The sequence below is a fragment of the Gigantopelta aegis genome, chromosome 3 (assembly GCF_016097555.1).
Source record: "Gigantopelta aegis isolate Gae_Host chromosome 3, Gae_host_genome, whole genome shotgun sequence".
NCBI lineage: Eukaryota > Metazoa > Mollusca > Gastropoda > Neomphalida > Peltospiridae > Gigantopelta > Gigantopelta aegis.
The window spans coordinates 51,682,009-51,754,097 of NC_054701.1; the positions used below are offsets into that span (position 1 = coordinate 51,682,009).

Here is a 72,089-nt window from a genome sequence, read left to right on the forward strand (position 1 = left end):
AGCTTGATGAATATTTTTTGGTGTTAATGTTATGTCACAATACTTGATTTTCTTTAAGAGTAAAAAAGTCAACATTGTGAATAATGGTGGAAACATTGTCAGCAACGATGTTTTGCAAGCCAGTATTGATCTCCAAACGAAAGGAAAAGGGGTACAGTATATCTTCTTAATCTAGACTTATGCTCTATGATCATGTTACAATGACCACGTTCGTCCCTGGGTTATTTTATTTATATATCGAATTTGCTTTTGTAGCGGATTTGTCATGAGTTATCTCTCTTTGTCGCAATGATGTACAGGAAAATTTTGCTTAATAGTTAAAATATAATTATAACACAAGGTTGAATAGCATTTAAATAATCAGTGCATTGCAGTTATCATCAAATGCAGGTATATGAAATAATAAATGTTTTAAAAGAGCGTTATTAAATATATTAATCATTAGAACTACATGATACATCAAGGTGCATTCACTGTCAATCATTCACTGGTTAACAGAATGACTAAAAGCTTATTTTTATAAGCATTACATGTCTGCAGATTTGGCAGACATCGGTAACTCGGATATAACATAACAGTGTTGGCTTGTGACAAGATCAAGAATGCCAAGTAGTGGATAGTGTACTGCAAACTTTTGTTGTTTACAATTTAGGAAAAGAAGTATTTTCAGAAGTAGTCAAATGTTTGTTTGTTATTAATAAGCTCAGTTGGGGTCTCATTCTAATGTTTCCATAATATATTTGGGGAACTTACATGTATAATAGATAATAGGATGTGACTATAATGGTCAGGCCATAACAACTAACATACTGGTACTGAATTGATAAAATGATAAGTCAATCCACATAGTGCTGGGTGATTAATAGTCTCATCTAACTCTCTCCATACTCCATACATATCCTGTATGGGCATATTAATAACTACTTGCAACATTTTAACCAGTAGCTTAAAATGTATTTTTTTGTTATTGTATTTCTATCTTTCACTGATGGGCATAATGTGTGCAGTTCAAAGACTGAACTGTTGAACACTAGTAATTAAGTTTGAAAGCCATCATTGAAGCAATTACAGAAACATTTAGGCATGAATTTGACCAGGAATATTAATTCTTTAGAGTAAGGATGGGAAGTTATCAACCCTCATTACAATATATAAAAGCCTTTATTTAAAAGAATTGTGAGTTACAGGTAAATCTAGTAGAGAAACATCAACTAAGTGTCGAATGGTTTTGACCATGCCTTAATGAAGGACTCAACTAATGGACAATTGTACCAATTATAAGAGCTATCAATTCAAGAATTGATGAGTTATAGATACTCAGAAAAGTTTAAACCAAGCTGTAACTAAATTTGAAATAACCATGATATTTCCCAGAGATCACATTTAACATGTGACTGGGGGAATACATTATAAAGTTTGTTTTACTAGGATATTAAAGGGGCGAGGTTACAAGGAACATCTGTGCAGTGCAGAACGGAGGAAGGTGACATAAATATCCAGGACCTGTATGCAGAAACCAGCAGGATTGAAACTGTCTGTGGTAGCATAAAGTTGGGTAGTTGTCATGGAAACACATCTATATCCATTGGCCATGGCAGTCTAAAAATAGGTATTGCAACTAAACAAATTAACATTTTACAATAATAGTATACTTTAATTCACAATATTTGGATAATGATATAATAGTGTTGTTTGTGTGATGCGAGTCAGATGAACGCATGACATAGGTTCAGGTATTTACATGTTTTCCCCATTAGCAAGTTACTATGCTAGTTAATTAAAGCTGCAGTCTCGGGTAGTTTTATTCATTAACCATTTCAATTCTTTATTCACCGTAAGCATAGCGGCTTATTGGTATGAACAAACAACAATACTAGTAAACATACAATATCACATGTACATACAATTAGGATAATAAATAGAACACACACACACACACACACACACACATGTACATATATATTCTCAATAAGGAGAATGTAAATTATAGTTTTATAGGTAGAGTATTATATACAAATTGACATTCAAATGCAACATATTATATATCTTGATAATTCCAGTATATTTAGACTTAAGGAAGTTCGAATTTTAAATGCTTTAAATATATATTTTCCTAATTTACACAATATATTTTTGTTTTTACTGGTCAGCAACTGTATAAACTTTAGCATAGATGGCCTATTCCAGTAGTATTTCTTTATATAATTTTCTCTTAAATCTCTGTACAATGTACATATTAATACAAAATGAAATAGACTGTGAACTTTAATATTTTTTACAACTGAATGCCATTCTTCAATATCTTTTGGCTGTACTCTCTATTTATGTCTCATGAAATAAATATTAACTCCATTTTAAAATGAAGGAAGGCAGCTATTTACTGGTTTGTGTTACAATTTGTCATAAGATATCTTTAAAAACACCTTTCACATTACACTGTATTTATCCTTAATTGATTATATTTATTTTGTCCTCAGCATCTGTGGATGGTAATCTTGATGCCCATGTCACTGAAGGGCAGACCGATGTATACATAGTCAGACATGAGGATGTTCGCATCACCTGCAACAAGGGTGAGATAATGCCTTGAAATACGAAAAAACTCTTATATAAACCTCAATTGCATGTAGAATTTTGTAGTTTAATAAGGCAAACTCTCCATTAACAGACAAGTGTAAAATACCCACCCCATTCTAGATGGTGGGAAGGGCGTCTTTCTGGGACAGAATTTGACAGAAGAAGACAAGAAGTACTTGGAGAGAGATTAACTAACCAGCTATGAGGAATTACGAATTATCTGTCCTGAGTGATTGAATGTTGTAAACCTGAACCTATGGCAAGAGGTTTACAACATTGATTCTTATTTCTCATAGCGAAATGGTTATTTGTTTTAGGAACCATTGTCACTTTTAACTGTTTTTTTCTAATGTACAAAGTGCTCTGCTACATGTATCTAAAGCAATTCAATCAACCATTACATCACATAACCATACACACATGACATAATGTAAGTGACATCATCACATAACCACATTTTTACAACCATGTTTACAATACAAAATAATACGACTGTGATTGCACAAAAAAAGAATTAATTTTCTTCATTGTTGATGTCACTGCTTATGAATATATTCCATTCTATTTTTATGAAACAAATAAGTCAAAGTTTTTCTGTAAATCTCTATAAATCATATAAAGTATATGTGGCTCATGAATGGAAATTTTAAATGAATGAAAGTTCCAACCGTAGTGAATGACCAATTAATATATACTGAAGGCCAAAAGAAACTTTACCATTTTCAATTTGGAATTTAAGAAAAAATAAATTGTTTTTAAAAAGTAACTCAATCCAAAACACATAGCCCAAACACAACAATAATGTATGCAGAAAATTATACCCGCCCACTGCACGTTTTGGGTGGAACACACAGAAAAGTGAAAAACTCGTGCACTATGAACAACAGCAATTGCATGTGCAATAAGGGTATAAAAACGGTTTAGACGGCATGTCAGACATCCACACTGATAAAAAAACCCACCATAGGAATGCCACTACTGACACCAGAACAACGCGAGAGAGCCCTGGGTATGATACAGATGGGAGCCACTCATGCCCACATCGCCAGAACCTTCGGTTGTTCCCGTGTTACTGTTACAAACTTGATGCAACGCTACAGGCAAACAGGGCAGACATCAGACAGGCCAAGAACAGGCAGACCCAGGGTGACTTCGCCCCGTGATGACCGGTACTTGCGTACCTTGCATCTACGAAATCGCTTCCTGACAGTGACGTCATCAGCAATAAATGCCTTAGGTCACAGGGTTAGTAGACAGACAGTGGCCAGGCGACTCACATCTTCATAAATCAAGGCTAATATTCGTTCCTTATATTCAGCCTTGATACATGTAGTCAAGATTACTGATATCCACTACTAGCGCCCTCTATTGGAAGAAAATTTGTAACACCGATTATGTCCCTTACATGATGACATCGCTGACCAATCACAGCATCGGTAACATGTGACAAACTTGAAAGCAATATCAAAAATTAACCACCGAAACCTTTTTTTTAACATATCGTGACAAACACGACACGTTTCCACGGACGCTGACGCTGCCATCTTTGTTTACAATAACAAGGGAATCTATAAGGAGTGTTGCGATTCGTTGCAATCAGATCTCATCGCATCTAATGAAATTTAAGCATTTTGTGGCACGATTTCTTGACGACATGTATCAAGGCTGAATACGAGGAACGAATATTAGCCTTGATTTATGAAGATGGGCGACTCAGGACTCATGAAATAAGGGCTTATAGACCATATAGAGGACACTGACACCACAACATTGTCGTTTGAGATTGACATGGACTAGGACTGTATGACATTGGCAGCGACGTGATTGGCTGCGGGTTCTTTTCACTGATGAAAGCTGGTTCTGTTTGTTCAGAGTTGATGGAAGACAGCGTGTGTACCGCCGTAGGGGAGAACGAGTGGCGGCTTGTTGCATTCAGGAGGTCGTGCCATATGGTGGAGGGAGTGTCATGGTGTGGGGAGGTATCTGTGCACAGGAAAGGACACCATTGGTCATCGTTCACGGAAACATGACAGCTGAACGTTACAGGGATGACATTCTTCATCCAACTGCAATACCATTTCTCCAACGGCAGCCACGTGGTGTCATTTTTCAGCAAGACAACGCCAGACCTCATACAGCCAGAATCGTACAGAACTTCCTTAAAGCCAACATCGTAAACGTATTGCCGTGGCCTGTACGCTCCCCAGACATGTCCCCCATAGAACACCTCTGGGATGTTTTGGATCGCCGTGTTCGACAACGACCACACCCTCCAGCCAACCAACAGGAACTGATCCAGGCCCTTCAAGAAGAATGGCAACGTGTCCCACATGACCTCATCAGACGACTGATTTTTTCTATGCGTCGGAGAATTATTGCTTGTATTGGGGCAAGGGGTGGTCACACACGCTATTAATGTGACTTGTTATTGGACTTGAGTGATTGTCTGTATGCTTTGCATGTCGTCCATGAAGTTGAAAGCTCGATTTGTGTACACCACCTCGCTTTGGGAAAATGTGACGTCATTATCAGATGCTGAATGACACTCATTTTTAGTTATGTTAATGTTGACATATTGATCTAGTCAATATATTTTACCTCATGCGACTATCTTTTGTTGTTTTTACACCAGAGTGATTTAAAACTATGGTAAAGTTTCTTTTGGCCTTCAGTATATATAATTTGGAAGTCAGCCAATTAGTAGCTGTAGAAGCAATCGGTGAACATTGCTAGTATGACATACCTGTCAGAGAATTTGAATTAGTGGTTAGTGAAAGAGAAGAGGGTGTAGTGGCTATACACCTATCCATTGAACCCTTGAGAACTCGCTGTGGGTTGGAGCCGGTACCTACCAGCCAGTAGTCCGATGGCTTAACCACTGTGTCACTGAAGCCGGTGTTAACACTAAGTGCACGAAACAACATAACTACATGTATTAACCTATTAGTCTGGTTGCTTAAGTGTGGTAAAAACAAGGACTGCGTCATGTTGTGATGAAAGCAAACCACCTGTTTAAAGAGTCTTTAGGGATCCTAACATACAATTAAAAGTATGTTGGCAATCTAAAATTCTATTTAAACAGCCATATTTCCCCCCCCCCCCCCCAAAAAAAAATGATGGACTATAGAAAATTAAATGTCAGTATACTTTGATTTAGGTGCTCTACAACCCTAAGTTTAAATCTCCTTCAGGAAGACAAAAACTTACATCCTTTTGAAGTTCCACAATTCCACCATCACAGCCAACAGCCAACATGTTTTGGGTTGTTTTGTTTTTTTACTAAGGGGACAAGATGTAGTGGAGTGCTGAAGCACCTGTTGCCTGGTCAGTCTAGGATCAATCCCAGTTGGTGGGTCCATTGGGTTGTTTCTCGTACCAGCCAGAACTCCATAACAAAGGCCATGGTGCATATAAAAGACCCCTTGCTGCTAATAAAAAAGTAGCCCATGGAGTGGTGGCAGCAGGTTTCATCTCTAATTATCTGTTGTCCTAACTATATGTCCAACATCACATAACTGTAGTTAAAATGTGTGTGGAGTGGTTTGGTAAATAAATAGAGGCTATTTCATGGGGGTTTTCCAAATACGATTTTTAGGTCTACTCGTGATGTGTGAAAATGTGTGAAAATATGGTTTTCACACATCACGAGTTGACATAAAAATCATATTCGGAAAAAACACCATGAAATGGTCTATTTATTATATACATATTTCCTAATTTTTTACAATATCTTTAGCTTTTTGGTAATATCTTTCGCTTATCCTATCAAAAAAACGTAACGTCATGATATATTTCTTCCTATGGAACTTTGCCAGACAATTTACTTGACCATAGACTTTTAAAAAGAAATTTGAATAAAATTTATCTTTATGAACATTTATTTAACAATACTGCAGTGCAAACATACCTGACAAAGCGATCCTCCAAAAACTCCCACAAAAACAAAACGAGTCGGAACGTCGTTAAATTCTTACACTTACACTCGATGACACTACATTGTGTCATCATTATTTAACTTAGTATTCAATTTGTTTTAGATATTTTATCATAATTGCAATTCGTATCCATTTTTTATAGGTACAGTTGTTTAAATTACATTTTTTTATTTTTCAAATACGAACAGATGCATTGGTAATCATCAGATTTAAATACGAAGAAACGAGACAAAGGGAGATAATTTAATCTTGCACTTTTACAAAAAAGTAAATATGATTTCTATATTTTCACTGTAGTTAAAATACAGTGAAAATATGACTTTTCACTGGATATGACTTTTATGGTTTCCGTAGATCTATATATTTCATTGCTATGTATATAATAAGACATATTATAAGAAGCACTACTTTACACATTTCAGTATTATTGGTTTTGCACTTTGCCATTCGCAGTCTAATGGGGGTTCTGTGGTTCATACTTCCACAAATATTATAAATGATAAGCTCAGTTCTTAAATAATGTAATATAATTATCATAGTATTATTCTATTTACATAGATGAATGAGGGGCAGTATTTTGATAATGATCTAGCTCAGTTGGTAGAGTGCCCACCTGAGGACTCAAGAAACGGGATCAAACCTCCTCGGCAGACCCGATCGTCTTTACCTCATGCTAATCAGTGCCCCATGACTGGTATATCAACGGCCTTGGTAAGTGATGTCCTGTCTGTCGAACAAAGTGCACATAAAATATTCTTTGCTGCTAATGGGAAAATTTTGCAGGTTTTCCCAGAATTATCAAATATTTTACATCTACTACCCAATGATTAATTAATCAATGTGCTCTAATGGGGTCATTGAACAAAACTAACTTTAAAGAAGACATTTCAAAGTTGCCTAATGGTGGCTTCTCACCAAAATTGTTAATTAAACATTTCTTTGAAATGTAAGCATCATACCTTTAATTATATATACCCACAAGAAATGTACAAGTAAATAATTGTTTTACCACTGCTGGTAGTAGAAAAAACATTATTTGAAAATCTTTAGTTGACAACCAATTAAACTGGGTGCAGTCAACTGAAATGAACACTGTGTAACATTAAAGTTGGTTTTGTTTAATGACAGCACTAGAGCACATTGATTTTAACATCGGCTATTGGATGTCAAACATTTGGTAATTATGACACGTAGTCATCGTAGGAAACCCTCTACATTTTTACTAATGCAGCAAGGGATCTTTTATATACACTTTTCCACAGACAAGAAAGCACATACCACAGACTTTGACCAGTTGTGGTGCACTGGTTGGATTGAGAAAAACCCAATCGGTTGAATGGATCCACCGAGATGTTTCGATCCTGCGACACAAGCACCTCAAAAGAGCACTCGACCGACAGCTAAATCCCACCCCTAATCCTGACATATTCTTAGAGAGGAAACCTGCTACATTTTTCTATTAGTAGAAAGGTATCTTTTATATGCACCATCCCATAGACATACAGTGTACGTATTATACTTTGATATAGTAGTCTTGGTACACTGGCTGGAATGAAAACTAACCCAGTGGACCACGACAGGGGATTGATCCTAGACCAATTACACATCAGTCAGCAATTTACCACTGGTCTACGTACTGCCCCTACCCTGTAACGCCGATTTTATAAGATTTGTTACCATGTGGTAAGACAGGACTATAGTCATGCTGAATGTAACTTCCATTTTTAAAGTGTACATTACAGTTATTTATGCAAAGTTTATGTCTGACATTGACATTGTGTAATTTTTAGGGTTTTTTATTACAAATAAATGAAAAAATAGTGAAATGTGGCTAATGTAACTTTGATATAGCACCTTTAACTTTCAGTGATTCAGCTAAATGTAAATGTTGTCATATATGTTTGTTGCAGGGGACATAACTCTGAAATATTCCGACACCACTGAATCACAGTTGGAACTTCTGGCAGATGATGTATCATTTGACCAACAAATGAAAGCTACTCTAAAAGAAACACATCTGGAGAAGGGCATTAGTTACAAAGGTAAATAATGGACAGGAAGCTGGTTTCCAGTCATGTTTTACCTTATTTTGCCTTTGTTCGATCATAATCTACAGGTGAGTCTGGAACTAAGTAAATTAGAAACATGCATCCAGAACCTGTCAGTGTTTTATTATTAAATTTGAAATACAACTATTCTTTTATTTGGAAAGACGTCATGACATTTATATGATTCCATGGTAAGATGTATTCTAACATTGCGTGCCCAGCATGCAATGGACAGGGTTTTTATAGAACTCTGGTATAAATAGCATGTCGAAGGCATGGTGGTAAGGCACATAGTATAAACTTGATGACCTAGTTATGCCGATAAAGAATTTTAAGTGGGGAGATAAAGTAGAATTGGCAGCAACAGTGCTGGTCAGATCTTTAAGTGCCAGTTGGGCCAGGGTAGTGCCAACCACCATTGACAGAATGTGCTTAATGTGTTTATAGTAAGATTTATACGGTTCACAATTCAATTCAGTTGAGGTTCCTAAAATAGGATTGTCTTTTACCTTTGATCACTGTACCGATGTCTTTATATTTAACAAATATAATTTATTATTATGGGTTTTTTTTTGTTGCCTTCCAGGTTTTATCAATAAGGAGAGTGATAAACATATCAAGGTGTCAACATACCAAGGCAAAATTTCTCTCATGTTACACGACTGGTTGGCATCTATTGGTCTTAAGCAAACATCTCCACGAACTTAACAGTGTAGTTACTTTGGTTCTGTTGATGGCATCTTTATAGATATGGATAGAGCCCGTTTTATCTAGCGTGAAGACTTGTTTATTGTTATTGTGGCAAACATCAGTTTCCATGTCAGTTTTGTCAGATTCCCAGTATTAAAAGTGAAGTATATTTCTCAGTGTTCATTGTCTGTGAGGGGAAAAGAGGCAGATTTAGGAACAAAGCACTTAAGGTTACATACCACCATTAATTACTCCATGCAGTTCAATACAATTTCTATGTCGGAATATATTCTGTGAATAATACAACTCTGTCGAAAGGGTCAAGTGACTATTAATTTTAGGGAGTGCTCTCGACTGACAAGTACCATGTAAAAAAAGTCAATATAGGTTGACCACAAAAAATTTCAATTAATGGCCCCTATACCTGACCACCGCCTTGTGTTGCTGTTATACAAGTGACACCATACCACTTGCACAGTTAGTACTACATATATCAAGTTACTTCAAACCAATGACTTATTTAAATACTACAGAGGTCAACCTACTTGCAATAATTAAAGAAAGATTTCAAAAACCATATCAGAATTTTGAAGTATTATTTTAAAGAGGAACCATGTCCTAAACCGGACTATATTAAGCTTCTACAGCAAGTAACGACACGACAAATGGTGGTGCGTTGCCTTAAAAGGATCTCAAGGTATTTAGACATAGCGAGCCAGGTTTCCGCATTATGAAATAATGCCTCATGATCTTCTTTATGGGTTTCACAGAAAGGAATACTAACACACCACACATTTTGAACTATGTCTATCGATGTCCAACATGGTTGTTTCAATATTTGATCAATAGAGAGAGGAAATCTGCTGCAGCCAAGTAGCAAGGGATCTTCATATGCACTTTCTGACAGGACAGTACATACCTTGGTCTTTGATGTATCTGTTGTTGAGATGGGAAACACAAAGTCTGTTGAGGACCATCGATTATGTGACCCATCACACTTTGGGCAGGTCTTGACCGTGACTTTTTTCAGTGGTACCAGGTTATAAAATCTGGTAGCCCAATAATTTTAATAAATTAAAAAGAGAACAAATCTTAATTTTAATTAAACGTTTTAGTACATGGGGTACAAAACGTAACATTTGCATTGTTTAGATTTTTCATGGGTACATGTACTTCTTTTCTCAAATGTTTCATTTTTTTATCACTTCCACGGGGGCGTTTTCGATTTATCATTAAATAGTGGGCAAACACATGGTGCTGCCATCATCGTGGTGAGAATTACCAGCTGCCTCGTTTTAAAATAAAGTGTGCTATGCTAATTTTTCTAGTTGGTAATGCAAATATTACAACTGGCCTCATATATATATATATATATATATATATATATATACACTGAACAGCAAAAGAAACGCGAGAATTTTCAAATCGATGCAAATAATTACTTGTATCAAAATTAGAAAAAATATTATGACTTGCAGGAAAATAATCAATTTTTTTAAAGGTTGCTAATTTTAATTCACTAAAGCTCACCATTTTAATGTGTTTCTGACTACTACGAATAATGACAAAAAGTCACCATCTGCACATTCCTCATGAAGTTCGTGTATTTGTAACACTGCAAGAAATTGATGTTTTGACCAGCCTATTGGGTATAAAAGTCAAAGCAAATCAATAGTGCGTTGTTAAATCATATTAAATTGTGTTTTCTCAATACCACATCTTAATATAGATGACAGAAACTGAGCCTTAGGGCGTTTACAAGCTGGATGGACAGTGCCAAGAGTAGCCAGACACGTTGATATACACCAGTCTACCACAACAGACCAATGCAGTTGCAGATCGACCACAAAGCAGAATACCTAGGGTGACGTCTAATAGACAGGACAGATACATTGTGACGTCACATCTACGAGATCAACAGACCATTGGTACACGCAACAGACCAATCAGTAGTGATACAGTTCGTCACCGTTTGAGACCAACAAGTATGCACAACAGGCGTCATGTTGGTCGGATTCTAACAAGACGTCACCAACTAGCTGGGCCCAGGCTCACCGGAACATGAGAAATCGACAATGGGAACATGTCATCTTTTCAAACAAAACCAGATTTTGTATCCATATGGAGATGTAGTAGAGAACGCTTCAGAGATACACGTGTCCTTGAACGTGATCGTTTGGGGAGGCACGTCGCTGATGTTATTGGGTGCAATATGTTGGTGACGTCATGTTCCACCTGTAATCCTATAGAAAACGAAGGTGGTCGTGGTGGGGGACTGGCTGCTAGGTAGGGCATTGATGAAGTGCTCCAGCCTGTAATTGTGCCATTCATGGCTGGCTGACGTGGGATGGTTTTCCCAACAAGACAAGGCCAGAGCCCACAGCGCACGTTTGACACAGGATTTCTTAGCTTGGAATAGCATCATTACAATGGACAAGTCCTGACTAAAATCCCATAGAACACTTAGGGGATGAAATAAGAGTGTAGGATCCATCAACATCACATGCTTCCAGCCACATCACAGAAACTGACCAATGCTGTTTTACACGTCTGTAACACTATCCCTAGAAGGTTCATAAGGAATTTGTTTCGATCCATGACAAGACAATGTGCTGCAGTGATTGAAAACAATGGTGGTTACACACGTTATTAACTTTGTGCTTTCTTTAATTAGCGATTTCCAATTAATTATGTGCAAACTGTCATGTTTGCAAATTAAACCAATAACTTCGTTTATTGAGCAATTCAATGTCAGGTTTTGTGATGTGATAGTTGACATAATACAATGTACTTATAAATTATAATGTCGCAATTGCACAGTTCCATTATGATTTGGAATCTCGCGTTTCTTTTGCTGTTCAGTATATAAACCAATACTTTAGCTCTTGTTAAAACAATTCTGCATTTAATTTGTTTTAGTTGTATCACTTTCGAAACTACAAAGAAAACCTGCCCCAAACTAGATCATGGCTCATGTGTAGCTGGCTCACTAATCGAGCAATTAATGGGATGCTTTTGATGTCAGTGAAGTTCATTTCCAGGTGGGATTTCAAATGCAGATGAATTAAGTGTCTTGCCGATTACGGAGTAACCGGACATGCAAAAACATAATCAAGTAGTTGTACAGCGGACTACCAGGTTTAGACGTCTTGTAGCTCGAGCGAATCTGGTCTGTGGGATGGTGCATATAAAAGATCCCTTGCTACTAATGGGAAAATATACCAGGTTTCCTCTCTAAGACTATGTCAACATTACCAAATGTTTGACATCCAATAGCAGATGATTAATAAATCAATGTGCTCTAGTGGTGTCGTTAAACAAAACAAACTTCTTTTTTGTAGCCTGAGTGAGAAATCGATAACCAAAACACCTCAGGCAACCGCTAAGGCCGAATCTCCTCATGCAACCGCTCCACCCCTTCCCAAAACAGGCAAATCAACAAAAGAACTTAATACATAATTTATTTAAATAATGTAAATTGTTTAAAATACTTCTGAACAGCATCTTTGTTGTAAGGTTTTACTGCAACACATGTAGGAATGTCTTCTGGCTGTTCAACCCACAGCTTGTGTGCAACATTTTCATTTGTCAGGGTTTCTGAAAGTGTTCGCAGACTTTTTTCGTCCTTTGCCTCTAAGATAACTTTGTGCATTTTGTCCACATTGGATAAGTATTGCTGAGTAACTTCATCATTATAATGCAGATGCATCACTGCAGTACAGGCATGACATGCTTGTGCAATCAGTGCCCCAGTTGGCCATTTTAACACTGTTGCCAGGTCTCGACGTAAAACAACGTACTGAACCACATTTGATGCCATTATCTTTAAAATACGTCTCTCATTGGTTTATCAACTTCTCCAGAAAGGTTTTGCAGCTCCCGCAAACCCTAAAAACAAAAAATGGCGTTATTACAATAAATATCTCCAAACTAGTTCTAAGAATAAATTACAACATGGCAGAAGATATCTTCAATCTCTTGAAGTGCTAACTTCTTTGTCAATGTTCATTAAATAAAATGATATTGTCCAAATTGTTTATTTTTATTATCGGTATTGCAAACATATTGTACAACTCAATCTCTAACTGAAGTTGTCAAAACCACTAGGGATGCCAAGTGAATTTAGTGATCACTAACTGAATGTTCAAAATTACAGCAAATCTACATAATTCTTGGTATTCACATCAGCACCAAGGACAATTGTCAAGTTTACCAGATCAGTCAGAGTGAAAGTATTTTAAAAAGTCGAACGTTCTGTAGTCTCGTTATTATTACATGCAGGACAGAAGGATGAAGTTAGGTATGTTCAAACCTCGAGCACCAGCTTGATGTGAGCTTTAATCTGTGCAATCTTTTTGGTGAGAGAGTCTGTACTCTCCGTCAGTCTTGCTGTTTTCTTGTTTATGAACAACAATGCTTCATCTAAAGTGAAGTCAACAAAAACACCAAGACCAACTGCCACGAAGATGTGTGATGGATCTGGACTACAATTAGAACATGACATCTTTATAAATATAAACAAGAGGCTCTGACATTCAAAGTTAAACAATGGTACCAAATGAAGCCATGTAACAGATACAGTATACTGCATAACAATCGGGCACCTTCCATAGATAAATTAAAACATGAAATACCTTGTAACTAATAAATTGAAATCTAAATTTTATATAACTTTTTTTTTTTTAATTTCCAGTGAAACTACCTTAGAATTAAAGTTAGTAAAAACAAGTATTCTGAGAGTACTGCTAAAGCAACACGTCCCCAATCTGATCAAACATATTTTTCTATTTCAGGAGTTCAAGGGTCAAGGGATAAATGGCTATAATCTGGAACAGTACATGAAGCTATACACAAACGTTCAATTCAGTCTTGAAGCATTTGTAAAAACAAAAAAAGTTGTGATTTTCCTATCTCCTTAGTTCAAGGGCCATAACTCTGTAAAAAGAAATGGGTAAATTGTCATGAAAGTCAAACCTGATTTGTAATAGTACATGACAAAGCTATACACAAAATGTCTGCTCAATATTTCTTTATTTCCCAAGTTCAAGAACCACAACTTGTCAAAAACAGTTAAATCGCCATAGAAATTAGTTTGTTTTGTTTAATGACACCACTAAAGCACATTCATTCATTAATCATCAGCTAATGCTGGTATATAGTGTTGGAGAGGAAACCGGCTACATCTTTCCATTAGTAGCAAGAGATATTTTATATTATAAGCACCATCCCACAGACAGGATAGCATATACCACAGCCTTTGATATACTAGTTATGCTAGAACGAGAAATAGCCACCAACTGGGATCAATCCTAGACAGACTCTGTATCAGGCGAGCTCTTTAGGGTGTATACTACCAAATCAAATCCCATAGACGACAATAGTAACATATGTGACTAAAACTTCTACCTGCAGCGTATCAATCGACATAAACACCACAGATATAAATACTACTAACCCTCACTTAAAGTGAATCAGAAAAAATTGGGGGTCAAGCTGCTTGTTTCAGAGATAACGGGTAGCGTCTATGACTACCCTAGTTCCGTAAAAAATTCTAGTAAATTTTTTTACAGGTACCCATACATGTTTCAAGCACAAGGCTACTTGACACATTGGTACTAGATGAAATAAAATTGCATATTTGTTTTACCCAGATGAAACTTATTTTTTACAACCAACACACTCACATTTATAACCAATCACGGGACTTGTGGTGTTCACTTCTCTATCAAAAGTTCAGTGCACCTCGAACTTTGACCCAGCTGGAAGTTATTTGGTTTAGTACTACCTTTACCACTGGGCTTTGTCTCACCCCCATCACCACGAAAGTTAAACTTGATCTGTAACGGTACATATTAAAGCCTGGCTGTAAATTTAGCATAATTCCATGTTTCCGCGAATCCTAGATTTTGGGTCGGAAGCATAGGATTATAATACGGAATCCCAAAATATCTATATTAAATCATGTTCCTGATATTTTTAAGAATCCTAAAAAACAATTCCCGAAATTTAATGCCTGAAGAGTGTATAACACCAAATCAAATCCCATAGATGACAATAGTAACATATGTGGCTAAAACCCCTACCTGCAGTGTATCAATCAACATATACACCACAGATATAAATACTACGGTACCACCCTCACCCTTAAACATTTTAGTACCTTTTTTTACAGGTACCCCATACATGTTTCAAGCACAGAGCTATCCGTCACTGTGGTTCTAGATGAAAGAAAATTGCATACATTAACCAGATTTTTTACAACCAACACACTCACATTTATCACCAATCATACAACCAACACACTCACATTTATCACCAATCACAGTTGGGTGTACCTCGAACTTTGACCCAGCCAGAAGTTATTTGGTTTAGTACTACCTGAGTGCTTAAACACAAAATTTCACATCAATATGTGGAGGCTTTACGGAAAAAAAATTTGAAAAACTATATGTGGGATAGTTGGACTGACAGACAGAAAGACAGACAGAAGTATCCTGGATGAAGACGAAACCTATAGTCTCCTTTGGTTGGACCAACAGAGGATTAATAATCAATATTTCATCAGTTAAAAAACAAGAGTACTGGTGAGGTACATGATACGACCGTCAAGAGTTTGATGGAAAACCATAGATATTAATGAATATGTTACGGGTATGATTCAATTCTAATTATGTGAAATGTTTGCAATGGGATGGATGAAGGAGTTTATTTTAGACCAACTACTGATGATACTGTATCCATTGGAGAAGGTGCTGTCTGATTAATAGAGGATTCGTCACGAGTGTTTTTTAATATGGAAAATATCAACAGAGTCTGTTAATTGGTATTTGTCGAGGCTCTGCCGAGACAAATACCAATTAATAAGACGAGGTTGATATTTTCCATATTAAAAAACACGAGTAGCGAATTCTATTTATCCTATAACACTCCTAAAATAACATTTTAATAAAAAATTTTTAGTAAATCACAGTACTAAAGTCGCTGCCATCGGTAATATGTTGTCATCACGATTAACACAAATTAGTTTGACGTCACGCGTTTCAAACAAATCTTTGAAAACGTTACGCTCAGGTATACAGGCCTTGTTGGCTTGTAAGCAAATGACCCATCCACAGCAACATATTACCTAGAGACCTTGCAGATTTGCATACCTTTATTAACCGGGTTAATAAAGTAAATTATGACATGGGTTTATGACATGGATATCATGGGCAAGTTACAGGATAAATTAAGTTATTGTTCTTTATTAGAAAGGGAAATTTTGTTTTGCAATGGTGACATATTTATACAACCATCCCAAGTTGTTCCTACATGATGGTCCTGTATGCATCTGTATGTAAAATATAGTCCGGACAAGGACTTATTGTTATGTGCAGTAAACCATGAAAAGTAGGTCACAGTGACCTAATAACAGTATGGAACACACCGGCTTCCGAAGTTGTTCCTACATGCGAGGTTTGATGGTCCTGTATGCATCTGCATGTAAGATATGATCTGGACAAAAAAGTTAACAGACGGAAAATGCCATACCATAATACGACCCATCATAGACGGGTGGGTTAAAAAAAAAAGAGGAGAAAACTCAAAAACATATTCAAAGAAATGAAGGAACACAAATCAGCAAGGTATAACACAAAAAAGGATACTGTTTGTTTATTCAAATGTATTTTTGAAGATGTAACTTAGCTTGATATTAACATATTACAGACAAGGCAGGCAGCCTGTTATTTTATTTGTACAAATAACTATCAACATATAAATCAAATTAAATAAAATACCAACACTTTAGCTTGAATGTAGAAGTTGCATCCAATGTCGGTCTTCGTTTTCAGTTCACTGTTGGATAAGTTAGTTTCCTACAAAAATTAATTTACAACATTTAAACTTTCAAATATATATTTTTTTTATACCAGTTGTTAAGAAATTTAAGAGGTACATATATTAAACAATACTCTGTACCAGCCTCTGTTTTATGTGATTTTTTGTCAATATTCCAGTTTGACTCCATGTAAAAAGTGTTTTGGAAATAACAATGTTCTGTTTTATATACAAATTGTAAAAACATTGGTAAAGATTTAAATAAAACAGGTGTATATTCAACGATGGGGTATTGGGGATGCAGCCACCCTCCCCAAAAGCTGATGTTAAAGTTTGTTTTGTTTAATGACACCATGAGAGCACATGCATTGATAATGAATCATCAGCTATTGGATGTCAAATATTTGGTAATTCTGACACATAGTCATCAGAGGAATCCCACTACATTTTTCCACTAGCAGCAAGGGATCTTTTATATGCACTTTGCCAGAGACAGGAAAGCACATACCACAGCCTTTGACCATTGTGGTACACTGGGTGGAACAAGAAAAACCCCAATCAGTTGAATGGATCCATCGAGGTGGCTCGATCTTGTGATGCAAGCACTTCATGCAAACACTCAACCAATTGAGCTAAATTCCACCCCCCAAAAGCTAAAAAAATCCAGTACTTAGCAGATGAATATGTAGAGAATACTACATGGCTGGCCATTAAATACCATTTATCTTACAGTGAGCTGCATACATTTTTAAACAAAGAGTTGTAAGATAAATGGTATCTAACAGACAAAATGTAGTATTCTATGTCTTACACTTAATTTAAAACATGTTTCCACCTAAAACTTATTTAGTCTTAGCATTGTAGTTGTCATACAACACAGTGTAATCAGTTTCTGGTTAATTTGTAAGTTACAGAGTAATCGATGTTGACTACATTTTTTCATTGGGTGGTATGGTAGTAGTAACCAAGTCATCACCTAGAAGCAGCCAGTCGTACGACTTTGGATTGAAATATTAGTAATGTGGGATTGAATATTAGTAATGTGGGTTGAATGTTAGTAATGTGGGATTGAATATTAGTAATGTGGGATTGAATATTAGTAATGTAGGTTGAATGTTAGTAATGTGGGATTGAATATTAGTAATGTGGGTTGAATGTTGGTAATGTGGGATTGAATATTAGTAATGTGGGATTGAATATTAGTAATGTGGGATTGAATGTTGGTAATGTGGGTTGAATGTTAGTAATGTGGGATTGAATATTAGTAATGTGGGTTGAATGTTGGTAATGTGGGTTGAATGTTAGTAATGTGGGATTGAATATTAGTAATGTGGGTTGAATGTTAGTAATGTGGGACTGAATATTAGTAATGTGGGTTGAATGTTGGTAATGTGGGTTGAATGTTAGTACTGTGGGATTGAATATTAGTAATGTGGGTTGAATGTTAGTAATGTGGGACTGAATATTAGTAATGTGGGGTTGAATATTAGTAATGTGGGTGGAATGTTGGTAATGTGGGACTGAATGTTGGTAATATGGGACTGAATGTTGGTAATGTGGGATTGAATATTAGTAATGCAGGTTGAATGTTGGTAATGTGGTTTGAATGTTAGTAATGTGGGTTGAATGTTGGTAATGTGGGACTGAATGTTGGTAATGTGGGATTGAATATTAGTAATGTGGGTTGAATGTTGGTAATGTGGTCTGAATGTTAGTAATGTGGGACTGAATATTAGTAATGTGGGTTGAATGTTGGTAATGTGGGTTGAATGTTGGTAATGTGGGTTGAATGTTGGTAATGTGGGTTGAATGTTAGTAATGTGGGATTGAATGTTAGTAATGTGGGTTGAATGTTAGTAATGTGGGATTGAATGTTAAAAATGTGGGATTGAATATTAGTAATGTGGGTTGAATGTTAGTAATGTGGGACTGAATATTAGTAATGTGGGATTGAATATTAGTAATGTGGGTTGAATGTTAGTAATGTTGGATTGAATATTAGTAATGTGGGTTGAATGTTGGTAATGTGGGATTGAATGTTGGTAATGTGGATTGAATATTAGTAATGTGGGTGGAATGTTGGTAATATGGGACTGAATGTTGGTAATGTGGGACTAAATGCTGGTAATGTGGGACTGAATGTTAGTAATGTGGGTTGAATGTTGGTAATGTTGTTTGAATGTTAGTAATGTGGGATTGAATATTAGTAATGTGGGTTGAATGTTGGTAATGTGGGTTGAATGTTGGTAATGTGGGACTGAATGTTGGTAATGTGGGATTGAATATTAGTAATGTGGGTTGAATGTTGGTAATGTGGTTTGAATGTTAGTAATGTGGGACTGAATATTAGTAATGTGGGTTGAATGTTGGTAATGTGGGTTGAATGTTGGTAATGTGGGGTTGAATGTTGGTAATGTGGGACTGAATGTTGGTAATGTGGGTTGAATGTTGGTAATGTGGGTTGAATGTTAGTAATGTGGGATTGAATGTTGGTAATGTGGGTTGAATGTTGGTAATGTGGGACTGAATGTTGGTAATGTGAGTTGAATGTTGGTAATGTGGGTTGAATGTTAGTAATGTGGGATTGAATGTTGGTAATGTGGGTTGAATGTCGTTATTATACGACTGAATGTTAGTAATGTGGAACTGAATGTTGGTAATGTGGGACATGAATGTTAGTAATGTGGGTTGAATGTCATCAACGTTATTGTGCGACTGAATGTTAGTAATGTGGGATTGAACGTTAGTAATGTGGGTTGAATGTCATTAACATTATTATGCGACTGAATGTTAGTAATGTGGAACTGAATGTTAGTAATGTGGGTTGAATGTCATTAACGTTATTATGCGACTGAATGTTAGTAATATGGGATTGAATGTTGGTAACAGTTAATTCTGATACTGTATGAGGTTGGACCAGTCACTATTAGTGCTTACTATTCATGTCTTCCATTAGTTTTCACCATCAGTACATTTACTGAACATAAATAGATTTACTGAATGTTTCCATAGTGATACATGGCACTTTTCATGTAATGAAACTGGTCCAAATACAGGTATCAAAACAGTAATAATGTTCACTGGTTAAAGGTCTCAATACACGATTGAAAAGTGAATATGCGTTCTACATATAATTCATTATTAATTAATTGAAACATTTAATTAACTATAACATCAACCAACCTTGAGTCTTTCAATCACTGTTTTTAGTTGCAAATATTCAGAAATCTGGCTAAATATTTTATCTCTAGCCTCTAATGCTTTTCTGAAAAATGAAATGAAATTTTTTAGAAGTTTTACAAACACAGAAAGCATGATACTGTAAACCAGTAAATATTAGTAAGAATAAAATTAGGAAATACAAAATCATAATAATTCATGAAGCTAAATTTAAATAATAAACAAAAAAATGTTGCAAAAAAACGTTTGTGTGATTGTTTTGTCTGTGATTAACTGAACACACAATAATGGTTACATGCTACTGATTAAACTATAAGCATATCAAACAACAATACTGGTAGTTAGCTAGCATGCATATTACTGCAGTTTTCTACTGAATTTAATCAACTGTAACCTGCATAATGTTAAAATATATCAAAAGTATTCTTTCAGTCGAACCTAAAACCTTGGCAGATACAGGTATCCAAACATGAATCAGAATATATAAACCCAACATTATATATATGCTTACGGAATTAAATATCTTGCCTACCATAAACTTATTCAGTGTCATTGATACGTATGTAGCTGCATATGTAGACATTCATCTTAATGTATGTTAACAAAAAATTAAACTTGAAAAAATTAAATTGAACATTCATAAATATAACTATGAATGAAGCTTTACTGATACAGGACTTGTAGATTATGAGAAATGGAACTACATTTGTACAATGTACATGTATAAATACCAAATTCAATGTTGAGCTAAATGCAAAAGTTGATGCCGTAACCAATGAAAAAGTCACGTCCTGGCTCGTCACGTCCTGGCTCATACTTATGTTTTTAAAAGTAAATATTACATCATAAAGAATAATTTTTTAGTAAATTGCTATATGGCATTCAGAAATATATTGGATATTGTATTAAACAGTGTATTTCAATAAGAAAACATTCTACCACGTGAGCAGAATTTTGGAATTGACTGCACTGTTAAAAAAGTGATGTCCATTTCCGTCACGTCTTGGCATATTTTACTTTTCACTTTCCAAGTCAATTTTTTTACAAAAAACTAAATTGGGCCTGACATGCTTATACTATGTATAAATAATAAAACTGCATTTCCAATTGGAAAGGACTTTTACTGAAGGAGATCATAAGAGTCAGAATGTCATGTCCTAGCTAAAATCATTACCATGGAATAGCCCATAAAGAGAGTTTTACCAGCAGATGCTGTGACAATCATGTGACTTCAATAACCAGATACCAGCTAGTACAGCTGAGAACAAACAGAAATAGTTTTTAAAATTAAGTTTTCTTTGAAATTACAGTCTTTGAAAATCATAGAAAAAAGGTATTAAGAAATGTGTCCTGTTTATGAGTAGGTAAAGTTCAATCTTGCTTTTTTGGCTCGTTTTAACTTTATTTTCACAAACATTTCACAAACGTTTCTGAAATAACAGATATTTGTTTACTTCCCCATGCAAAAGTCAAATTCGTCAAAACCATTCAAATATACATACTATATTGCACACAACCGACGCAACCACCGAAACAGGAACCTCACCGACACCGAAACAGGGCAATCGATGATACCATATACTGAGGCAAGTGAATGGTCCTTATTTGGCATTGGAAAAAACATATGGGGTTATTTTAATGACAATTTAGTGGAAATATTTATAGGATAAATGCTAATAAAGGTATTGTAACCCAAAATAAGGCTTAAATTTTAAAACATTTTATTTTGCCAAATTTTTAGGTCTATCACTTTTTGCTAAACAGAGTTATTTCCCCATAATAGAAACTTTCCATTTTAGGGGGTTAGGGCCAACTTAATTTTTATTTTTTAAAATAGTTCTTATAAAGGTATTTTATCAGTACAGCAACATATTGTTATCATTACCAGGCACAGATACAGAGGGGGGTGCCGGGGGTGCACCCCCCCCCCACCCTTCTCGAGTTCAAGTGCCCTTATTTGTAGAAATAGGTGCCCTCTTTTTAAATATATATATATATATATATAGTTTTAAAAAAATAATTCAAACCACGATCATATTACTACAGTCCTCGTGATTCCACAATCTATTCTTTACAAATCATTACTTTCTCTTAAGTGCGATGCCACTTTATTTCCGAGTTCAGTTTTATATAAAAAAAAATATGGTTTTTTTGCGACCATTTCAAAACAGTGAATTATTTCATAATGCCTTCAAGGCAAAGACGAAAAAGAAATAACAATGATTTTATTGCACGAAGCTGCAATAAACTGTTCTCGATTAACAGATATGTGCAGGTAATAGAACCTATTTGCGATTGTCACGTCAAATTCTTTTTGTTCAGTTAGAATAATTATCTGACTCCACAGTGAAATTTCTTGTCAATGTATGACACATTACATAGCATCAAGTATCCAATAAATTAGTACCATAACCAAGCCTTGAAATAAAACATTTTAGTGTACCCGACACAATGTCCTGCACCAATCAATTTGTGCCCGACATGAAAGAAATTGTACCTGTCACAAAACATTGTAAATAAAAATGAAACAAATTATGTTTTGTGTTGTTTAATAATTGATATATTTAATTACTAAATATCCAATGCAGCAGTTATGGCAATAGTCACCAAATGATGACATTTATTATTGTTACATACTTACTAGTCTATGATGCATTAATATATGTCTGGTAAAGCTGTATCCTAACCAGCCGCGAGCTACATGAGCGATTATTTTAGAAATCATGGATTTCAATTGCCGTATCCTAACCGCACGCGTGCGCCGCAACATATAAATCTGTTGCGTCGCACGCGTACAGTTAGGATGCGGCAATGGAAGTCAATGATTTCTAAAATAATCGCTCGCGGCCGGTTAGGATAGGGCTTAAGAAACCCATGAAACTGTCGTCACTATCACTTTGTGTTGAACTTTCAGATTCATGATGATCTGACTCAGACTTGGTTGCCGAGTGATCTTTAGCATTTGACACATGCTGATTTGTGGACCCTTTGATCCATGCGTCCGAAAAATTGTGATTATACTGCATTTCTTTTTTAAATGTTTTGCAGAGCGAGCACGTCATAAGTGTAACCTCGCCTTTGGTGTTTTCTTCAAACTGTAGCCACAAAGAGGCATTTGTTTTAACTAAATACTCCTTTTACCATTTTAGTTCAGTGCTAGATTTTAAGATACTACTCTGGGGAATATTTGTTTGGTAATTTTTGGGGACGATTTAATCGGCAGCTGCCCGCCGTGGATACTGGGAACAGGTACCTGTCTGTTCTTTTACAGCAAAGACTGAAGTTATTTTGTTCAACATCCTTTAATTGTTAACCACGAGGCAATTTGAATTGCAAACTTTAAACGAAAATGCCACAGGAAGTATACGCTAAGTACGAAAGGTAAATTACTAATATGCGTGACATCACTTTTCACAATGCAAACTTGAGACTATAAAAAATCCTACTAAACAGGTACGCGGACTGTAGATGAACTTCGTGTTGGACTGTCAAGTGCCCCGCGAACTGGTTCGAATCCCACTGGTACACATTTGTATTTTTTTATTCGTAATCAATTTTTTTTTTTAATCGGTGCATTAAGTGTATTCGACTCCAAAACAGCTGGCTTTTACTACAACGCGAGCTTCGGACATGGTGACCGGCGCAATCGACATTGTTACTGACAAGTTACAAATTTGTACCGGACAATGACCGTGACCGGCTGCTTATTTCAAGGCTTGATAACTACACCAGATTGTATATTTAATTAGATTGGAATAAAGCTGTCTGGTTTAATATGAACATTGTTAATTTTTATTCATTAATTTTCGAGTTGTCATGTTTCACATTAAATTGGCCGTAGGCCAGATTTCCGAAGCAATTCAACATATATGTTGTGTCCAAACCATTCCGAAATCTACGAAAAGCCACAGGAAAAGATGGTGTTCTTGAAAATCAGTCGAAGCTGCAATTCCACAAGGATGCAGTCAGTGCTGGATGTAACATGATACAGAATTTGGACGAACCACGCAACACGGTTGTCTATCAAATGTCCGAAAGCAGTCGTATTCAATATGACAGAAACTTGCACATACTCAAAAATGAGGTTCATGCAGTTTTATTGTGTGGAAAGCAAAACATTGCATTACGTGGTCACTGTGATGATGACAGTAGCACCTCATCAAACAGAGGTAATTTTTTTTAGCAATACTAGATGCATTGTCTACATCAGATCATATACTCTGTCAAAAAAGAAACGCATAGGCGAAATATTCATGGAATTATCTCTTTAATACAAAGTGGCATAATTTTGTTATTTATGATCGCATCACAGTAAAATTTGACATGAGTATGTGACAATGTTCTTGCTATGGACTGACGGCAGTGGAGGCGTTTTTCGTCACCAAACAGCATTGCACGAGGGCACTGAAATCAGTACCTTGTGTGGTCACCAGCAGCAGCAATCACTGCGCGACATCTCCTTGGCATAGACTGAATGAGTCTCTGAATCTGGGCACATGGAATCCTAGCCCATTCTTCCTGCAGTGCATGTGACAGTTGCGGAAGCGTCTGAGGCTCCAGGTCACGCTGGCATACACGTCTGTCCAGTTCGTCCCATAGATGTTCAATAGGGTTGAAATCTGGCGATCTTGATGGCCATGGCAGCAAATTAATGTTCTCATTCTGTAGGAAATACATTGTTACACGTGCCATATGCAACCTTGCATTATCCTGCTGAAAGAGTTCTCTCTTGTCAATCCAAAATGGGAAGCATGTGACGGCAAAGAATTTCATCCCGGTAGTGTACAGCTGTCAGGTTGCCTTGTACAAACACAAGTTCACTTCAGCCGGTGTATGAGATGGCTCCCCACATCATGACACTCCCTCAACCGAATCTGTCAACTTGGGCGACACAGTTGTTGGCAAAACGTTCATTGCGGCATCTGTAAACAAGTTGTCATCCATCACGTCGCTGTAGAAGCAAGCGTGACTCATCGCTGAACTATACTCGCCGCCAGTTTCCCCAAGTTCCACCCCTATACATTCGTGCACCAGCGAATACATGAATGTCCATGTTGACGTCACAGGACAGGGCCAATATATGATCTCCTAGCCCGTATACCAGCTTCTTGAAGTCCATTCCAAATGGTTTGTGCAGACACCCTTCTCAAACCAGGTATGCATCTAACAGTATTCGTTGCTGTGGCAGTTCGGTGACACAAGTGCAGAATCCAGATGTAGCAATCTTGTGCTGCAGTTGTTATACGAGGTCTTCCACTTCTGGGCCGGTCTTCAGCTGATTGAAACTGCTGGTACCTGTCCCAGAGACGTGAAATGGTACTCTGATGGACATTCATGTGGCGTGCGACTGCTGACTGCGATTCACCTAACTGGAGGTGGCCTATTGTAATGTTTCGATTCGGCAGGCTTAGTCTTGGCATCTTGTAACTCATCTACGTCAAAATTGAAATGAGACATCATAGCGAACATTGCAGGTTTAAATACCCATCACTACCCCAATCTCCCCCCCCCCCTCCCCCGAGTTCAACGTGCATTCGCCAAAATCTGACCATTTCATGCCTATTTCCTGCAATTGTCGCACAACTTGCGTTAAATTTGTTTTAGGGTGCATTTGGGCATGCTGTTCCATTCCAGGAACATTAACAAACATGGTCATTCAGCAACATTATAAAAAAATTAAATATTTTGTAAAATCAAACACTTTTCTTCTTTCCCTATCACCTATGCCTTTCTTTTTTGACAAGAGTATATTTTGCGGGATCATCTGGAAAATGAAAAAAGAATACTAAGTGTACTTCGAAAACAATCCAAAATGAAATCATTGCATTGATTGGAGATACCATCTGAAAACAAATCACTCAAAGTTTACATCAAAATGATTAATTTTTCACGATTATTAGAGATGAAGTCACATATATCCACACTCTAATCAGTAAGTTTTGGCCATCACCATGTGCAATAGCCATGTGTTAAATGTGTCTATCACATCAGCATGTACACTACCATCAATTGGAACAATGACTGACAGCAAAAACAAGGTTTAATGTTTCTTCGATAATTCACCCAAACGGCAAGCATTTTTTTAATTGGTCCTTAACAATCTAGAAAACACACCTTCAGTAAAAAGGTTGAAAGGTCTTTGCAAAACTTGATGTGTTGAAAGGCATACATGCTATGAAACATTCCATAAGTTGTATACCCATACATATGTCAATGCCGTAAGCCGATTGCGAGTCCTTCTGATGATTACACCAACTGGTCATGGGATAGACACAGCCGGGTTAAGTCGCAAGGCCTCTTGTCAAGACTGCACATTCAGCCACCACATCATTGCCTTCGTCATTGCTAAGAACAAGCTTGCATTTTGTGAAGGCCACTGCATCCAAGTTGCAAAAAAATGGATGAGATGTATTTGAAGCATATTGCATGACTGATTCAACTAAAACAAGGATACATGAAGGAAGGAAATGTTTTAACGACGCACTCAGCACATCAAGCGAACGCTTTACCACTGGGCTATGTCTCGCCCCACATCAGGCAAAGGGACATATTGACAAGGTAGTGACAGTTTCCATGAACATTATCCAAACTACAGAACTGAAGTAACAGATGTATGAGAAAAATCGTCGGTATATATATTGGTCTGACAAAATGAAAAATTAAGTAATGCGGGAATGGACATATCATGGAATTCACAATGGACTGGTCTGGACTTTGTCTAGTGAGATCCATGATGATGCTCCAGAGTCAAGTTTGATCACAAGATGCCTTGATTATCTACACGAACCATGGGATTAACAAAGTGACCGTTTTAAAATTAATATATAATTTTTTATTAAATTGTGTGTCTGGCAATACTGTCAATGTCCCTAACTGCGTTATGCTTCCAAGTCCGTTCACTTTGTTTTCTCATGCATGGTTCACGCAATCGACATCCGATTTGTTGTCATCGGCATGTCGTTCATTTACGAGATTTTTCTTCACAGTTCAGGAACATTTTCATAAACAATAAAGTTCAGATAAGTAAGTATCTAAATACAAAACTTTACAAACCCCAAAAAACATTAATTTTACTAAGTTGTTTCCTTAAAATTAGCAATATCGGGTCCGCATGACTCGTAGAAATTGACTTAAAATGGAAAAAGATGAATTAACATTCGCCAATTCAGTGCGTGTCACATGACCTCACACATGTTAGATCAATAAGGCCAAAGTATTTAATTTTTACGATTTTTAAGACCCCTGTTGTTAGAATTTGTTTTCAATTATTATATTCGATCTGCAAAAGGTATGCTACATTTTTTGTGCCTTTATTGTAGTGAATAGTATTCATAATCCATTCATAACAACTGTAAATAATTTTTAATAAACATAATGCCTATCAGTATTGACATCAAGTGTTAGTGATGTGCGTTGATAAAATGCGGACTGGATCAGAACGCTTGACAAATTGAATTTAAAAAAAAAAAAAATATTAAACTAAGTGTTCGTCAACTGTGCATAGTTAAGAAACATATATTTTTTCATATAGTGGCCTTAAAAATGGAAAATGACGAAGTGCACATGCGCATTACGATCTACTTTTTGCAAATGCATGCACCTGAACGCAGTTAGAAACATTGCACGTTCCTGTTTACTGGAGGGTGTTTCACTTTTGTTTACTAGAATGGATTTGTTTTACAACCACATTGTTGATTTTTTTACGTTAACTGATTGCAGTCTATTTTGTTTCATGTATCGTATATATACCATCGACGTCCCAAACTGCGTTCACCTAACGACAAAAACACGAATACGATATTTACGGAAATATTATTCTACATTTTTCAGCTACGATATGTAAAACAAAATAGATTGCAATCAATTAACGTAAAAAAATCAACAATGTGGATGTAAAATAAATCCATTCTAGTAAACAAAAGTGAAACACCCTCCGGTAAACAGGAAAGAGTGCGACGTTTCTAACTGCGTTCAGGCGCATGCATTTGCAAAAAGTATCGTAACATGCATGTGCGGTTCGTCATTTTTAATTTTTAAGGCCACTACCTGAAAAAATATATGTTTCTTAACTATGCACAGTTGACGAACTTTTAGTTTAATATTTTTTTAAAAGGAAAAATTCAATTTGTCAAGCGTTCTGGTCCGGTCCGCGTTTTATCAACACACATCGCTAAAACTCGATGCCGATACTGATAGGCATTACGTTTATACCAGTGAATAGTTTGTAAAATATCATTTTTAAAATGAATTGATTCATAATTAACACAATTTATACACTAAAAATTATTTACAATTATTATGAATGGATTATGAATACTATTCACTACAACAAAGGCACAAAAATGCATACCTTTTGCAGATCGAATGTAATAATTGAAAACAAATACTAACAGGGGTCTTAAAAATCGTAAAAATTAAATGCTTTGGCCTTGTTGATCTGGCACGCGTGAGGTCATGTGACACGCACCAAATGTTAATTCATCTTTCTCCATTTTAAGTCAATTTCTACGAGTCATGTGGACCCGATATAGGTAATTGTAAGGAATAAACAAAAACGACTTAGTAAAATTAATGGTTTTAGGGGTTTGTAAAGTTTTGTATTTAGAAATTAGATACTTACTTTTCTGAACTTTATTGTTTATGAAAATGTTCCTGAACTGTGAAGAAAAACCTCATAAATGAACGACATGCCGATGACAACAAATCGGATGTTGATTGTGCGAACTGTGCACGAGAAAACAAAGTGAACAGAATTTGAAGCATAACCGTGAATGATAACGCAGTTAGGGACGTTGACGATAATTACAACCTGGAAATATCAGCCCAAAACAGTTCTTCAATTTATATTCCAAATGACATTTCAGATTATGTATATTTATTTATTTTCCCTTTTTATACAGCACCCCCTCCTTACCAAAATCCTGCATCCGCCCCTGAATAGTCATATTTAGAAAGTGCCCGCGATTTCTAGTTTTTGGTAAAGAAAACAAACTTGTTCTTCGACCGTGCGTGTTAGCAATTTATGCCCACCCAAAATGTCTCCCTACGCATTTGGTATTTGGGACAGACGATCAACCATTTTGTCGAGCCTATTTTAGGTCGACTTGACCTGCTCCTTTCTTACAGTATCTACCTAAGATCTTCCTTTAATGTTTCATTCAAAAACTTCTCAAATTGAAGTACTCTGGAACAAGTATCAGTCATCTTAAGGTCTCACTACACAGATCACTTCCGGGTGAGAGTTGATAGTTCCTAATTGTGGCACATGTTATGGTTCACATATTCACTTCTAGGAAATGGTGAAGAATTAAAACAATATGTATGTTTAATGGTAAGCCTTCTGGCTGTATTTTGCCCATGTTATTTTGTAATATTGTGCATCGACATTTTGGGACAAGCGCATGTGACAGCCGGAGTGAATCGGTTAATGAACCACCTGTTCGGACCGGTACTACAGCCAGATGCGGTTGTATAGCCAAAAAAAAAACTAAGACGGAAATGTTCACAATTTTGGAGTGAATATAAATGCTTATATAATGTATGTTCGCAATGGTGTATGTTGTTAGTGCCAAAGAGAACCCGATCTATGGGCAATCTTCGCTTGAAGTTGGGCAGTTTAACATGGGTTTCAATGGCAGATGATATCTGTGTAGTGAGACCTTAACATCTTCATGTTCTACTGTTGTTTTATACAAAATGCGCTGCCAAAGGAAGACAATATTTTTTAAATATTCAGTTTCCATTTCATTTTAATTTATTGTACAATGCCGAACAATCTGATGTTGACAAAAATCCAGTAAAGAATTATATAACATCAAAAACAATAGCAACAACAACAACAACAACAATAATAGTAATAATATATCAAGTAGGTTGTTACCAGTCAATGACGTCTAGCAATTTCGTACCATGGTCATTTCGTTCCTGATTTTACTATTTCGTACCTTGGGTTGTTTTCGTACCATCGTTATTTTGCAACAAAACGTGTTGGTTTTTTGGGGGTTGGGGGTTTATTTAATATTTTAATCCCTTTTCTTCATCAACAGACAGAACAGTACATTACAACAACAATATACACATAATCCATTTCTTGTACATATAAAACATATAAATACAAATATAATATATATATATACTGAGTCAAATTAAAAATTTCACAATCTAAAATTTGAATAAAGTCAATGAATGTTAAAAGCAGGTATTTTTTAGGAATAAATATTGTAATAGCAATGTCTACACTCCATTTGAAGCCCATCACAGCCCACGTGACCCCATCCATAGCACGTGCACAGCACCATTGAGGCAAAAGTGGTTTTGCACGTCTGACACAACGAAAAAACACATTAAAACGATATTTGTTACGACCTGTTTCGATGCCACGCCTCACAAATATGCAGCGTGATCGTGCCGTCGGCATGTTGCACAGGGAACGTCAGTAACTGACGTTGCAAGGGCGTTGGGTTACAGTCGACGGGCAATTTATAATCTGCGGACAACAAACGGGCACCACAGCTGATCGCCCCCGACCGGGTAGACCACGTGTGATGTCATAGGCAGATGCCCGTCATATTGTGTTACGTCACCTCCACAACCGTTTCGTGACAGCTACAGCAACCAGTAATGAACTTTTCACACGTCGGATGTCCGCACAAACGATCCGAAATCGGCTGCGAACCACTCACCTCCACGCACGGCGCCCATATATTTATGGAAACTTTGCTCATCGAACCTTACAAAAACCTTCATTTGAATAAAAGTTTAGCCATTCAATTTTTCACACATAATCAACTTGTTTGAAAATTACCCGAAATGATCGCGCCCCACTTTTGTCACACTGAATACCCGGTGTATGAATACCAAACCTCATTTTAACAGCTAAACCGTATGCACTGCTGGTGAAAACCAATTGTTATTTTTAAAAATAACTCCTCGGCTATCCTTAAGAATTTGGTTTAAACAATATTTATTAGCAAATCAAATTTGGGATTGGCCAAAAGGCAAGTGCCTATATTAAGGCCTCTCCCTACATTTAACAAATATACATGTTATATATCAAGATGGCTAGAACAATATTACAATAAAGATAACACGGATAGTTGGGGGTATAGAAGAGAGGAATGTGCAGAAGAAACAAAGAATAAATAGCAAACAGTTAGAATGGTTAAATGGTTAAATGGTTAAATGATCTCGAAACGCTTACTATTAATAAGAAAATTCTGAACAGATTTAAATATAGAGATATTATCTTGGACACTTAAATTTGAATCTCCAAATAGTAAAGTATGACACTTGAGAATTTACTTCCTATCCCTAATAATTAGCCTTCAAACATGGATCTGTGCTAAACCAACAATCAAATCAAATCATTTATTTATATGTGAATCATATAAACATGGCATGGTATACTTTGGACAACATACATAATTAGAATATAAAATGGTAAGATCAGACACATAGTAATAATAATGATGACAATGATTATATACGTGTAATAGTTATATGACATGTACACGTAAATGTGTGCAGTGTCACTGAGTGTGTATACGTGTTTATTCAAGTTGGTATTGTAGTAGAGGGTCTTCTAAGTTCATTTTGCCTATGGTTGAACATTTCATAACAGAATTGCCCAACAGTTGGAGTTACTTGTTCTAGGCTGTCAAGAAGGAAAACACATTTTTCCAGTTCAGACAGAAATGTGAACTCAGAACATATTTGACCGACTTTATAGTATAGTATTTTTCTTAAATGCATATTTATTGGACATTGAGTCAAAAAATGAATCTCATCTTCTGGTTCTTTTTGGCACAGCCGGCATATACGGTCATTTCTATGGATATTCCTATAACGTCCTACCTCAATTTCCAGTCTGTGAGCACATAAACGTAGTTTTGTGAGAGCTTGTCTAAAATTTGTATTTTTAAAAATATATTTCAAGTAATTTGCCATTTCAAGCAAACTGAGCGAACGGATACACAAAGGAGCTACCGATGTAGGAGCACCACAAAGGGTGAAATTCAATACAAACGAGAAGAGATGGCCGAGTTGTTGCTGGATTCCAACATTAGAGTTTGGGTTTTTTTGCCAATTGTGGTTATAACCTTCTTAATAGGCATAATCAGACATTATGTCACGATACTTCTTTCATCGGAGAAGAAATCAGAGATGCAACAAGTGTCTGATAGGTATTAATTAGATTGTAGTGATAAGGTCTGTCTCACGAAAAACTCGAAATGCGGTTAAATTAGGGACCGCGGACACTTTTTAAATATGACAAGAATGATATTGATTGTTTGCTATACTGAAGAAATACCTTTAAAAGAATAAAAAAAAATTCAATTCGCCCTGACCCCCCAAAAAAATAAATTATAATCAGGGTAGGTAACTCCGTTTGGCAAAAAAAAATGAAAACCCAAAAAGTTTGGCACACTCAAAATTGTAGGAATGTATTCATTATTTTCAAATAAAATACCTTCAGTACCATTAATATAATCAGTATAATCGACTAATTGGTCATTATAATACCCATCCACCCCCAAAAAGGGTTCAACATAGAAAATGGCCATTTTGTTGAATAAGCATATATCATACAACATGTGGAATGTAATAAAACTCATTTGTACATTACAAATGAACATTACCATCATCGTCATGTGCTATATGTAACTCCTCATTCGTTACCCGCATTATCACAACATTCAATTGTACAGAGTAAAGAGCATCAGTCGGCCATGGAAAAAGTGATATACATGTAGAAGTATGGCGATCTCGCCCCGTGTCGATCTCGCCCTGGCGAAGTCGCCCCGGGCGAGTTCGCCAGGATTTATTTTCATCGTTAGGCGAAGTTATCATACATATTAGACTTGCTAGAAGACATATATTACAACATATATTATAGTATATATCTACTGTCATTATCAGCATGTTTTTGTGCCAAAATTACAGGGTTATACCACTTATACTACTAGTTTTGTGTTGGGACACGCTGTGGCGAGATCGCCATATTTACTTCCGTGTTGCATGTCTGTTTAGCGAAGTCGCCAATACATTATAACTCAACAATATTCAAGTTACAAGCTGTTTTATGTTTACTTCATTAAGTAAATACATGTGCAGTAGTCATGATTTGATTTTCTTGTTGTAAAATTTAATACATTGGTAGTTTACATTTCTGACGATTTCACTTGCAAGCAGGGGCGAGATCGCCAGGATTTTTCTTGTTTAAGTTTACAGTTTATTATAATAAATACACGTAAAGTACACATTTATGGTTTGTTTCATCATGTAATGTAACATTTTTTAATGTTACATTACATGATGAAACAAACCATAAATGTGTACTTTACTTTATTATAATAAATACACGTAAAGTACACATTTATGGTTTGTTTCATCATGTACTGGCGACTTCGCTAAACAGACATGCAACACGGAAGTAAATATGGCGATCTCGCCACAGGGTGTCCCAACACAAAACTAGTAGTATAAGTGGTATAACCCTGTAGTTTTGGCACAAAAACATGCTGATAATGACAGTAGATATATACTATAATATATGTTGTAATATATGTCTTCTAGCAAGTCTAATATGTATGATAACTTCGCCTAACGATGAAAATAAGTCCTGGCGAACTCGCCCGGGGCGACTTCGTCAGGGCGAGATCGCCAGGCTCCGATGTACAGGTCAATGGTCAATATGTAAGAGGACAAAATGTGTACCATTAATGTTGTATCTCTGTCAAAATGTCAACTTGTGTGTGTGTGTGTGTTATATATGAGAGATAGAGAGAAGTGAGACAGTGAAAGAGGAGGAGAGAGGAAAAGAAAGACAGAGCAAGAGAGATAACAGATGTATGTTAGGTTTTGGGAAATTGAGTTTCTTCATAATTACAAAATTTGGAATAATTAGAGAATGCTTCATTGTTGTTTGTATGGCTTATTAGCCAGCCTGTCTTTGATTTTTAAAAAATAAGTTAGTGGCATTAAAAAAACAAAATTACATCACCCATGCTGTGTTATTGAGACAATTATATACACATTTAGTGCTGTCAAAGGTGTGCAAACAGTGGTTTAATTGGTGAAACGAAAAGTCGTAGAATACATGGTTAAAATTTTTAAAAGTTTTTTTTTACACATTAAGTATAATGTCAAAGTTGACATTTTTACCTGGGTACCACTTTAATTGATTACAGCCAGTGCTCCACAACTGGTGTAACAAAGGCTGTGGTGTGTACTATCCTGTCGGTGGGATGGTGCATATAAAAGATCCCTTGATGCTAATCGAAAAAGAATGGCCCATGAAGTGGCGACAGCAGGTTTCCTCTGACAATATCTGTGTGGTTCTTAACCATATGTCTGACGCCATATAACCGTAAATAAAATGTGTTGAGTGTGTCGTTAAAAAAAACATTTCCTTCCACTTTAATAGTTGATATTTTGACTTGACATTTTTTCCAGTGACATTTTGTCCTACATCCGTTAATTATAAAGATGTGGTTATAGGGATTATTTTTATGTGATTCCCTAACAACAGATGTGTCAGGGCCACAATAAATGTATTCATAATAACAAATCATTGAAAATGTAAACAAATATCCGCCATCTTGGATTGTAGTAAACAAACAGGAAGATGTTGTTAACGGGCGATCACAGTTATACAATAAATCAAAACATCTAAATTTTGTTATGTACTGCAAGAGTAATAAATTAAATATAATTACCTCACAAAAATAAATACTTGCAATAAGGACAACAACACTATTTTTCAATAATTAAATGCGATATCGCTACTTTTTCACTTTGCCACTGAATAAAACGTAAAGTGGCAAGTAACACGAGTTCTATATTTGTTATAACATTTTATCAATGTATTTTATACCTGTTACAAGTACTGGTATTTTTCCAATATTAAACAATAAATGTTTTATAGAAGTTAACTAACATGTGCTTTTCAAACCTTGCATTTGGCAATGGTGTGACGGATGTGAGTGGCGCTACCAGTCTTCCGGTGCGGTCTCTAGTTAAATTATTATTTTACTAAACTTCATAACTAAAGTGTTAAAAGTCCGAACCAAATTGTTAACAACTACGATAAATTACTCTCCTACCTTTAATTACTGTTACATTTCCTTCAAATTTTGTCCAGACACAATTTGTGAAAAAACCCCATTACAGTGACACAGATTCCACATATGAGACTGTAAAGATGTCGCCCATATGAATCATACTAGGGTGCGCTCCTTTTACCTCTCCTGGACATGTTCAAACTGTTCTTTCCTGGACAGCGAAAGGAACGATTTTGGAACAGGAAGTTACATCAACAACATGGCTGCCTCTATTGTTGTGGTCAAGCATTCGATCGTTTCAATTATTAAACATAAAATAAATGCTTTAACTTACACACTACAGTAAATCAGAATAACGATGTCACCTCTTTGACTGGTGGTTATGTTGTTTAACTAGTCCTTGTAATTTTTATACCTGTATTTGGCTAGCTAATTAGTAATTTGTACTTTCCTAAAACCTTGCATTGTCTGCCATTTTGTCTTCCGGCTGCACCACGTCGTCGTCTGGCAGAGGCGGAGTAAGTCCTGGACAGTGTTCCCATTTACTCCATTGCTGTGCGGAGTACTCTGGCTCTCTGGAAGAGTGAAAGGAGCACACCCATAGTCACTTCGTACCCTAGTCGTATCGTACCATGCTGCCTGGTCATTTCATACCCTAGTCATTTCGTACCTTGGTCATTTCGTACCATTTCAAAAAGTCATTTCATACCACTGAGAAAAGTCATTTCGTACCCCAGTCATTTTGTACCACAGCTATGTCAAACGATAGAAAACGAATCGACCATAGCATAAATGCAGAGTTGTTTTGTTATTTTAAACTTTACTGGGACAGTTAGAAATCCATAACATGTTATTGTGCAGCATATCGTTATTGATACCCATAATACCTGTCAACTGCCAATCTAATTAAAATTAGCTCCACTATTACATGTAGACCCAGTGGTTTTCCGTTTAAAAAAAAACGATTTTCCGTTTTATGTTTTTGTAAATTCTGTTTCAGAATACAACGTGTATTTAAATAATACAAGCTGTGACAAATTAACATAACAGGCAGACAACGCTATTTACTTTTTACTTTTTCATAATTCTTGACAAAATATTAAATTTTTAAGTTTTAAAAATGAATTTTTTTTTAAAGTACCTTTTGTCAAATATATCATATATTTACTTTGTACAAAACCAAAACCAGGGTCCGAAAATTGACTGGTGTCGACATACATCGCTATTTGTTGTTAAATCAAAGTAGGCCTTCATATTAGTAGTGAAAAATCGGAGCAAAGGTTACAGTTATAACAACTACATAAACCATATTTGTCCAACAATTGAGTGCACTGTTTTATTCAACGGGGCTTAGTGTTAACAAAACGTAAAAATCAGTCTTCCATGACAAATGTTAGCGACAAACCGCTGACTGAACTTACTCCTGAAAAACCCCACAAAAAAACCCTGTCCCGTCTGCGTAGGCGCAACAGACTAAGCAGTGAACCAGTCCCAAGTTCAACCAGCAAACGTTTCGCTAATGTTCGCGAAGTATTTAGTTCCCAACGTGGCCATTTGGTTTACGTTTTTCCGCTCGGACTGGTTGAATGTAGCACCGGTAAATACGACACTACGCGTTTGCCAATAGTGCTGCACACGGGCCAATCGTCAGTTTTACAGTGTGTGGCAATAGTAAAAGAACTTTGTGGAAAATCGTAATTCCATTTCACAATGGGAATTCCGTAAATTCCATCCGTTTTCCGCGATCACTGAAAATCACTGGGTCTATACATGGTAGACCCAGTAGAGCTAATTTTAATCAGATTGGTCAACTGCTATTTCCATTTACCTGACATGAGCCGTATTTGGTATTTACTACTAACTGCCAACTTCGATGTTTTGTGAATTAGCTCCAGATAATTAGTCTGACTTTCAAAAACAACAAAACAACATAATGGACCATGTTTATACAAAGATTGTTTTTTAGGGACAAGATTAAATGGTTAATGATTTATAAAGTCAAAACAAAAGTCAGTTGCAGGAGGTGTTTGCATCTTATAAATGTAATTTAATGTTATTTTGTAAAAGACACTACTGTGGTGATTGTTATAAATTGTTATGCCATTGTACGATATGACTTTCAGTTATGGTACGAAATGACCAAGGTACGAAATGACGTTTTACAATGATATATATGAAATGACCAGGGTACGAATTGACTTTTTGCAATGGTACGAAATGACCAGGGTACGAAATGACCAAATTAGGTACGAAATGACTATGGTACGAAATGACCATGGTATGAAGTGACTAGCAACCACCAGTATAATAGTATTGACTTCGCTGAAATAGCATAGGGCAAAATGCATGCAGTTTTCTGCCGTCTGCCATTTGGCTTTTTATGGAATACTCTTCTTATGGGGCGTTACAAGGGGGTGGGTGGGTGTCTAATTTTGACAAAAATAGCATTACGTAATATTTGAACGGCCTCATAGCTGTTTGGTAATAATCATATGAATAAAGGTTGTTACGCAGATTCAGGCATTTTCATTTAATTTGGGCAAAAACCAACCTGCCCCACCTCCCCCCTACAAAATTGGGAGCCCGTATGCCTATGTTTGAAATCATGAATTGATTACAAAATCCTAATAAAGATATAGAGTAGGGAAAATTTACAACATACTTTTTCGTCCTCAAGTGGGGGAGGGAAACGCGCCCCTAGCCCCCCCCCCCCCCCCCCCCCCCCCCAGTTCCTATGGGCCTGATGTATTTTATATTAATAAATACAAAATGATATTTTCGATAGGACATATTAGTTGTAAAGTGATTGTCAGTATGTGACAACATTATAAGATATTCCAACATTTCTGTGCTTAGCTGTGGACAGTTTCGGCAGACGGGTAACAAGTTTGTTTAATGATTAAAAATACATGGTTTAACCAAACACATCAAAGCTTGGAGGATATCCAGTTAAGATAACAAAGAAAATTTTACCGCTTTTAGTTTTTTTATTAAATTATATCTTGCTGTGGTGAGGAGGGGACTTCTATTTTTTTCAAATTTGCAAAATAAACCCCTGGAATAGCCATTGATGTGTCAGGTTCACATTTATGCTGAATAAATTTTTTGATGAAATATTATAACATTTTGTGTGTTTTTCTTCTAGTTAGGTCCATTAATGCAAATGCAAATTAATGCAAAACAGACATGACATTCTACCACTACACTACTAAAACAAGCAGGGGTCAAATTTGTAATATTTGGGTGCACAGCAAGGCAACCTTTGGTTTAATAAGAAAAATTGGGTCACAAGTGGGCACCAAGGCAAACGTTTCCTTCAAAAGACGGGGCACAAAGGCAACATGCTATCAAGTTTGTCAGACAAAAATGACCCTCCTCTCAACACCCCACCTACCACCGGTTCCTACAGCCTTAAAGATTACAAGTCAATGTGCTACATGAATTGACGGGTATAAAACATGCTAAAATATCCATGATAATAATGTTATTTACGGCAGTACAATATTTATAAATATATTCTTTGTTAGTTACACATTATTCATTGGGGTTTTTCACATTTGGATACTGCTCTAAATATCTTTTTTATAATCATTTACATTATATGATTATAAACCACTGCACAACATTTAGTCTAGATATTTGCTAGATTGCTGTTCGCTTGATACAGAAATGAACACATCCTTTCTCTATGAATATCTTTTTTTCCATGTTTGTCGTGAAAAGTCTGGAAAACCATTTGCTGAACAGATGGGCAGACAGACAGACAGTGACAAGACCTGTAGTCCTCTGCGGTAGGATAGAGGACTAATAAAGCTTTGTTATTTTACTAGCTTTACACATTTAGATGAATAAAACATGAGAAATACGAGAGCTGAAATTCATGGTATGTTGCTCCTAATATGGCGGACAAAAATGCAACAGTTAATTAATGAGTACAAAGCAATCAAATAATATTATATTGCATTATTAAATAATAATATATTTACACTGTGTATCACTTGCTATACATGTTCATTTCTTCATTTAAGAAACATTTTTGATGTGTATTATTTAAGTGGTTTTTGGAAGGACAAGTGAAAAATATTGTAGGCAAATATGAAAGTAAATCATACTTGCCAGTGAGTTTTATAATACACCAATATACTTGCATTTTGTGTTTGTATTCTGTTTTGTTACTTGATAAAAAATAAAATCTGTTAACAACAAAGTATTAATGACTGGTTGCATTCATAGGCGTATGTGCTCCCATTTTTCCAGGGTCCCCCGACAAGCTTTTGCCCGAATTAAAAGAAAATATCTGAATCTGGGTAACAACATTTATTCATATTAGAATTACTACCAAACAGCTATACACACATTTTTACATGGATTACAACTAATTCTGAGAATAGAATGATGGAAATACATGGTAAAAAGGTTTCAGGTTAGCACATTTTGCCCGAATATCTGTATCATTTTTACCCAAATTTGAGGTTTTGTTCCAGCATTAGGGAGGCAGTTGCTTATGATTGCATTTTACTTTCTTGAATATAGTGATACATTTTTTAAAAACAATATGTAACTCGTAACAAAAAAACCTTCCCTCCCCTGTAACAGTTCACAATGCATCTCATGATATCGGGCCCGTTCGCAGGGTGGGTAGGAGTGTCACGGGTGCGTATGCACGCACGCACACACAAATTACCAATATTTTTTCAGTAAAATTTTGATAACATTACATAAAATATCCCCTCTCTCCCATTGTTGGTCCCATCTTGATAAATTCTTGGCCCCCCCCCCCCCCCCCCCCCATTAAAAATCCTGGGTACCCCATGCTTCCTAGAGCATTATGTAACTGTTGAATGGACTGCTGAGAAATACATGTAGTTCTGTACATGTCTGTAGTATTAAGTCTTGTTCCTTGTTTTATTTTGCAGTCATGTATTAATCAGAAGCCGGACTCTGAGGGAAAATGGAAAATATATTCCAAAAGAGGTGAGATGGACAAATATTCATAAATTACAAAACATCAACATCATCCACTGATCCATTTATTGTCATTATATTAAACTAACTGCAGGGCTTCTAGAATTAAAAAACAATTGCTAGCTATGGGATCAGTTATATTTCAAAATTCACTAGTAGCCCTACTTCTGTATGTACCATAAATTTGTACGAATAATACTAGAAAGTAAAAAACAAAACCCACATATGACCAAACACTTTATTATCACTACTAATTAAATAATAATTGATATGTTTATTTACAAGTGCAGATACCATTAACTATTCCCAATAAGTTAATATATTTTATTCAGTGTTCAAGTGCTGTCTACACAAGAAGTTGCATGGTGGTGAAATTGGAAAAGTATAGGGTACTGGTACAATTGAAAAATGCAAACTGTTACATTTTGCATAACTAGGGATTCCTAATAAAGACATCATTGAATTATCTCCAATGCAAGTAAATAAAATGTAAGGGACGATAATTTTTATATGGATTCCTCCATTAGATCGATACATGTTTTATTACAAAATGTTAACATATTTATATTATGAATAAAATTAAACTGGTAGGTAGATTAATTGATGAGAATTGGAGTTTGCATATGAGCTTGCTGAATAAAAATGGTGATATTTCTGATGAGGATTTATTTTTAGTGGGGTTTTTTTTCTTGCACTTCATCAGGCATGGTGGGACGAACGTTTTACTAACCACAGGTGTCAGCCTACCATATTCTAGAAGCCCTCACTTGATAAGAATGATTTGTTTTCACTACTTTTTTTTTTTTTTTTTTTTTTTTTTTAAAGTTTGGAAACTACTTCATAAAGCAGACAAATCACTATAATTAGTTCACAAAGGCCTTGAACACATGTTTAACATTTTCAATAGTATTGCCTTCAGGCCCATAGGAAACATTTCTGAAGTTGAAGGGGTAACAATCTTTAGTGTATTTCAAACGTTCAAACTAAAATTTGAAGAACATAGAATTCTGATCACTCCACAAAATGAATATCTAGGCTTGATTATTTTAAATTGTAAACACTTGAAATGATGTACTTGACCTACAGGAGGATTTCTTGTCTTTGAGAGGTAATCTTTTATTAGTTCTACATTATTCAACCCATCGGCTGATTCAAACCAAGCATTCGGCCATGTCCGTTATAAATTGAAATTATTGTTAATCATTTACAGCCCAATTATATTTATTTATAATTTTGAATGAATTAAAATATACCAAAAGGTTATCTGCATTACATACTGCAAAAGAAGTTATTTAGTGTTAGCATAACCAAGCAAATTGATTGTTAGATCTTGCTGTGATTTTATTGAATAAACTACAACTTGCACATCTGAGGCAAAATTGTTACCATCCGTTGTCGAACCATTGCACTGAGTACATATTCATGTCTGTGTGACTGTCACTTTCAGCAACATCAGGTGCTAAAATAATGCAAGGCAGTCATTGTTTACAGCCTTTCGGTCGGTTGTATAATGGTCCAAAGGCGATGATGCAGCTGGGTGATTGGTCAGTTGTTGAGTAAGTGTAGCTGCTAAAAGTTAACCATCTAAAAAAGTATTGAAAGCTGAAATGACATTACACACAATGATTCCCAATTATTATGTACATGTAGTAAACCATGATGAAGAATATATTGTTGCTACTTCAAATTTACCAGCCTCGGTGGTGCAGTGGTTAAGCCCTTGGTTCGAGGGTAGCAGTATGTTTGACAGTTCTGCGTTTGAGCCAATGAGATACACAATGTACTACTGTATATGTACATGTACAGGTGTGCTTAGTAATATTTTACTCTGTGTTTTCTTCTCTTTTTTTCCTTTCAGTCATTTTTAGTGAGGAAAACATATTTCAATCATGGAGAAAAAGGATTTTTTAAGAAGGAGAAGAGGGAAGCTCAAACTAAAAATCCAATGACTGGTAATTGTTGTGCACAATGACAAACTAAAACAGATTCCCATTCAGAGGAGGGTCACAGGGGTCCCATAACCCACTTCCTTTTTAAAGTAGCAAGGCAATAATAAAAAAGAGCAATTTTTTAAGGTATCCCAGATTAGCACACCATGGTTGGCCCAACGTTTGCCCAATATAAACTGTAGCGTTGGCTCACTGTTGCCATTCCCCATTGCACCAACGGTGTGCCAACATTGGGCCAATGTAATTAAAAGTAACAAAAGTACAGTTGTAACATTTATTATCAAACTACATATCAATCTTGTTCATCATGTTTTTCGGATTCCGACTCTAATTCTCCATGGCTGCTGGCCTCGCACGTTGCCTCTCCTCCTCAAGTTCTGAAATGACAAATGCAGAAGATAAAGATGTCACACTAAAAGGATTTCAACAGTTTAGTCTTAAATATGCACCAGAAAATGAAAGTATATATCACTGAATAAAAAGATTATTTAACGACACTACTAGAGTACATTTGGTCATTTTGACATATAGTCTTAGAGAGATAACCCGTTATATTTTTCCATTAGTAGTTGAATATGGCAAATATATTTCATTATCAAATTGCCAAAAACTAAATTTGAAAAATATATATAAATACAATTCTTTAAATGGTCGTCATTTTATTATATTTTGTTTATTTAACTTAAATTTTAATTTGACTACAGATTTTTAAAATAAAAATGCTAATATATTTTTGGATCCACCTTAAAGCTAGGGTGCTATTTGTCGATTTTACATTCAGATCCTACAATGATGACAGACATGATGAAGGGAAACGTCACCAATGTTCTCCCTATGATTCTCATCGGTGGCTGGATCAACTGGGCATTCTCGGGCTTTCTTACAAGTAAGACTTACATGCAGTGCTTAGGGTTGGAAAATTGCTCAACAATAAATAGATGTCCTTTATGCAATCTGAAGCAATTTGTCTAACTTCTATAATGATTGAACATGTGTTTATTAATAAATGAATGGTTGTTTATTCTCGGCATTCTTATTCACTTTGTAACATTTTGGAAACAATGGGTTTCTTTCACTTCTACTTGCATGTTTAATGACAGTATATGGAGAATTCGGTGAAGATATTGTTCCTGTTGATCAATCTATTGTTAGCATTTTGTTTGTAATTAGATGCTACATTTCCACAGTATGTTTTAGCATTCTAACTTGTTACAGAAGGGCGGTAGCTCAACGGGTAGAGCGCTCGCTGAAGGTGCTTGCATCGTAGGATCAAACCAACGCAGTGCACCAGGACTGGTTATCAAAGGCCATGATATTGCTGTTCTATCTGGGAAAATTACCAAATGTTTGACATCCAATAGCCAATCAATGTGCTTTAGTGGTGTTGTTAAACAACTTTTGCTTCACAATATGTTAAAGCAATCTTCCTAAGGTAATATTCATTGTTACTATTAAATTGTATAACATTTTTAAATGATGTAGGCATGGTATTACTATATTACCTTTGTGTTTTGCAGCTAAAGTACCATTCCCTTTAACACTGAGGTTCAAACCCATGTTACAGAGAGGAGTAGAGCTTATGTCTTTAGATGCATCATGGTAAGCTTCATTGTCACCAACAAAGTAATATAATATTATTATTATAATATATTTTAGTTGACCCAAAATTATTTATTTGTAGATAGCTAAATTTATAAGTATTACTTTATATGTAAAGACTAGATCAGGTTGTTTAAGAGTGCACATATTTATTTTGACATTGACATTTGACATTGACATCTACGTCTTATTAGTTTTGCTGCTGAGAATCAATAATTCCAAATAATTACATTTGTGTGTAAAAGTAAATCTGTTTAAACTGCTCTTTATATTTGCAGTTTTTAACCAGTTCTGATTATCGTTACAGGGTGAGCTCAGCATCATGGTATTTCCTCAATGTGTTTGGTCTCAGGAGCATGTACACATTGATACTGGGCCAGGATAATGGTATGTAAATGTATCCTTATAATTTATTACCCGCATGGGCTAAAATATACAGGGTTATATATTTTTCGATAAATGCACAGATTGCACATTTCTTCTACAGCCACTGATTGACTGGATTAAAAATGACGCTGTTTGTTTGTTCACCATGGTCGGAACTTCACTTCCATTCATTTGTAGTTTTCATTCATATATTCAGATTACATATATATATTATGTGATCAACAAATATGAAATGGTATATTTTCATAATCAACAGCTTTAATAAAAACAGTCGTATTATTTTGTAATGTACATCTGGAAGTTAAAAGAATGCCATTATGCACGCAAGGCTTTCTTGTAGACAACAGAGGAATGTTTATATTAAAATCCAGTTAAAAGTGACAATGGGTAACGAGAATAACCAACTTGCAATAACACATTATCTGTCCCAGAGTACCATTGTCACTTGTCAATTTCTGACGCTTTCCTTGATGTGCCAAGATTCTTTTTATTTTGTTGATCACTGAGCGTATATCTGGCAAGTGTTCTACTTCTGGGTAGTTGTTGTAGTAGTTGACTACCAGGACGTATCCTTTGCTATCAAAGTTGAAAATGTCTGACGAGACAACTTGCCATGGTAGGCTGGGTATTGGGTGGTGGATCAAAGTTTCTTTTTGGTTCATGTTTCAATGCAGCTGTCTTTTCAATGTCAGCTTTTATCCTCAGCCAAAATAGTGTGACACATGCTCGTGAATGACATTTCTTGACATCAAAATGGCCTTTGTATTCGCATCAACATTTCTTGTTGCATTATCTTCAGAATGACAATGCAGTCGCCTTTGAATATCAGTCCATTTGCATACATCAGTTTATCTTGATGGTTCCAGTGGTCTAGGATTAATTCAGGGCATTCCTTCCCCATGCTTGGCCAAACCGTTAGTAAGATGTGTTTTAGCACTTGCATACTTTGGTCATTTTGCTGTGCTTTCTCTAATCTCTGCTATTTTTGGATCACTGACCGGAAGAGTCGGATGGCAACATCTGCATTATCTGCCAACTTGACCTGCATTGATTTTGTATTTGTGAGAATAATATACTAATTTCTATGTGAGACCATTTATATCACAACAAGTGTTACATCAAGAGTGACTGAGAGCCCTTAATTTCACTGTTTCCCAACAGAAATAACAAACAACAAAACATAAATTAAAGCTGTATTCTCAAAAATTTACAATCTAGTGATCACTAGTTCTAAATTAAATTATAAGTATAACACTTTTCTGGAATTGAGTTCTAAATACAGTTCAGTTTAAATAACATCAGGCACCAATCTGGAAAACATTAGGTCATAATATTTAAACATAGAATACTTGAAACCACAAGTCAAGTATCTATCAAGATCGTTCAGCCCTTGTAACCCTCATCATCAAGGTAGTATCTGTCACTGTTGTTCAGCCCTTGTAACCCATATTCAAGGTCGTCACCATCTACAAGATCACCTTTTCGTCGACCCAAGTGGTGTTAAACCACTACTGGTAACCATTACATTACACATCTCCAGCTCAAACGCACAAATGACCTAATAATAAAATAACCATAATAACAGTATGGCTATCACAAACTATACAACCACTCAAAATAGCTGAAGTAAACAACTCGTCGAGCTGTGGCCAAAAATGGTGCATACTCTGCCGTTCCACATAAAATACGCATTTCCAGTAAAATAAATTCATCTGTGCTACATATTTAGTAAGTGTTTTAACATCCTATACCAATTAGGCCAATTTAACAGTATACCTCTAATTATATCATTTTTATATACAACAAAATACAAATTTCATTAAACATTCCCCATTAATAAATAACAAAACCATACTTACATCAGTTGTTCATGGCTAACAGTTCCATGGCTCCACAAAACCATGTGTCCACGAACACATCATTCCTGTGTATGCATCCAATGCAACACAGCTCTATGTTCTCCCCAACAATGCTTTTAACCAAAATGACAGAGAGAATGGAACAATCCATAGGCAAGCTTTGCCAATGCAGACCAAACCATTACAAGTGCTATGGATATTTGACTGTACGCATGAAAAGGCACCATATGAACAATACGAGTAAAATATATAACAAATATACAGTATCCCAATTATTTACATCCCAATGACGATATATACACTATAAAATATCTACCATAAAATATGGTTTTGACATGATCACGATTGGAAACACAGGGAATGAGTATAGTATTTAATGAACAAAAATCGTACAGAATTACTTCCAAAATAACTAAACAAGACATGAAAATACTTACCAAATGAAGTCATGTTTTGGTCAGGGGCGGGATTTAGCTCAGTCGGTTGAGTGCTCGCTTGAGGTGCTTGTGTTGCGGGATCAAACCACCTCGGTGTATCCATTCAACTAATTGGGTTTTTTCTTGTTCCAACCAGTGCACCACAACTGGTCAAAGGCCGTCGTATGTGCTTTTCTGTCTGTGGAAAAGTACATATAAAAGATCCCTTGCTGCATTAGGAAAAATGTAGCAGGTTTCCTGTGATGACTGTGTCAGAATTACCAAATTTTAGACATCCAATAATCGATGATTGATGAATCAATGTGCTCTAGTTGTGTGAGTAAACAAAACACACTTTAACTTTCATGTTGTGGTCACTTTATTTAGCTATTTATCAATGAAACTTTGCATTTCTATGCCACACATCTATCAATGAAGTTTACACCAGGAATATTATAAACATATACAATATTATTAAAATATATGTATTATTAAATTATGCTGCTAACATTAATTGTAAGAATTGACAGCAAGTATTTTTTCCATTTAAAAATATAAATCGAAAGAATCATGCACACACTTCCTGCATGAATATCTATGTGGAGGTGTACTGTGTGAATAATACTGATCATACCTGTAGCATTGCAACTTTAGAACTGATGATATGGCTTGCTGCATGATTATCTCCTGGGGTTTCTGATCACATTCTACAGTTGTTTTCCATCCATATATGTATTGGCGGAACAGTTCACAGCCATGTACAATGGCCAGCATCTTACTGTCTGTTTTGAATCATCTAGAGCTCACTCTAGACATGTACTCAATCGGTCAACCCTCCTACAAGAGTGTAGCGCTTGTGGCCTTATCTGAAGCATCGATTTAGAGAATGAATTAATTTCTTGGGTCATAGAAGGCCAGCACTGAGGATCGAGTAATGCCATTTCCTGTTGTTTGTCCCTAACAAACTCTCGAGTCCTTTTGGACTAGGTCGCAGATCAATGCAGTGACATCACTTAGGTTTGGTGAAAATTGCACGAGGTAGTTTGCCATGCCTAGTATGATCTGTAGTTCTGTTTTGTTAGCAGGGCTTGCCATTTGTTTTCTATGGCTTGTATCTTCTTTGATCTGGCTTGACCCTATCAACTAACATTACATGGCCAAGAAGCTGACATCAGGCATCTTGAAACAAAACTTGACACGGTTGTACCATTGGCCATGTTTATGAGTGTGTTGGAACATTGCACACAATGTCTGGAGGTGCTCTTCTCTTGATCTGCCAGCAGCCAGAACATTTTTACTGAGACCAGTGACTCATGGTAAGTTTTCATAGGCTTCGTCAACACGACGCTGGAACACATGTTGAAAGTTGTTAGTTGTGATGTTGAGTCTGACCGTTTGATTTGCCAATATCCGCTGCGTGCATCTAAATGTTTAGTGCCAGTGGGCTCGCTGGTTACATCCGCTAGTGTTGGTACAGCGTAATACGGTCATTTTATGTCAGCATTCACACCACAGGGATGCAAACATATACGGAGTCAAATTAAAAACTTCACAACCATTTCATCTTGGCTAATTAGTAAATATGACAGAAGAACGTGTTAATAAGGTATTTTTTTTTTTTTTTACAATCTAATTAAAATTAGCTCCACTATTACATGTGGATCTAACACCAGCCAGTTGGAGCTCATGGCCACCAATCAAAACCTTACTTGCAGAATCCTGCCAGTGATTTAAAAATAATTTCCCAATCAAATTTCGGGTGTAGTCCATTATGGACCAATTGATTTTTACTTTCAGTACTATACAACATTATATCTGTGTGTGGGTGTTATCCCACTTCTGACATCATGTAATTAAGTGCATTATTAAATGAGAATGTTAAGCTTTTTATTCCATTCGAACTTATCACATGTTCCTACATATCCACATAGTTACTAACATGACAGTTATTAGGAATTACAAATTATCTGTTCCTTGTTGTAAAACACTTGCCAAAGGCTCAGATATTTTGCAAACTCCTCATAGATTGTTGATTATTCGCAAAATGAAAGACTATAATTATTTTGCCTACTGAATGAATGAATAAAAAAAGAAGAATTTTATTTAATTGTTTTGCATAGCTTTTTCACATAGAGCTAAAGCACAAATTTGTGTGTCATGGGTTTTAGTTCAGCAATAGTTCAGCAAGCTATGTGTCACACTATTAAAACAAACAAAGATTAAAATTTTAATACATTTATAAAATAACTGGCAAGACAGACTGTCTAATCAGCAAAAAACGGCATGATTCATCACATGTAAATGGGTTGTACATGTATGCTAATGTTTAGCCAGATTTAGGTAACTATACATGTTAGGTAAATAATTGCTACAAAAATATACTTCGAGTTGATCTCACCAAAAACACTAGTGACTGAACAGGTTAATTTCTGTGTAGTTAGTGAGTTGATGTCCTAATTTCAAAATCTACAGGATTCATATATTATATCCCCATGGAAATTTGTTGGATCTTGTTGGGTAATTGTATTGGGTTTTTTATAGTCCTTTCGGAATGCTTGTTATGAGCTTATTCTACTTTTGTATCTACTTATTAATTACTTGTTTAATTTCATTAATATATAAGCTCAAATTCATCAGGGACAGTGTGTAGTTTTCATATTAAAATATGTTTTTGCTTCCAGCTGCCGACCAGACTCGAGTAATGCAAGAGCAGATGTCTGGGTCAGCCATGATGGCCCCACCTGACCCCATGAAGGCTTTTAAGGCAGAGTGGGAGGCCTTGGAGGTGTGTACACATGATTGGTTGCTTGATGGAGTGGAGGAGGAGCTTACAGGAGGAATCATCCAACCAGCAACAATCTATATTAAAAATAAATATGCTTAATATTAAAGGACTGACATTAATGTTTTCATTGGATGTCATCCTGTTGTTTGTGTGGAACGTTTGTTGATGAATAAAATGTACCATCAGGTTAACAAAAACTGTATACGAAGTGAAACAAATAGAAAATGCGAGTGTTTGAGTTTTATGAACTTTACTGTGAAAACCACTGCTGCAAAGCCAGGTGGAACTGTGTCTTAATATTGGTATCAGGGCTCTCCATGATCGGAGAGCTAGAGTGCAATGCATGTGCAATCACAAATTTGATGCACTGTGGCAAAAGTCTAGTATTACTGATGCATCAGAATAAAAGTACCTTTATTTATGTTGTGCTCAAAACGTTTTTGTATTTCACGATGAAGAATAATTAAATGCAACAAAAGTTATGGTTTCGATTGTTTGAAGTAATAACTACTGTCTATGTAACATTGTACATGTGCATTGACAAATATTCATTAGTTCAGTTATATTTTCATTAGTTGGTAACTTTTACTTGTTTTATTGATAATTTCAGAATTTAAAAAATATAAATAATTGTAGTTTAGTTTTATCATTTGGCAATTAAGCACCTGTGTTAGAAATCTTGGAGCTGGCTTCATTAAAACAACATACTACCTACATTTTTGTTCTTTGTACACAAGCTATTAGGCAATAATAACTGATTCAATATTCTGTTAAATTTTACAAAACTCGTAATAAAAATAGACCATTAATGATTTACATGAAAAAGAATGGATCCCTCCCACCTCCCAAAGTAAATAAATAAATAAACGAGCATTATCATTGTGTAAATTTCTGTATCATGGTATCAAAGAAAAAAAAAGTAAAAGTAAAACCCAATAGTATTTAATTTTAAAAAGAATATATTAACTTTTTTATAAAACGGATAGATCTATATGAACAAAAATATTATTTGATAAAGTTTGAAATGACTTAATATAGTTGTGTATAAGCATGTTTTCTTAGTCAATTCTAACCTGTGTTCACAGTATGTAAATGAAATAAAAGTAATTTTATCAAATTATACTTTTGTCGTTTTATTTATTTCTTTGAGTTTCTTCCAGCTTAATCACTTAAACACAAACGCAATGTATATTTTACCACGGTTTTACATGCATTTAGTATTTCCTAAATTACGATACAGTGTACAATGTAGTAGGCCTAGAGGCAACTTAATACAGTTCTGTGACCAATTTATGGGGGAAAAGGTTTGAAGACGTTTTCATAGTTTCAAAGCCTTCTGAATAAAAGTAAAGGGCTTGACGGTTTCAAAATTGTGGGCCAAGTCCGCCAGGAGATGAAATCAAATATTACCGCGAACATTATTAAAACGCGTTTATCGGCTTCCCCGCTGACTGATCAAAGATGACCTAGTTTCTAGGGATCTTTACTACCAATAATATTTTTGATTCAGAATTATTATGGCCCCAGCTCCGTCGTGCCTGGCTTCCGCTTGTATGGAAATTATTTCAATGTCTAAATATACATTGACCAAAGAATGAAATTTTACTCGCCAAAACTGGAATAATTTCAGATCATCCAAAATAATTGTTGAAATTCACCATATGTATTAATTTTCACGTCACCGGTCTTAGTTAGGGACCATATCCAGTAAATATTTATCGATGAACGAACATTTTTTAGGATTATATAAAACGTACTTTTTGCAGATGGGCCTATGGAAATTTGTTTTCTGTATTCCTTTTCTTTCTTTTTTCTTCTTTTTTTGCAATGCCTGAAGAGATTAAATTTTGTTTATTGCTTTATCATGTACTGTTACAGATCAAGTTTGACTTTCATGTCGATTTATGCATTTTTCAAAGAGTTGTGGATTTTGGAGATAACCCTGGATTGCTTTAGCAGTACTCCGAATGCTACTTAACAGTGCGGTTTAATCATATCATAATTTCAATTTAATCAAAACACAAAAGGCCCATTTAGCCTAATTATAACAATAAATGCGAGGAAAATGAACATTGCCCATCACATTCGCAGCAACGAAATCGACGTAGTGTTCAAAATTTCAAAGATTTCTGATTAAATAAAAAACCCACATTAAAACTGGTAATATGATAATGATGTTTTAAAAAATATATCCGAACATGTTTTAGGTAGATTTGTGAGTGAAATGTTCGCATCATTCATTCAACCAACCCCGTCGGAGCGTTTTTATAAGTGTGGTGTGCGGATGGGTGGGGGTGGGGGGGGGGGGGGGGGGGGGGAGGGGGGGGGCAATGACCAAGATTGTTATTAAGTAAGGCATGAATTGCCTTTCCCGACGGCGCGGTGTCGGGGGGGGGGGGGGGTATCCGGTGACCTGCTCCCCCTGAAAAATTGTATGGCTTTAAACGCCTTTTCTTGGCTTCTTCTGGCAAAACTAGACATTTTGCATAACATTATAACACAAGCATGTTTTTATTTAGATGGCCTTTAACGCACCGGATCTCGCAGGTTAAGTGGAGGGGGCATTGATCAGGGGCGAGACGTAGCCCAGTGGTAAAGCGCTCGCTTGAGGCACGGTCGGTCTAGGATCGATCCCCATCCGTGGGCCCATTGGGCTATTTCTCGTTCCAGCCAGTGCACCACGACTGGTATATCAAAGGCCGTGGTATGTGCTATCATGTCTGTGGGGTGGTGTTATAAAAGATCCTTTGCTACTAATGGAAAAATGTAGCGGGTTTACTCTCTAAGACTGTCTGAAATTACCATATTATGTTTGACATCGAATAATAAATGTGCTCAGGGTTCGGGACGTCTGGGTGTATGCTCGCGCGTGAAAATTTTAAAATTGGGTGGCTTTAAACATGATTTCTAGGCAACTGAATCGCAAAATTACCCATTTTTAAAGAACAATTTTAAAGATTGTATTGCATAGTGATATAACCCAATGATGTTTTTATTTAGATCTCACCGGTTAAGTAGGGGAAGGGGACATTGATCAGGATCCGAGACGTCTGTCCCACCCCCACCCCACCCCCATTTTAAAACTGATTTGCTTTAAACATGCATTCTTGGCATCTGTATCGTAAATTAGCAGTTTTTTAACAATAATTTGTTTACTATTTTAAGGATTATTTTGCATAGTATTATAACCAAGAATGTTTTTTCGGTTTTAATTATTATTTAGATATCCTTTGGTGCGATTTCTTGGCATCTGAATAGCAAAATTAGGGCCTACCAATTTTCAGACGGTGATCAGTTGCTCTTTTCGAGTTTTATAACCAATAATTATTATTTAGATGAGTTGAAACCCGTTACTCTTGAATCTGAATAGTTGAATCTTGAATTTTACGTTGACCACCGTTTCGTTGCAAGTGTGTTGCTTCTGTGTCTTTATATAAGGAAACGTCTGGAGGGAGACAGTAGGTGCATTTGCAGGGGAGGGGTTTGGGGGGTCGGAACTCACCCTGCTCAAGCAAAGTTTCTTCTTTTTTTCAATACATTTTCCGAGGCAGCATGACTTGACCCTCCCCTACCCATAAACTTCGCTCACCAGTCTACCCCCGTTCCCCGCCCACTACTATAATCCATGCACACGCGATTGGACAGATGTAAATTGATTTTTTTTATTGATTTTTTAATTTTTTATTGTGTATTTTTAAAGGGATATTCCTGAGTTTGCTGCATTGTAAGATGTTTCCGACTAATAAAATATTTCTACGATTAAACTTTCCCATTAAATATATTTTCTTGTTTAAAATATCAGTGTGTATGTAGGATAGTGAAATATATATGGTGTATTATTTCTTATATCTTGAAGGTCGGGATTTGCCTGCTTCATATGGTGGTGGAAATGCACTATCATTGTTTCATTTACTGCATGTATAGTTCCTCCCTTTCTATAAAAAGAACACAACCAACCACTCTCTAAGGGCTTACATTATTATGTTTGGAAGGCTGGTGCCAGAGGGGACAGCTTTCGTGGTCATGTGACATGACCATATGTGGAAAAGGGCCAAAGTTCCTTGTTCTTGGTGTGGATCTCACACAAGGCATTCCACTCTGGTCACCGAGCAATCAACACCGAGTTACTCGAGCCATCTTAAGGTAAGCATCGTATTACATTAGTTACAAGGAAGTATATTTGCTATTTAGGAATCAAGCTATTGATAATTTTTATAAGATTGAATGCATAGTTATAGTATTTTATAAAGTTGGTTTCTCTCCCGAAAGTATATTAACGATTAGTAAGTGATCATTTTATTTCCTGTTAGTACTGTTGCCATAATGCTTAAGAAAGAAAGAACAAAGATGTCATAAGGTTCCATATCATGATGTATCATAATTATCGACATTTTCTTGCACTGTATAGTTTGGGAGCTTTTATTTGACATTAAATATGTTGGCGCCAATAGAGAGAAAGTAGGATGTATCCGCACCTCCGGCAGGAGGTGCTGTGGGCGTGGCCTGGTGATTGACAGGGGGCGTGGTCTAATGTAACACGTGGTCATATGATTGACAGATGTAGTTTAATTATGCATGACGTCGTTTGATTGACATGTGTCCTTTAGCGAATAATGATTGGATGACCTAGTTGGTTTTTTTCAAAAGGAACAAGTGGATGAGTACAAAAGATATCTATTGAAAATACGGCTTTTATTAGTTATTTAATACTAAATTATAGGTACAGACGTTGAAACCAGTTGTACGTAGTGACATTTCCTTTTATCCTGCCATAATGGGTGTCTTTTCTATTGAATTCTAAGTTTTAAATCTTATGAAAGTATCGTACAATTTACAAGCTAATCTATATATTCTACTTTTAAAATCTAAACGACAAAACCATGGCGCAGTCAAAATCGTATCTCTGCACAAGGTTGCACACCACCATTTATTTTAGTTAGCCCTTTCATTTTTTTTTTTTTTTTTTAAAATTAAATGGTGTTTAAGAAATGAACAGTCGAGTTGGACTACGAACATGTGATAGTTATGAAAGCAATTTATTTTCAACAAACTGTCGTATGTCGAAAAGTCGGTGAGCATTTCTGGCCACGAACCTCAATGAACGGGTTAATATTATACGTTAAATTTACATTGGCTATAAAGTAAACATTTTAGTTTTGATCGAATTTCTAAGGTATGACACACGTAAAGCGTACTCTGTCGCTAACAATAGATGCGAGGTCAAATCTAGCCAGGCAAATATGGAGAATACAATACGCTAGCTCTGTCGCTAACAAAAAAAGCAGGTCTTGTTTGCTGTGGGTCGGGTTTAAATTAGAAACGGGCAAACACATGCGCGTTTACCTCATCCGCTTACGCCGTCAAATCGACATACCATGCACTGATCTGATTATAACGAAATTTAATTTAGCTGACCGGAATTATTATTTTTTTCGACGAAATAAATATGTCCCACCATTATTTGATACGAAAAATTACGTTTTGGTTAATAATAATAATAAAAAATTCGCCTCGTTTTTAATATTGCAATAACACTGGTTTCAGATATTTCTTTTTTTTCGAAAAGTCGGCGAGCGACTGGATGAACGGGTTACTATTATACGTTGAAAATTTGCTTTAGCTTTAAAGTAAACATTTTGAACACAGTGTGGGTACTTTTCACGTTACAAATTAATAAATTCGTTTTAGTTTTGATAGAATTTCTAAGGTATGACACACGTCAAGCGTACTCTGTCGCTAACAATAGCTATGCGAGGTCAAATCTAGCCAGGCAAATATTGAGAATACAATACGCTAGCTCTGTCGCTGACAAAAAAAGCAGGTCTTGTTTGCTGTGGGTCGGGTTTAAATTAGAAACGGGCAAACACATGAGCGTGTACCTCATCTCCTACGCCGTCAAATCGACATAACACTCTGGTTAAACGAAATTTGATTTAGCTGGGTTCGACGAAATTACTATTATACGTCAAAATTTACATTGGCTATAAAGTAAATATCATTTTACCTGCATGATACCGTACACTTTCGGGACACCCTTGATGTCCATAGAGCTGAGCTAGTCCTCATTGTAAAACAAACATTTATCTTTTGAAACTGGGAATTGTCCATAGAGAATGAATCGTCGTGTATTGGATTCGTCGTATATATCATATACACATTCAGGATTTTGCATATAATCGCGTGAGAGCACGAGAAACCACACATTTTGGAGCTTGTACATCCATGAGGGAAGATCAGAATTTTGTTTTTGGTGATCTCTGGATTTTGGTGTGTTCTGCTGGTGAATATTCCATCCAATATCAGGTAAGAATATTTTAGCAAACGTTAGCTAATTAAAAAAAAATTGATTTATATTTTATTATTTTTATTTTGTATTAAAAGAGGTTGTTTGTAATATTTTGCTGTATTTTTTTTTTTTTTTTTTTTTGCTTGGATATTTTCACGTTAGGGAGTATATGTTTAATAAAATTGATTTTGTTTGTCTGAAATGATTGAATTAAATATTTACTCTTTAATGTTATTTACCCTGCATTTTAGCATTAGATATCAACATATATTCACAAGATTTGTTGTTCTTTTTCAGCATTATCATCTTCCTGTTTGTTGTGCACAAAGCCTTTTTAAACAAATTTACATTTCTATTTAAAAATCATGTCTCAAAATTCTTTCACAACCCCTGTGTACACCTGTCAGTTTTGTCGCAAAACATATGGTTCAAAACGATCATTAATAAGACATCAAGCAAATTGTGGACCTGTAGAAAAGTGTTTTTCGTGTGAGCAATGTTTGAAAACGTTTAATCGTCAGGATAATTTACAGAGACACATGAAAACGTATCATTTAAACGATAGTGATAGTTTGACGTGTCAGACCTGTAGCCTGGTCCTATCATCCTTTGACCGCTACAGAAAACATATTTCTGCATGCAAAGCCTCTGATATTCAAGCGTCCACCTCTTCCAATCAATCTTTTACATGTCGCGCTTGTGAAAAACAATTTCCATCTGTCAAAGCTCTCACGACACATACAAAACATAAACATCTGAAACGTCCCGCTCAGCAAGGAGGGGGTGGGGTAGAACCAAAACCAAAGAGGTCCAACAGACAACCGAATGGGTGCTCTCGTCAAGCCATTAACGGGCAGGTGCGGGAGTTTGATTTCGTTCCTCGTGGTCAAGAGGGAGCTGATCCTATATTTTACTTACTAATAATTCAACCTGAGATCGTTCGACATTTACAAACAGAAATAGAATTAAAACGTTCCATCAAATGGGGCATATGTACCCAATTTAAATTTAGCAAAGTAACACCCAATGGTGAAAAGATCTACACCGAACCGTATTTTAGGACTAAAATGACCTCGGCTACTGCAGCTGACGATTTGAACATGATGTATATCGAAGCTTTTCACAAAATTATGACTGATATGGATAATTTTGAAGGAGATTCATCCAGTTTGGATTTCGAAGAGGTCTTGAATGTTAAATTGACAGTAACAAAGTTTCAACCTTTCCGCGGTAGTTCTTATCTTCCTTTGCCCTCCGAATTACAGAAAAAGAGAAGTCTTCTCAACATTAGGAATTTAGATGATGACAAATGTTTCATCTATGCCATTTTGGCTCATTTACACCCCTCATCTACATCTCATAAGGATCTCCCAGATGATTACATTCAACACATATCTGAATTGCACTTAGAAGGATTTAAATTCCCCATGGCTTTAAAAAATGTGGGTAATTTCGAAAAAGCAAATGATCTTAGTATTAACGTGTATGGCTATAGTCAAAAAGAAAAAAAAGACGACGAAGAAAATTTAATCTTTCCCCTAAAAATCAGTGACAATGTGTCACACGTTGACCCAAAGCGTCACATCGACCTTTTATTTATAAATACAGAAGATACGTCTCATTACGTCTTGATCACCTCATTGGCTGCATTGGTGAGACAATCCAATAACCACAACAATAAATACATCTGTCGCAAATGTCTGTGGACATTCAGTTCGGAAGATTGCCTTTTGAATCACAAATCATATTGCTATCACAAAGCTCAAAAAACTAAAATGCCCGAACCAGACAAGACGACGAGACAATTTGGCTTAGGTCACATGTCTAAAACGGTCAGGGTTCCCTTCGTGATCTACAGCGACTTTGAATGCATCTTGTCACCTTTAGAGGAAGACAATCCCGATGGTCACCATACTCAACGCATTCAACATCACGTCCCATGTGGCTACTCTTATCAAATTGTCTGTCGGGACCCTAGTATCCACTCTTTCGATTTAAAGAAGTTCAGTGGGGAACATGCTGCCCACCATTTTATGGAAAGCATTTTGGCAGATTATCAGGAGATCAAGGAGATCTTGGAAGACCCGGTCCCTGTGCGTTTAACGCAGTGGGATAAACAACTCATCGATTGCACGACTGTGTGTTATTTGTGCGGGGACGAAATAGAACATGACCGACATATAGACCACGACCACCTGACGGGTGAATTCAGGGGAGTGTGTCATTCCTACTGCAATGTGAACTATAAAGAATGTAAATTTGTCCCCGTGGTTTGTCACAATGCATCTCGGTACGACAACCACTTGATTTTGCAAGCGGCCGAATTGTTTTCCGGAAGCGAACTTAAATGTATTCCCAATAATTCGGAACACTTTCTCATGTTTGAAATTGATGGTCTTCGGTTTTTAGACAGTTATAAGTTTTTAAACACCAGCTTGCAAACATTGGCCAACAATTTGAGAAGTAAAGGCCGAGACCAATTCAAATATCTTCGTGGTCACTTTCCCGATCACGTGGACTTGCTCACCCGCAAACTTCCCTATTTTTACGAATATGTGGACAGTTTCGAAAAACTAGAAGAAACTGTCTTCCCCAGTCGGGATGAGTTTTATTCCTCTCTGACAGAAGAGACCGTGACCGAAGAAGAATATCTGTTTGCACGTGGGATATGGGACACGTTTCATTGTCAGTCTGTCCGAGAGTTCATGGAGCTTTACGTCTCCGTAGACACGTTGATCTTAACGGACGTCATGGAAGCGTTCCGTGACATGTGTTTGCAATATTACGAGTTAGATCCCCTCCATTATTACACACTCCCAGGGATGGCCATGGACGCATGTTTGAAAATGACGGACGTGAGTTTAGATCTGTTAACAGACCCCGACATGTACAATTTTATCGAACAGGGTATCCGAGGGGGAGTGGCATCCATCAATCACAGATATGCACAAGCCAATAACAAACACATGGCCGATTTCGACCCCAACCAAACCGAGTCGACCTTACTTTATTTTGATGTTAACAATTTGTATGGGGCGGCCATGTCATTACCACTTCCTCTTGGGGAATTTGAATGGATGCCACAAGAAGATGTAAATAAAATTGATTGGCTGCACCTTGATCTCGAGGGAGACGTGGGGTATGTTCTAGACTGTGATTTAGAATATCCCCGCGAATTGCATCGCATTGATCAAACCTTGCCCGTTGCGCCCACCAAAGAGAGCATCCCCTACCACCAGTTCTCCCCCTGCCACAAAGACCTTCTTAAAGAAATGGGGAACAAAATCGAAAAATCTACGGGAACCAAACTGTTTTCGACGTTAAAAGATAAGAGTCACTATATCATTCATTTTTCCACTTTACAGTTCTACCTGCAATTGGGCCTGAAACTCGTCAAAATCCACAAAGTATTAACATTCATTCAAGATCCATGGATGAAACCATACATTGATTTTAATACCCAAAAACGCAAAGAAGCCACGGACGAATTTTCAAAAGATCTGTTTAAATTATTATCCAATTCGGTCTATGGTAAACAATTGCAAAATGTCAGAAATTATCAACAGGTAGAACTAATCACAGACGAAAAGAGATTACGATGGTACACGGCAAAGCCTAATTTCAAATCTGTCAATATCTTTTCGGAACATTTGGTCGCCGTCAGCATGGAAAAAGGGTCAGTCACACTAAATCAACCCGTGTCCGTTGGTTTCACCATTTTGGAACACGCCAAACGTATTTTATACGATTTTCATTACAATGTCATGCTAAAAGAATATGGAAATTGATAGTTTATTATATCAAATTTCGGCTCCCGTGGGTAGACCATTGAGAGACCCTTATGATTTCATGCACGCAACTCTATCTCTTTTTGACACGTCCAACTATCCAAATGACCACCCGCTCCATTCTACAGTCAGACACAAAGCTATCGGTGTCATGAAGGACGAAGCGGGGGGACAAATCATCAGGGAATTTGAAGGGCTGCGAGCCAAAAATTATTCATATATAGTGGACAAAACTGAAGGTGTAAGGAAGAAAGAACTCAGAGCAAAAGGCATTCAGAAAACATTTATTCGTAAGCATCTTCGTCACGAGATGTTCAAAGATTGTCTTTTAAAACATAAACAAACCACGGCCTCTTATCATCAGATTAGATCTTTTCATAACGAATTGTTTACCATCAAAACCACGAAAATAGCACTGACGCCGTTGGATGATAAGAGATACCTTTTAGACGATAGCATCGAATCTAAGCCCTATGGGTACAATCCTCTGCAGTTGGTTAAATAATAAAATGCACAAAGAAAAAATGTCCTTTTCTTTTCACGTATCTTCCTTTGTCAGTATTAAATCATTAAAAATAACTTATTCAGTATTCCCCCTTTTAAGTAATTTATTTAGTCATGTGCATAGCAAACAGTGATAATTATATCTGTGATACAACCACCTGTGATACAACCCCTGTGATACCACTGCCTATGATCGCCCACCTGTGATTCAATCATCTATAAAACGACCGCCTGTGATATCAGTGATAGATTCCAAACGAAAGGTAAGAGGATACAATATATATCAGCAGCGAATATTTGGTGAAAATTGTGTTATAATTTGTGTGTGTGCGTGCGTGGACGTGTTTTAAGCTTGTATAAAATATTACGATTTCTATAAATTATTGATGTGTTTCTCCTCTTTTCCTGCAGACACATTTCCCATCTACCACAACAGTGACAAGACTGGATGTTCAGCGCTGAAATGGCAAAAATTGTCTGCTAGATCTGCATTCACAAGACAGAGAATGGGAAACCCAGTGTTGCATGTTACGTCTCATTTGTGTGAACAGATACTTTTTAGCATCACAAAAGTAGTGCGTTATCGACAACTTATACAGTGGGATTCTGTGAATAGCTACACATGACAAACTTCATAACGAGTATGACCAAAAGTTACATTTGGATAAATACGCGGCAGAGACACTAACAAGATTATGAAGAAAAATAAAGGACACATTCTTTCAACATATTTTTATTCACGTTTGAACTATCGAGTTTATATGTGATAATGATGGACAAGTTTTCATTTAAACTTTTCAAGAGTTTTTTGTGTCTTCCTTGTTTTCTGTCCAGGTGGACCACTGACTGCTTTTCGTTTCAAATACATTGAATGTTCATTTAATAAGGTTTGTTGTGTCTGTTTGCCATAACCAATTTGATTAAATAAGTTTGTAGGACCATTTAAATCAATCATTACTTTAACAAACTGCTTGTAGTCTATGGGTTGTTTGTGTTTGTTTTGCAATACAACATGACGTATTAGCTGGACAATGTTTGATCCTTTGAATATTTTACCGTCTTTTGTGACGAATTCATTTTTGTCAGTGAGTGATATATGGCCTAAATCCATCTGATCTTTTATAAACATCCACAAAGTCATAAGTTTGCCGATGAATGTCGTGGATGTAATGCCATCTAAAATCTCGCTTTGTAATTCCAGTTGTCGTTCGGTATTCACGCCCCATGGTTCGTGACAGGTTATTTCATTCATGTGAACATCGGCGTGTACGGGTGAATGAATACCCTGCTCTGTCGACGAATCTGTTTCGGCACGATTAGAGACATGATTTTCATTCATTGTCTGTTTCTTCAAAAGTCTCTGATACGTTTCCCTCGATAGCAGAATCATAGGCTTGGTCATTGTCTACAGATTCACTGTCGTTCCGTAGGTAATAAAGCAGTGCCTCTATACAGGGAGGTAGGATAAATTGGTGAGATTTTAATAGCTGGAGTTTGCGTTTCTTGCCGACTGCTCTGCTAGCCAGTGTGCGAATAACTAGCCTGTAGCGATGCATATGCTTTTTAACACTTTCAGAGAGAGGTATGTTTCCACGTAAAATGTTGAAGATCACCTCTATCAAAGATTTGAACTGGTCGGGTGATGCGTGTGATAACAATGCCCGTCTCTGCTTCACATTGCCTCCCTTGAGCATGGTCAAATAATTAAGATTTTCGTTAATTAGGTCTGTCAGTATTATGTATGCATCAAAAGCAGATCTTGACACTATAAAATAGCACGGTCCACCCCAACAATCTGGAATGTCGACTCCACGTATTAAAACCAACTTCAGTGAGGCAATTGACAGACACTTGCTTTTATACCACTGTGGACTCTCTGACAACACTCTCTCCGATTCACCTGGTGGGTAGGCAATAATGATCCAGGAATACTCTTTTTTCATGTTAGTCCGAGATGCAAATGAGGAAATGTAGTTTGTGTTCAAACGTTTTATATAGTTTTTAGTCCTTGGGTAAATATACCGTGCACATTTCGTAGGGAAATATACCGGTACGCAGTCGTCCGTATTGAGGGTCGCTGTAAGGGGAAGCATCCACCATGAGATAGCCATATTTTTTTCCATCCACAGCATCGCGATAGGCTTCCTAAAAGTATTTAGATTGACCAGGAAACATCTGAGAAGCTAGTATTTTGTATTCGTGAGCCGAGCGTGGGTTTGACATTAAAATAAACAGATGGGTGTTTAACGATATACTTCTGTTACATTCACCTTTAGGATAGGCCGATTGTTGTATGTTGACTACAGTTATACCCAAATGGTGGGACAGTGTGGTATAGAGGTTTAACATGAGATGGCTTTTACACACTTCCATCATAAGATCATCTAAAACCAACACCATCCGTTTGTTGGCTTGAGGAGACCATTCGTGTAATTCGTCCAAGTTTGGTAATGCATCGTGAAACTGAATGTTAGGTATAGTGTGTTGCATTTCGGTGTACATGTCCTGCCACACCGCATAACAATACACAATCAGATTAGGTGGCTTGTCAAACATAATATCACCTCGTTCCAACAAATGCTTAGTTAGATAGGTCTTCCCACTCGATGACCCACCAATCACCGAAATAGTCGTCGGTGTCTGTATAGGAAGCAAACATTCATCCTGTTCTTGATTTGTAGTATCGTTGGATGAAGTCGACATGCTGTAACAATGGCACGTGGGTAACTGAGATCGAGAGATATTTACTTTAATATTTAAGCACTGGCACGAGCCAACAGTCTGGCACGTCTGATTCCTTCTTGTTTGACTGTAGCGACGTGGTCTGGTTTTAATATAAATGCAATCAGTGGTGTGTAACGAATTAATAGACGCTTCCTATTGGGATCTGTTGTGTTAGGTCTCACAAATTGTTTAAGTATAGACAGATATGGGTTATTAGGATGTCTTTGCAGAAACCTCCATTGTTCATTCCTTGTCACTGCTAAACGGTCATCAAGCAGTCGTTTCACAATGGCCACAAGAGCCAACATCTGTTTACGATTCATGCCAATGACATCTTGTATAATTTCATCATAATGGTTAAATGCAAGAATATGCCTTAAAAAATCATAGTGTTTTACGACATATCGGGCCATGACCGTCTTCTCTGCTCAACCGACAACAAATAAACCACTAATATTATATTTTTATTTAAATAAAGACAAACATGTGCATTCAGTATATGTATTTATTACATTATATACAAGTATGTGGTGTACAATATTTAAAATAACGACAAATGAAATTGGTTACAAACGAGTCATTGTACTCTCTATCAGTTGAATCAAATTGTTCGACAATATCTGTCATGCTCATCTTTGTCTTTGTTTTACACAGTAGGAAATATAAACAATAAAAACCACACTCCGCAGAGTGTGAAGATTGCAGCTGTAAATTATTGTAGGAATACTCGTAGGGTTTTAGGTATTTAACGATACCAGCATCTGGTTTATATCCTAGACTGTCAAATATTTCAGCTCTGTTTCTGTTCACATAGATGGCCAACCAGTGTTTTCCCTTCTGTGTGCTTCTGTCAGTGTTTACAATGAGACCCCATTCAGATGGTGGTTTAACAATGTGAGGCAGTGTATCGATAGAGTAAACACCTAAGACATGTGTCCGCAAGTGTTGGTCACTGTCAATGGCACACTCTAACTGTGAGGTATTCATTTGAGAAAGACGTTACGAGTTTGATCAATTTCAATGATAGAATTCCTCTGCATAAGAACTATACAGTTGATTGTCTTGGTGAGAGCTTTTTTGAATTCAATCTCCACTCGCACGTTTCCACTTTTAACGAGGTTCAAATACTCTCCCTCCATAAAAGTGGGCTCGAGTGAAAATACGAAAAGTGCAGACCCAAGCAAAAAATCATTTCTAGATATACCATTCCCTGTATTGTTCATCCACATATCAGTTCCATCAAACAGATTAACGTAAGCTCCAACGTCATCTGCTTCCACGGGACGGCCTGGCACACTGATTCCATCCACGTACATCGCCACCGTTTTGATATTGGAAGCTGTAAAGTTGAATGGATTACCAGTGTAAGAGCCATTGACTGACGCACTATCTACGAAGCCCACTACATAGCGATTGGCCACGTGTTTGGACACGTTGTCCCACGTGTGACTCAGCTGTGTGGAAGGTATGCTGATCATCTTCACCTCGCTTCTGATGTAGGGATAGAGGGCATTGTTCTTTTCAAACAATGAGTTATGTGCTAGAATCAATGCACTGTTGATTTTCAGTTTACACACTTTTAGGTAGACATCCAAAAGTTCAATTTTGTATTCTTGTCCACTCTTCCCACTCATCAGACTGAAGGATGGAGAGGTTCTATATAATTTCAAAAGCATATCAACACCATTAACCAAATATCTAGAAATGTTAAAAATATCTTCGCACAGGGCTCCTTCCATGGTAATCATTTTACTTTTTTCGATGAGGGCACCTCGATTAGCTACTCCAGAATTCGTTCCACTAATGGGATCTGTAGATTCGATATCTGCCTCAACCTCCCCATCATCCTTGTAAAACAGTTGTGACTGAAGTTGAGATTGTTTAGCCTCTGCCCCATAATTAAGTAAGGTTTGAATAAATGCTTTGTATGGATAGTGATTGTTGGTGGACGACACAAGTTGTCCCTGTAGATACACGGCAGCTTGTGCCCACAGAGCTTGCATGAATAAATTTACTGGTGCCACGTGTTCATCTGTTGCCAGAGCTGTTCCATCTGAATGCGTGACTTTCACCTTCAGATGCAAGCGTGTTCGTTTCAGGTCGATATAATCACTTCCACTATTAGACACTTGAAATTCCACTGGTGATGAATCGCTGATTTGACTCAGAGGATGCACGTTGACATAATAGTGTTGAAACACACTGGTCTGATAGGGAGGTAAAGTAAAAATGTTTAACGAAGATGGTAGTCCTTCTTCAAAATCTTTGTCATTCAACAGTGCCATAGTGGTTTGTTTATTCGAAGATGTCGTTGCCTTCAACAGCCGTAGATTTTAAAACTTTAGCAGTAGGTGTGGAGGTCTTGACAGCACGGCGTATTTTCTTGGTTGTGATGATTGTTTCACCTGACTTGCGTTTTATAGCCTTCATTCGTTTCACTTTAGCATCGGCTCTCTCCACTACATTCTGAGTTTGTGACGTCACCTCCACTTTAATGTTTTCTCCCTTGCTGTTGTTAGAAGTGATCACGTGATTCAGAGGAATGATGTAGTTCATTTTGCTGTTTCTCGTGCTAGAAATGTGTTTTGGACCAACCATATTTTTTTCAAAATATTGCTTCCATTTGGTATAATCGGGGATGTAGATGGGTGAAGAGTCCATGATGGTATTAATCCAAAAAGGGGTACCGACGCAAGAGTAGTGACACCTGAGTCTCCTCTTTCAGAAATGACGCGGGTGTGCTCACTCCTGCTCTGATATAGATTTCCACGGTGGGTGTCTCTTTCACAATAATAGGAATATTCCATAGCCTGTGAAATGCATACCTCGGTCCATCACGTAGATCAACACATCTCAGTAGAGGTATCATGCTATCGCCAACAAGTGTGCTATCGCATATGTTACAGGTCACATCTACGTGGAAGTCAGTCATGTGTTGTAAATCAACTTTTCCTAAATTTAGTTCGGCTAGTGCAACCACCCAACGACCATCGAAGGTTAATCTCTGGTTCAATTTCACTTGAAAGTGATGGGAAGTATTGTCTGGAAAATAGTCTTTTTTAGAATCTGTACTTTTGAGAATAAGATATCTTTCCATTGTTACACGTCTTTCAATTCACTTTCCTCGACAAAAGAATCAAAAGAAGATGGCCAACCAAGCCAGCGCACAAGATAATACAGTTTCCCACCTTCTCGTTTCTTCTTCAGTATTTTTTCGACCTTCCACAACACGTCTTGATCTTTCTTGACTCTCTGCAGTTCACTTGTATAGAAACTACCTTCAATCAATTCATCGTGAAAGTCTTTCACTCGATAAATAGGTATGCCCTGTCGACGTATGCGCGAGACTATTTTAAACAATTCCTCGGTCCATCGAAGATCTAGTTCTTTAGTGAACGGTTTCCTGAGATATGACATTCTAACCAGATCGTCCACGTTAAATACAAACTTTTGTAATGGTGTGTTTGCCTTCACTCGTGCTATCATATGTTCTAATTACAGATGGCGCCAAACTTTGATCTGATTGTCATGATTCACCTCCGCTGGAGCCCATTTACCTAAACTCGCATGAATGGTATGGTTGTAATTATAGATTAAGTCTTGCAACACCTCGAGATACCGCTTGGTGTTATTGTGTGTCATGAACCTCGTCAAAAGTGATTTGAGAGTTCTATTGAGTCTTTCAACGTAATTCGCTTTAATGTTCTCGTTTTGTGTTACAATTAATTTAATCTTCATCTTTTCGGCATAAGTTCTAAAAACACCTCTAAATTCACCACCTTTATCTACTCGTACCTTCTTGGGAACACGTCCATCTTTTAACATGGATTTAAAACCTTCTAAGACCGTCTCTGGTTTTTTATTTCTTAAAGGAACAACCCATGCATATCTAGACAAAATATCAATAGCGAAGGGCAGATAACGCATACCATCGTTCCATTTGCTGTAACGAGACAGGTCGGCTAAATCTAAATCAAATTGTTCATCTACAGTGTTCACTCTCACTTTAAGACGACGAAATCGTTGTCTTACTGGTTTATGAAGACTATATGCCTCGTGATCATTTAGAAAGTTTTTCACTTTGTCGAGTTTAATGTTGGATAAGCCTCGCCTCTTCAACGACTTTTGAAATTTAGAAGGACCTTAAATTGATCCAGGCATACGAGGGTTAAAATAATACTGTTCTAAAGTTTTCCTATCATCTCCCTTCACTGACTGTTTCTCGTCAGTAGCCATAACACAAATGGTGCCAAATAAAAAATGTTTCCCAATAAATACACAAAGAACAAACATGTTTAATTAATGATGATTTATTCAACATATATTATTTAAAGGTCTCATGCTGTAAAGGTCACACATCGACTGATACGAGTACACGGTGTAATCGTGTAATTATAATAACTATGCTATAATGTCATGATTTCACAAAGCCACAGCATGTCTTTCTGATATTGTAATTTTTCTGTCTGACCACACCGATCATATTAATATAGTCACAGTTTGGTGACCATTTCTCGTGTTCTTCCCAAGGGTTATCCATAACTTCCCAGCCTTTCAGAACGATGTTGCATTTGAAACAGTAACACGCATCTGCATGGTTAAGATACACCAGACCTGCATGAGCCATGTCTCTGGGAGATTGTTTCATTTGTAGTGGCCAATCTGTAAATGATGACAAACGTTGTTCAAATAAAGTCCAATCTGAACAACTGCTAGTCCTGTAACCCACAGAATCGGTGCAAATATCAACCATGGTATCTTCTGTCACTGTTCTTTGTGTGTGTGTGTGTGTTCGCGTCAGACGTCGAGCTTAGGTTGATAGACAAATGGTGTGTAGAATGAGATTCTGACTATTTAAAGGGTCAAGACCATAATACTAGCCAATCACCTTCGACTTTCTCATTAAACCATCTATTAAAATTATTTTATAACCAGTCTGCCAGGACATAATTATGCATAGTAAAAGTGATATTTGTTTTAAAGAGAAAAAAGACGCTCCATTTGTATGCATTTCAAAACTTGAGATTTCAAAGCGTTCAACCATTTATCTGTCTTAAAATGTGTATTTAAATAGTCTTGGCATTGATATGACAACAATACACTGCTAGATACACGGTCTTTTGTGTAGGGATCATCACGTACCAGTTTGATCCATTTGTGAATGATGCCCAGTTCGTCCAATTCGGTCCAAGCCATGTTATAGTACTGCTCAATTTTTTCAGTGGCAGTTTTATCACAACAGACGTGAATGACTTCCTCCTCAAACATACACCCGAAACAGAGCTCTGTAGACAATATCTTGATAATTTTGGCCAGATTCATGCTATAGCACAGTGTCAGCAGAGATTCGATGTAATGTTTCATGTCGACAGAGTCCACCTCGTCTACGTGACACATTGGCAACATTTTCTTCACGATCACTCGCTTGGTCTGTTCCGAATCGTCTTGATAACTACTCTTAGCATTCTGAACACACTGATGTCGGTCTTGAAACCACATTCGCGATTCCCTCACAGTATTCTCCGATAGATGATCGGGGGATTTTTGAATGTATTTCCAAGCATAAAAACACTGCTTCTCCATAATGATATCCACGATTAATGACAATGCCAAGTCGACAGTGGGTTTTATAGTATAAGATGACATCATACTTATAATTATAACGATACTGATTGGATGAATTTAAATTGTTGAATTTATATATATATATATATATATTTAATGTCGCTCACGTACAAATTTGATAGGAACTTTACATCGCTGTAAAATTTTAAATTGAAAATTTACTTTGACTAGAAAAAAAAAAAAAATAGTGTTATTGCCATATTAAACACGAGGCGCAAGTTAATTTATTATTATTATTAACCAAAACGTAATTTTTCGTATCAAATAATGGTGGGGCATATTTATTTCGTCGAACAAAATAATAATTCCGGTCAGCTAAATCAAATTTCGTTATAACCAGATACAGTGCATGGTATGTCGATTTGACGGCGTAGGAGGATGAGGTACACGCGCATGTGTTTGCCCGTTTCTAATTTAAACCCGACCCACAGCAAACAAGACCTGCTTTTTTTGTCAGCGACAGAGCTAGCGTATTGTATTCTCAATATTTGCCTGGCTAGATTTGACCTCGCATAGCTATTGTTAGCGACAGAGTACGCTTGACGTGTGTCATACCTTAGAAATTCTATCAAAACTAAAACCAATTTATTAATTTGTAACGTGAAAAGTACCCACACTGTGTTCACGTCAAATGTTTACTTTAAAGCTAAAGCAAATTTTCAACGTATAATAGTAACCCGTTCATCCAGTCGCTCACCGACTTTTCGAAATTCAAAAAGAAATATCTGAAACAGTGTTATTGCAATATTAAAAACGAAGCGAATTTTTTTATTATTATTATTAACCAAAACGTAATTTTTCGTATCAAATAATGGTGGGACATATTTATTTCGTCGAATAAAATAATAATTCAGGTCAACTAAATTAAATTTCGTAATAATCAGATCAGTGTATGGTATGTCGATTTGACGGCGTAAGCGGACGAGGTAAACGCGCATGTATTTGCCCGTTTCTAATTTAAACCCGACCCACAGCAAACAAGACCTGCTTTTTTTGTCAGCCACAGAGCTAGCGTATTGTATTCTCAATATTTGCCTGGCTAGATTTGACCTCGCATAGCTATTGTTAGCGACAGAGTACACCATATCTGTGTCATACCTTAGAAATTCGATCAAAACTAAAATGTTTTACTTTATAGCCAATGTAAATTTTAACGTATAATATTAACCCGTTCATTGAGGTTCGTGGCCAGAAATGCTCACCGACTTTTCGACATACGACAGTTTGTTGAAAATAAATTGCTTTCATAACTATCACATGTTCGTAGTCCATCTCAACTGTTCATTTCTTAAACACCATTTAATTTTTTTTTAAAAGCCAACCTTAAATGGAAGGGCTAACTTTAAAAGTAGAATATATAGATTAGCTTGTAAATTGTACGATACTTTCATAAGATTTAAAAATTAGAATTCAATAGAAAAGACAGGATAAAAGGAAATGTCACTACGTACAACTGGTTTCAATAACGTCACGTCTGTACCTATACATTAGTATTAAATAACTAATAAAAGCCGTACTTTCAATAGATATCTTTTGTACTCATCCACTTGTTCCTTTTGAAAAAAAAAAACACAACTAGGTCATCCAATCATTATTCGCTAAAGGACACATGTCAATCAAACGACGTCATGCATAATTAAACTACATCTGTCAATCATATGACCACGTGTTACATTAGACCACGCCCCCTGTCAATCACCAGGCCACGCCCACAGCACCTCCTGCCGGAGGTGCGGATACATCCTACTTTCTCTCTACTCTCATTAATGATTCCAGTTAGAGCTGTTGCAATTTGTTCGGTTCTCATTTTTTGTTTCTGTTACAGATTTTTCTGTTCACATTATTTGTGTCTGAACATTTTAGTTTGTTCAGTTCGCATTATTGGTTTCTTTTACAATTTGTTCAGTTCGCATTATTGGTTTCTTTTACAATTTGTTCAGTTCGCATTATTGGTTTCTTTTATAATTTGTTCAGTTTATATTCCTATTTCGGTTATAGTTGTTCAGTTCGCATTATTGGTTTCTTTTACAGTTTGTTCAGTTTACATTACTGTTTCGGTTATAGTTGTTCAATTATCGTTATTGGTTTATTTTACAATTTGTTCAGTTTACATTACTGTTTCGGTTATAGTTGTTCAGTTCTCGTTATTGGTTTATTTTACAATTTGTTCAGTTTATATTCCTATTTCGGTTATAGTTGTTCAGTTCGCATTATTGGTTTCTTTTACAGTTTGTTCAGTTTACATTACTGTTTCGGTTATAGTTGTTCAATTCTCGTTATTGGTTTATTTTACAATTTGTTCAGTTTACATTACTGTTTCGGTTATAGTTGTTCAGTTCTCGTTATTGGTTTCTGTTACAGTTTGTTCAGTTCTCATTATTAATTTCCGTTACAGTTTGTTTAGTTTTTCCTCATTATTGGTTTATGTTACATATTATTCAGTTCTCATTGTTGCTTTCTTTTGCAGTTTGGCCGTTCTAATTACCGATTTATTTTAAAGATTGTTCCACTGTCAATATTAGTTTATGTCACAATTTGTTCTCTTAGATTGTTTCCGTTCGCATTATTTCTTTATGTTACAGCTTGTTCTGTTTTCATTATTTGTTAGTGTTATAGTGTGTTCAGTGTGCATTGTTGACTTCTGTTAGGTCTATAGTTTGTTAGTTCGCATTTCTGGTTCATGTTAGAGTGTTCAGTTCTCGTGATTGTTGTCCATTTCAATTTATGCAGTACGCGTTGTTGACTTCTGTTACAGTTTTTTCATTTCTCGTTATACGTTTCTGTTATAGTTTGTACAGTTCTCATTATTGGTTTCTGTTTAGTTTGTTCATTTCTCATTATTAGTTTACATTACACATTGTTCAGTTCTCGTTATTGGTTTCTGTTACAGTTTGTTCAGTTCTCATTATTAATTTCCGTTACAGTTTGTTTAGTTTTTCCTCATTATTAGTTTATGTTACATATTATTCAGTTCTCATTTTTGCTTTCTTTTGCAGTTTGGCCGTTCTAATTACCGATTTATGTTAAAGATTGTACCACTGTCAATATTAGTTTGTTACAATTTGTTCTCTTAGGCCAAAAAAAAAATAGGTGTGTTTCCGATTGCACCCCCCCCACAAAAAATTAGGGTAGGTAGGTAGGTTTTTTTTGTTTTTGTTTTTGTTTTTTTAAATTGAATACTATCATAATACTAATAATATTATTATTATTATTATTATTATTATTATTATTATTATTATTATTTATCATCATTAGCATTATTGTTATTGTTGTCGTTGTTGTAGTTGTAGTAGTAGTAGTAGTAGTAGTAGTAGTAGTATTGGTATGCACTCGATGTTTTTCGGAAGGGAATTACATGTGCAAAATGTATCGTATAATAGTACGTAAACAATGTGCAAGGAAGGAAATACTCTTGTTTGGTGATGTTGTCCTCTTTTATTTTTACTTTTTTTTTTTTTTTTTTTTTTTTTTTTTTTTTTTTTTTTTCAGTTTAAAGCCGCACACCCTAGTTCCATCCAGCGAAAATAAATTATAATTTGGTTAATCTACAAACCTGTAACACACTTAGATCACGTTTTTATCAAATGGAGTGAAAAAGCAGGTTTTATATCGATAAATACCATGGGAATCCCCATGTCCCAATTGCTTGAAATAATTTTGAAAGTTTGTATTCTGATGTCACCGGTAGATGTCGCTCGAAGCACAACAATGCCTACGTCACGACAAATTTCACAGACTTGGGGTGCGTTCTTTTCACCTCTCCTGGACATGTTCCAACTGTTCTGTCCTGGTTGTATCCCCTCTCCAGATAGCAAAATTATTGGTTTTAAGGGTTTGTAACGTTTTGTATTGAGATACTTACTTGTCTGAACTTTATTGTTATTGAAAATGT

At 36.3% G+C, this 72,089-nt stretch overlaps 5 protein-coding genes and 1 long non-coding RNA gene across 6 annotated transcripts in view; 3 read left to right on the top strand and 3 right to left on the bottom strand.

Moving 5' to 3' along the window:
• LOC121368209 (protein FAM185A-like) overlaps positions 1–9,419 on the top strand; it is a 13,293-nt gene extending 3,874 nt beyond the window's left edge. The window contains exons 3-7 of the mRNA XM_041492843.1: positions 59–151; positions 1,429–1,609; positions 2,478–2,573; positions 8,423–8,554; positions 9,147–9,419. Coding sequence (XP_041348777.1) covers positions 59–151; positions 1,429–1,609; positions 2,478–2,573; positions 8,423–8,554; positions 9,147–9,268 — 624 coding nt within the window. The 3' untranslated portion in view covers positions 9,269–9,419. The remainder of the gene's footprint in view (positions 1–58; positions 152–1,428; positions 1,610–2,477; positions 2,574–8,422; positions 8,555–9,146) is intronic.
• Positions 9,420–12,932: 3,513 nt separating this feature from the next.
• On the bottom strand, positions 12,933–29,529 carry LOC121368210 (protein UXT-like). The gene is made up of 5 exons (XM_041492845.1): positions 29,382–29,529; positions 20,252–20,333; positions 17,033–17,106; positions 13,563–13,734; positions 12,933–13,138 (listed from the first exon to the last, which is right to left on the bottom strand). The coding sequence occupies exons 1-5, from the start codon at positions 29,450–29,452 to the stop codon at positions 13,076–13,078; spliced, it is 462 nt and encodes a 153-aa protein (XP_041348779.1). The 5' UTR covers positions 29,453–29,529; the 3' UTR covers positions 12,933–13,075.
• A 2,720-nt stretch (positions 29,530–32,249) lies between these two features.
• On the top strand, positions 32,250–50,390 carry LOC121368211 (ER membrane protein complex subunit 3-like). Its single transcript, XM_041492846.1, has 7 exons — positions 32,250–32,430; positions 40,227–40,284; positions 42,134–42,227; positions 43,006–43,110; positions 43,742–43,823; positions 44,131–44,210; positions 49,167–50,390. The coding sequence occupies exons 1-7, from the start codon at positions 32,282–32,284 to the stop codon at positions 49,367–49,369; spliced, it is 771 nt and encodes a 256-aa protein (XP_041348780.1). The 5' UTR covers positions 32,250–32,281; the 3' UTR covers positions 49,370–50,390.
• On the bottom strand, positions 42,485–46,625 carry LOC121368212. Its single transcript, XR_005957485.1, has 2 exons — positions 46,507–46,625; positions 42,485–42,601 (listed from the first exon to the last, which is right to left on the bottom strand). It is a non-coding gene; the product is annotated as an uncharacterized LOC121368212 (long non-coding RNA).
• Positions 50,391–56,623: 6,233 nt separating the features above from the next.
• LOC121368711 lies at positions 56,624–59,344 on the top strand. Its single transcript, XM_041493456.1, has one exon. The coding sequence runs from the start codon at positions 56,624–56,626 to the stop codon at positions 59,342–59,344; it is 2,721 nt and encodes a 906-aa protein (XP_041349390.1).
• Positions 59,345–63,555: 4,211 nt separating this feature from the next.
• Positions 63,556–64,857, bottom strand: LOC121368712 (uncharacterized protein F54H12.2-like). Its single transcript, XM_041493457.1, has one exon. It carries the CDS (start codon positions 64,855–64,857, stop codon positions 63,556–63,558), a length of 1,302 nt encoding a protein of 433 aa, XP_041349391.1.
• Between the last annotated feature and the right edge of the window lie 7,232 nt (positions 64,858–72,089).

Bases quoted from the DNA above. Each gene is read 5' to 3' on its own strand.
- LOC121368211 (XM_041492846.1), top strand. From the start codon at position 32,282: ATGGCCGAGTTGTTGCTGGATTCCAACATTAGAGTTTGGGTTTTTTTG. The intron at 40,285-42,133 runs GTGAGATGGACA...TTTTCCTTTCAG, and splicing joins GAAAATATATTCCAAAAGAG to TCATTTTTAGTGAGGAAAAC. The intron at 42,228-43,005 runs GTAATTGTTGTG...TTTTACATTCAG, and splicing joins AACTAAAAATCCAATGACTG to ATCCTACAATGATGACAGAC.
- LOC121368711 (XM_041493456.1), top strand. From the start codon at position 56,624: ATGACCTCGGCTACTGCAGCTGACGATTTGAACATGATGTATATCGAA.
- LOC121368712 (XM_041493457.1), bottom strand. From the start codon at position 64,857: ATGGCACTGTTGAATGACAAAGATTTTGAAGAAGGACTACCATCTTCG.
- LOC121368210 (XM_041492845.1), bottom strand. From the start codon at position 29,452: ATGACTGATACTTGTTCCAGAGTACTTCAATTTGAGAAGTTTTTGAAT. The intron at 17,107-20,251 runs GTTGGTTGATGT...TAATTTTTGTAG, and splicing joins CAGTGATTGAAAGACTCAAG to GAAACTAACTTATCCAACAG. The intron at 13,139-13,562 runs GTTTGAACATAC...TTTTGTTTTTAG, and splicing joins ACATCAAGCTGGTGCTCGAG to GGTTTGCGGGAGCTGCAAAA.